We start from the raw sequence: 72,089 nt of genomic DNA, 5'->3' as shown, positions 1-72,089 counted from the left end.
GTCACTGATACTTCCAAAACTCAACCACCTGTTCTCTTCACTCCCAAATCCACCTGACAGTGTTATTGACAAATTTCAAAAAAAATGTTTTAATTTTATTTGGGGTAATAAACCTGATAAGATAAAACGATCTCAAATCATTTGTGATAAAGCCGATGGGGGAATAAAATGCCCTAATATAAGAGAGACTATATACTCTCAGAAGTTAGGTATGTTACGACGAGCCTTTACTACTAACGCTAAATGGACTCGCTTGTTTTTCCTAAATACTCCCGGCGTATGCTCAAAAAGCATAGTATATATGATATCTTGAGTAAACAACAATATGTACGCCTCGTTTCCAACATAAATAATCCGTTTTACAAAGATTTAATACAAGGATGGTGGTTGTTCATAGAGGGCCTGAACAAAACTACTTTAACTAATACTGACATTATGTCTGAACCTGTCTGGTTCAACGATAACATACATGTAGGAAATAACGCGATCTTTATAGGAAAATTGTACAAAGTAGGTGTAAAATATATAAACGATTTTATCGATGAAAAGGGACAATTTTACTCTTATGGAGACTTTTGTAAGCTAAACTCCATCTCCATAAACTACTTAGATTATATGGGCATTATACAATCTATTAAACAATACTGTAGGAAACAAAATATTACAAAAATACACAAAATTGCATATCCTTTACTACCATTTCATATTGCTCATTTATTAAACACCCAGAAAGGCTCACAATACTTCTACAAAATTCTGATAAAAAAGTATCAATGCAAAAACCAAAATTTTGCCAAATGGGAACATATATTATCCCATAATATCAATGACAGAGAGCGCACAAGCTATAACTTGTTAGTTTTTCAATGCACTGATTCTACTAAGTTCCAATGGTTTCAGTATCAGATTCTACACAATATTCTACCTACAAATTCTCGCCTCTATAAAATGGGATACGTTGAAAGTGATTTATGCAGCTATTGTTCATCAGAAAAGGAATCTATAGTCCATTTGTTTTGGGAATGCCAATACATACATTCCCTTTGGAATGATTTGAAAAGGTGGCTGCTAACAGAAGCTCAGATAAATATAAATATATCAAAAGAAATGGTTTTCCTTGGCTATACCGAAAGAAATAATAACCCACTTAACATTATCACACTAATAACTAAGCACTGCATATTCACCAGGAGATTACAAAAGAAAGCGCCAAAATTCAAAGAAATCCAAAGGGAGCTAATAGATTATTATAGACTAACTAAATATGCAGCCTCCATAAATTCAAACATCGACAGATTTTATAAATATTGGTCGAGTTGTCATTTGCTTTTTAGTTAGTTCTCATGAATTGTAAATGAGTATGCGTGACTGTAAAAATGCAACACAAAAAAACTTGATTATGGTTTCATCATATATGGTGGAGCCTGTCAAAGCAACCTACAAATACTTGATTCTGTCCATCACCAAGGCCTAAGACTTTGTCTTGGTTCTTTTAGAACCTCTCCTATCGACAGTCTTTATGTCGAAGCTGATGAGCCTTCTCTCAACCAAAGCCGTACAAAACTATCTTTACAATACATCACAAAATTAGCTTCCAATGAGTCTAATCCCGCATATAATTGTGTCTTTAATCTTCTTTATGAGGATTTGCATAACAAAAAGTCTTCTCTTGTTCCGCCTCTTGGGCTCAGAATTAAGCCATTTCTTGCTGCTTCCGGCATTGAGTTGGAAAATGTAGCTCCTTTCCGACTTCTTTCTTCTCCTCCTTGGCAGTTGATTAGGCCACAAGTCGATCTAACATTAACTACATATAAAAAATCAGAAACGAATGAATTACAGTATAAACAAGAATATAATCAATTGAAACATAAATATAGCACTTATAACTCCTTATTTACAGATGGGTCCAAGGACGGTGGCGCAGTGGCTTGTGCCACTGTCATTGGATCCAGAATAATATCTTTCAGATTACCGGATAATAATTCTATTTTCACAGCTGAAGCAAACGCTATACTAACGGCTCTTAAATATATTGAAAGACATCCTATACATAAACAGTACATTATCTACTCCGATTCTCTTTCTTGCCTCCAGGCAATTAAAAACCTGTCATGTAAACATCCACTTTTAATAGAAATAATTGAATTATATAATAATCTTGCTACTGGCCAATACGACATCGTCTTTTGTTGGTTACCAAGCCATGTAGGCATTTCTGGCAACACAATGGCGGATCTTGCTGCTAAAGGAGCACTCAACAAATCTGTGACTCAATTTCTTGTTCCATACTCTGATTATAAAGCTGCAATTAGAACGTATATCCGTGATCTGATGCAGAAGAAGTGGGACACCCATGTGGGTATCAATAAATCACATGCAATAAAACCTTATATTGGTTATACCCACTTGGGTTGTCAGTCCAGATTTGAGGAGGTCATTTTGCGGCGATGTCGTACTGGCCATACGAGATATACTCATGAATACCTTTTGAAAGGTGAGGATCCTCCGTTCTGCATCCCTTGTGATGAAAGAATCACAGTCAAGCATATCTTGCTTGACTGTGTTGAGTATTCCATCACAAGGGATCAGTATTTTAAGTCACACTCTATGCAGGATCTTTTTAGCAATATTAGTCCTCATTTAATTATTGCATTTTTAAAAGAATTAGATTTGTTAACTGAACTGTAAATAGATAAATATTTTAAAATTGGAAGATTAAAATAGTAACTCAAATCGTTAGTGGCTGTACCCTCAAAGGGGGTTGAAGTATTGTAAAATAATTGTCCCCCTGAGAGGGTACGTAAGTCCAAAAACATTTGAAGTAAATTTCAGTTTTCCAGCTTTTTAATCGTAGTATAAATGTGTTTTTACTTTATGGCTAGATTTGTCTATGGTGCTAACAGCTGAAGGGTTAATGTAAATCCAACTAGGGTCCATGCAGGAAGCAAATGTACTGTAAGTCCCCATGGTCCTTAGTATAGTGATCTACCTTCAGTTGTTGGCAACCTATAGCTCAGTTTTATATTGTACTGTCCTCTATAGATACATTGTTTTAGGTCTCTTCACTAGTTTTACCTTCTACTCTGTGATATTCTAGTTAGTTTTACTGTCCTTCGTTGACAGGGTTTTACAATGTATGTGCTATTAATGTATTTGTATTTTTATAATTACTCATTCTCGTCACGCTATGGCTGCAATATTGCCGATGTGACGTTAAAAAATTAACTCACTCACTCACTCACTCATCTTCTAAATGTTGTCCTGAATGGCAAATGCAATCTAAGATACTTAAATTAAAGTATGAAACAAATGTTTAACTCACTCACACTGCAAAACCATGGAACGCATGATAAATAATCGACTTGTTTGGTACTTGGAAACCAATAACTTAATAACAGATATTCAATGTGGTTTCCGTAAAAACAGAAGAACTATCGATCATTTAGTGCGTTTAGAATCTTTTGTTAAGAGTGCCATAATTAATAAGCAACATGCATAAGAATGAAGATTGATGGAGGAGTAAGCATTAACTCCGAAACGTTGTGTTCTCATATAAAGAAGTTGATATCCATAAAATCTTCATTCTTATGCATTTCACTTCTAAATGTCCTTCAAAGACTTGAAGCAGCATGCAGTGTCGAATATTTTCGATTTACAAAAAAGCCCACGACACTACCTGGAAACATGGGATTTTAAGAGATTTACATGACTTTGGCTTACGAGGTCGTTTATCTCAGTTCATAGCCAACTTTTTAAATAACAGGCAATTTCAAGTTAGAGTGGGTTCTACCCTGTCTGATCATTACAATCGGGTTCAGGGTGTTCCACAAGGCAGTATTGTGTCTGTAACACTTTTTAGTATAAAGATAAATAGTTTGTCAAAAGTTTTAAACGATTCAATTGATGGATCGTTATTTGTGGATGATATTGATATTTCTTGTCGTGGTAAAAATATGCATACCATTATACACCATGATATTCCAGTGAGTCAAACCCTGCATATAACTGTGTTTTCAGTTCTCTGTATGAGGATTTATACAAAAAGAAATCTTCTCTTGTTCCGCCTCTTGGGCTCAGAATTAAGCCATTTCTTTCTTCAGCCGGCATTGAGCTGGAATATATAGCTCCTTCCCGTCTTCTTTCTTCTCCTCCTTGGCAGTTGGTTAGGCCACAAGTGGACCTAACATTAACTACATTTAAAAAATCAGAAATACAAACAAGAATATAATCAATTAAAACATAAATATAGCAATTATAAACCTTCATTTACAGATGGGTCCAAGGATGGTGGCGCAGTGGCTTGTGCCACTGTCATTGGATCCAGAACAATATCTTCTAGATTACCAGATAACAGTTCTATTTTTACAGCAGAAGCTAACGCCATATTAACAGCTCTTAAATATATTGAAAGACACCCTAAACATAAACAGTATATAATCTATTCCGACTCTCTTTCTTGCCTCCAGGCAATTAAAAACCTGTCTTGTAAACATCCACTTTTAATTGAAATTATTGAATTGTATATTAATAATCTTGCTACTGGCCAATGCGACATCGTCCTTTGTTGGTTACCCAGTCACGTAGGCATTTCTGGCAACACAATGGCGGATCTTGCTGCTAAAGCAGCACTCAACAAATCTGTGACACCACTTCTTATTCCTTACTCAGATTATAAAGCTACAATAAAATCTTATATCCGTGATCTGATGCAGAAGAAGTGCGATACCCAGGTAGGTCTAAATAAATTACATGAAATAAAACCTTATATCGGTTATACTTACTTGGGTTGTCAGTCCAGAGTTGAGGAGGTCATTATGCGACGATGTCGCATTGGCCACGCAAGGTATACTCATGAATACCTATTGAAAGGTGAGGATCCTCCGTTCTGCAACCCTTGTGATGAAAGAATTACAGTCGAGTATTCTATCACAAGGGATAACTATTTAAAATCACGAACTTTGAAGGATCTTTTTAGTAACGTTAATTCTCATTTAATTATTATATTTTAAAAAGAATTAGATTTGTTAAGTGATTTGTGAGTGAGTGAGTGAGTTAATATTTTACGTCACATCGGCAATATCTCAGCCATATCGTGACGAGAACACTTAATATCAAAATCAATTATATGTCTACTATAAAACCTGTCAACGACGGACAGTAAAACAACTAGAATATCACAAATGGAATAAAAACTAGCATGGAAAGTTAAAAATAACATCACCATGTGGACAATACACTATAAAATCAGGCTATAGATCGCCAACAACTGAAGGTAGATCACCATACTAGGACCATGGGGACTTACAGTACTTTTGCTACCTACATGGACCCTAGTTGGATTTACACCATCCCTTCAGCCGCTAGCGAGTGTACAATATGCTAGCCACAATTTAAACAACAGGAATACTACGATTAAAAACAGCGGTAGACTTTGATTTACTATCAATGTTTTTGGACTTACGTACCCTCTCAGGAGGACAATAATTTTACAATACTTCAACCCCCTTTGAGGGTACAGCCACTAACAATTCTAGTTACGAATCCAAACTACCAATTATTAAAATACATCTTTTTACAGAAACATATTGCTCAAAATTCAGTCAAAAAATCAATTTCTTTTAAAAAAACAAGAATTAAATGAAAACTAACGCTGCTAAAAAGATCCTTCATTGTTTTAACTGAAAAATACATATCCCTTGTGATGGAGAATTCAACACAGTCAAGCAGAATATGCTTGACCGTGGTTCTCTCATCACAAGGGATACAGAAAGGAGGATCCTCACCTTTTAACAGGTACGCATGAGTATATCTAGTGTGTCCAAGAGTGAGTATATCTAGAGAATAACCTCTTCAAATCTGGACTGACAACCCAAGTGGGTATAACCAATGTAAGGTTTTATCTCATGTAATTTATTCATACCCACTTGGGTGTCCCACTTCTTCTGCATCTGGTCACGGATATAACATCTAATGGTGGCTTTGTAATCACTGTAAGGAATAAGCAGTGGTGTCACAGATTTGTTGAGTGCTGCTTTAGCAGCAAGGTCAGCCAACGTGTTACCAGAGATCCCAACATGGCTGGGTAACCAACAGAAGACGATGTCGTATTGGCCAGTAGCAAGATCATTATACAATTCAATAATTTCTATTAAAAGTGGATGTTTACAAGAAATATTTTTAATAGCCTGAAGGCAAGAAAGAGAGTCGGAATAAATTATATATTGTTTACGTTTAGGGTGTGTGAATATATTTAAGGGCTGTTAATATGGCGTTAGCCTCTGCGGTAAAAATAGAACTGTTATCGGGTAATCTAGAAGATATTGTTCTGGATCAAATGACAGTGGCACAAGCCACAGCGTCACCGTCCTTGGACCCATCTGTAAATAAGGATTTATAATTGCTATATTTATGTTTCAATTGATTATATTCTTGTTTATACTGTAATTCGTTGGTTTCTGATTTTTTAAATGTCGTTAATGTTAGGTCAACTTGTGGCCTAACCAATTGCCAAGGAGGAGAAGAAAGAAGACGGGAAGGAGCTATATTTTCCAGCTCAATGCTAGAGGCTGCAAGAAATGGCTTAATTCTGAGCCCAAGAGGCGGAACAAGGGAAGACTTTTTGGTATACAAATCCTCGTAGAGAGGAGTAAAGACACAATTAAATGCGGGATTAAACTCATTTGAAGCTAATTTTGTAATGTATTGTAAAGATAGTTTTATACGACGTAAGTTGAGAAAAGGCTCATCTGCTTCGACGTATAGACTGTCAACAGGAGAGGTTCTAAAAGAACCGAGACAAAATCTTAGGCCTTGGTGGTGCACAGGATCAAGTAGTTTTAGGTTGCTTTGAGAAGCTCCACCATATACGATGGAGCCGTAATCAAGTTTAGATCGGATCAGTGATCTATATAAGTGAAGAAGGGTAGATTGATCCCCTCCCCATTTTGAATTTGAAACAACCTTTAATAAATCGAGTGCCTTCAGGCATTTGGCTTTAAGGGATTTAATATGGGGCAAAAAGGTCAAATGTGGGTCGAAAATAAGTCCCTAGAATTTAGCCTCCTTGACCACTTTGATTCGGGTACCACTGAGAAATAGTTCTGGGTCCTTATGGGGTTTGTATTTACGACAGAAGTGTATACAATTGGTTTTAGATTTAGAAAATTTGAAGCCGTTTTCAAGACACCATTTATCTATTTTGTTTAAACACAGCTGCAGTTGCCGTTCAATAGTATGCATATTTTTACCACGGCAAGAAATATTAAAATCATCCACAAATAAAAATCCATCGATTAAATCGTTTAAAACTTTAGATAAACTGTTGATCTTGATGCTAAAAAGAGTGACAGACAAAATACTGCCTTGTGGAACACCCTGATTCTGATTGTAATGATCAGACAGGGTAGAACCCACTCGGACTTGAAATTGTCTGTTTTTTAAAAATTTGGCTATGAATTCAGGCAAACGACCTCGCAAACCGAAATCATGTAAATCTCTTAAAATACCTTATTTCCAGGTTGTGTCATATGCTTTCTCAAGATAAAAAAAGATAGACACAGCATGTTGTTTATTAATCAGCGCATTTTTCACAAATGATTCTAAACGCACTAAGTGATCGACTGTACTTCTGTTTTTACGGAAACCACATTGTATATCTGTGATAAGGTTATTGGTTTCCAAGTACCAACCAAGTCGATTGTTTATCATGCGTTCCATGGTCTTGCAAACACAGCTAGTTAGTGAAATAGGTCGATAATTGTACGGATCCATATGATCACGTCCAGGTTTAGGTATTGGTACTACTATGGCGTCACGCCATGATGGAGGAAAGTTACCCGGTGTCCAAATATCATCAAAAATATTTAGAAGAGTTTCTAGGCAGGATTCTGGTAAATGCTTCAGGAGTTGATAATGTATGTTATCAGCTCCTGTAGCAGTACCATGAGCTTGATCAAGAGCAGTATGGAGTTCATGAATAGAAAAAGTTTCATTATAATCTTCCCAATTACCTGAGTTGAAATTAATAGTTTTCTTTTCTTGTTGTTTTTGATACTGCTGGAATTTAGGTAAATAATTAGAAGAGGAAGAGTGTCTAGCAAGGGTTTCGCCCAGTTTATTTGCGATATCTGATTTATCAGTAAGTAACTGATCTCCATGTTTAAGGTGATGGACAGTAGATTTAGTACCTGTACCTTTAATTTTCTGTACCATGTTCCATACCTTGGACATGGGTGTCCGAGAATTTATTTTAGATACATAATTTTGCCAAGATTGGCGTTTGTTCTGTTTAAAAGTACGCCGCGCTTTAGCATTTAAAATTTTAAATTTATTTAAATTATGCACCATAGGATGGCGACGGAAATACTGTTCTGCTTTTTTCCTTGCCTTCCTAGCTTGTTTGCAGTCATCGTTGAACCATGGTTTTCGAATATGTGGAACTGCAGAGGACTTTGGTATACACTCATCAGCTACGGAGTTCAATTCATCAGAAAAACATTTAATAGGATCAGGAACGTCAAGAAAAAGTTCAGGTTTAAGTTTTTCAGCACACATTGTTTCATATAAAGCCCAGTTAGCCTTTTTAAAATTCCGCCTTGATGATGGAGGAACATCAGATAGAGTTACAGATTTTAATATAGTAGGAAAATGGTCATTTCCACAGAGGTCATCGTGGACTGACCATTCAAATTCATTAAGTAGTTCTGAATTTGTGAGTGACAAGTCGAGAGCAGAATAAGTCCCTGTACCAGGGTGTAAATATGTGTTAGAACCGTCATTATATAAGCATAAATCGTTATCTGAACAGAACTCTTCTAATAGTTTACATTTAGTATCCGTAGTTGTACCGCCCCAGAGTGGGTTATGGCCATTCATATATCCCATAATAATACACGGTTTGGGAAGTTGATCGTATAGGGTTTGAAGGTCAGTCTTCTGAAGAGTTGTAGACGGTGAGACATACAAAGAACATAATGTAAGGGTAACATGTAAAGTGAGTCGGACGGCAACTGCTTGAAGATTAGAAGTGAGTGTAATGGGGCTATGGATAACATTCTGTTTGACTAGGATTGAAGATCCTCCAGTGGCTCTGTCACCCGGAGGTGAGAAACAATGATAAGCATTGAAATGACGTAGCTCAAAAAGATCTGTCTGCTTTAAATAAGTCTCCTGCAGACAGACTGCTGACGGCGTACAATCCTGGACCAATAACTGTAACTCATTATAATTATGCCTTAGTCCTCTGCAGTTCCACTGTACAATGTTGTGGGAGTAAGCTATCTTTTTGGGGGGTTGATTGGGGATCTACCCCGTACTTTCTTTGAGGGCGACAAGCTATGTGCCCTGGGATGGGTGTTATCACACACTTCCATTTCTTCCATTGAACCATATCTATTACATAATTTTATCTTATTTTCTGACCCCTTTGGAGCTCGATTTGGTTTAGTTGCCTCTGTTTTTGCTTTGGATTTGGATTTGACATTTTGTTTTTCACTTCCTTCAGACTGAGCTCTAGACTGACGAGAAGCAGTCGACTCGATCTGCTGGATAGTACGGGATGCTATCTGAGTAGAGAGAGGTTCTGGATGCTCCGTATTCACCCATGTCAAGTCTGTCTGACAGGAGTGTGATGAAGTGATCACGGGTGTAGTAGTGCCTTTTGTAGCTGTTTCGGGTGTTTTGGTGATAGAGGCATATGTTTCCGTCTGTTCGGAGAACTGTACAATCTTTTTTGCCTCAGCAAAACTGATGTTTTGAGAAAATTTGATCCTGTTTATTTCCATATGTTTTTTCCAAACTGGACATTCTTTCGAAAAAGCCGAATGACTTCTATGACAGTTGGCACATTTTTTATGGTTACTATCACAATCTTCTGTTACATGTGTATTCTCAGCACAGTGAGCACATGTAACAGACAATGTGCAGTTAGAAACGCCATGTCCGTATTTCTGGCACTTAAAGCACCGGAGCGGATTTGGAATGTATACATCAACATTCAGATTGCAGTAACCTGCCTTGATTGACTTAGGAGGATTTGGAGCCGAAAATGAAAAGAGGTAAGTGCTTGTTTGAACAGTTTCATTATTTCTTCGTGTTGTAAACCTTTTGACACACGTTACTCCTTGGTCCTTCAACTCAGAAACTATATCAAGCTCAGTCATATCTGAAAGGAGGTGGTCACGGTCTCGGACAATGCCCTTGCTAGTGTTCAATGTTCTGTGAGCTGAAACTAGAACAGGTACTCCAATAAACACATCAATTGATAACAAGTTTGTCACTTGTTGTTTCCTGTTACACTCAATCAACAGTGAACCATTTCTCAAGCGCCTGATGTTTTTTACTTCTCCTGCTATCCCAGAGATTCCTTTAGAAATGGCAAAGGGATTCAGTTTGATAGGAGTCTTATCAAGAGTCTGAATAACTATAAACCGTGGCCAATAATCAACAGATACAGAGGGTCGTTCCTGATCATCATTTTCAAGTGGACGTTTTGTTTTTTTGGTAGGGGTTTGGTATTCCATGGTTGAGATTGAATGGTTCACCACCCGAGCTCCCCACCCACCACGGAGTGTCATAAAGACAGTGCTCATCACAAGTGGGTCTCCGACTTGTAGCACCAGGGATACCCGGATGGTATACTCCAGTAGAAAAAAATAAATCATTCTACCAGATTGGCCCATGAGCCACCGCCTTCTGGTATAGGACTAGGCAAAATACAAAAGAGAAATAATGTTAAATTCAAATAAATATTTTTAAGCCAAGTCATCTCACAAAACTTTTTCTGAAGTGTCCGAAATTGTGTATCAAAAAATGCATACACAGGGCTTGGCATGACCAGCCGATTGGTGAAGTTAGGGCCGAAGTGGTGTGTTGAGCAATAGGAACACTGGTCTTGCTCCCATTGCCCTCAACCACCAGGATCCCCTCCTCCACCGACACAGGGCCGCAACCCACGGCAAACGGGTTGGTGGACCAAATATCCCCCGGGTCCACTACGGGGGTGTCGGCGAGCTCTTGGCGTTACCCAGCACCCACCACGAGGAGGTGGCTCGCCACGGGTGCCCGTTCAATCCATAAACAGTAATATTTTTCAGTTAATGAGAAACAACATCAGTCCATCAATAGATTGTTGTCAAACCTTTGTGAGTGAGTGAGTGAGTTTAAATTTATCGTCACATCGGCAGTATTTCAGCCATATCGTGACGAGGACGATTTATTATATGAATACATAGTAATGAATGGCACGCATTTAAAACTGTCAACGAAGGACAGTAAAACTAACTAGGATATCACAGAGAGGAATTTAAAACTAGTAAGAAGAACTAAAACGGTATAACTATTTTTTGGACAATACAATATAAAAATGGGCTATAGATTGCCAACAGCTGAAGGTAGATCACCATGCTAGGGACCATGGGGACTTACAGTTCATTTGCTTCCTGCATGGACCCTAGCTGGATTTACACCATCCCCTCAGCCGTCAGCAATTTAGATACATCTAGCCATAATTATAAATACAGATATGCTACGATTAAAAATTGGAAAGTTGAAAATGACTGTGAATGATTTGGGACTTATGTACCCTCTCAGGAGGACAATAATTTTACAGTACTTTAACCCCCCTCGAGGGTACAGCCACTAACAATCTGAAGTACCAATTCAAACTTGCAATAATAAAATATTTAGCTAGTTACAAATCTACTCCTAAAAAAGCAATAATTAATAAGAACTAATGTTGTTGAAAAGATCCCTCATAGTTTGTGTTTTAAAATAATTATCCCTTGTGATGGAATATTCAACACAGTCAAGCAGGACATGCTTGACTCTGATTCGTTCATCACAAGGGATACAAAACGGAAGATCTTCACTTTTCAATAAATATCCATGAGTATATCTAGTGTGGCCAATGCGACATCGTCGCATGATGACCTCCTCAAATCTGGACTGACAATCCAAGTAGGTGTAACCGATGGAGGGTTTTATTGCATGTAACTTATTAATACCTACTAGGGTGTCCACTTCTTCTGCATAAGATCACGGATATACGATCTAACGACAGCTTTGTAATCAGAGTAAGGAATACGAAGTTGTGTCATAGATCCGCCATTGTATTCCCAGAAATGCCTACATGGCTGGGTAACCAAGAAAGAACGATTTCGCATTGGCCAGTTGCAAGATCATTATACAATCCAATAATTTCAATTAAAAGTGGATGTTTACAAGATAAGTTTTTAATAGCCTAAGGCAAGAAATAGAGTCTGAATATATTATATACTGTTTATGTTTAGGGTGTCTTTGTCTATATTTACGAGCTGTTAATACGGCGTAAAAATATGTAGTAAAATAGAACTTTCATCTGGTGTTCTAGAAGTGATTGTCCTGGATCCAGTGACATTGGCACAAGCCACTGCATCACCGTCCTTGGACCCATCTGTAAATAAGGATTTGTAAGTGCTATATTTAGTTTTTAGTTGATAATATTCTTGTTTATATTTTAAGTCATTAGTTTCTGATTTTTTATGTGCAGTTAATGTTAGGTCCACGTGTGGCCTAACCAACTGCCAAGGGGGAGAAGAAAGAAGACGGGAAGGCGCTATATTGCCCAACTCAATGCCGGCAGCAGAAATAAATGGTTTAATTCTGTGGCCTAAAGGCGGAACAAGAGAAGTTTTTCTGTTGTACAGTTCCTCAAAAAGGGGATTAAAGATGCAGTTATAGGCAGGGTATGACTGATTGGAATGTAGTTTTGTCACGTACTGTAAGGCTAATTTTATACGGCGTTGATCAAGGAATGGCTCATCAGCCTCGACGTAGAGGCTCTCAATGGGTGACGTGCAAAAGGAGCCAAGACAAAGTCTTAGACCTTGATGATGGACTGAATCTAAAAGTTTAAGGTTACTTTTGCAGGCTCCACCATATACAATTGACCCATAGTCAAGTTTAGAGCGGACAAGTGATCTATATAAGTGAAGTAGAGTAGGCTGATCCCCTCCCCACTTTGAATTAAAAACAACCTTTAACAAATCGAGCGCTTTGAGGCATTTAGCTTTAAGAGATTTAATATGTGCCAGAAATGTTAAATGGGAATCAAAAATTAAGCCCAAGAACTTGGCCTCCTTTACCACCTTGATGGGAGAGCCATTTAAGGTTAGCTCTGGGTCGTTTTGAGGCTTATATTTTCTACAGAAGTGTATACAATTAGTTTTGGATTTAGAACATTTAAATCCGTTTTCAAAACACCATTTATTTATTTTATTTAAACATAACTGCAGTTGTCGTTCAATGGTATGCATATTTTTACCACGACAACAGATATTAAAATCATCCACAAAATTGATCCATCAATTGAATCATTTAAAACCTTTGACAAACTGTTGATCTTAATACTAAATAAGGTGACAGACAAAATACTGCCTTGAGGGACACAATGATCCTGATTGTAATGATCAGACAGGGTAGAACCCACTCGCACTTGAAATTGCCTGTCTTTTAAAAACTGCGATATAAAAAGAAGTAAACGACCTCTCAAACCAAAATCATGTAAATCTCTTAAAATGCCATGCTTCCATGTGGTATCATAAGCTTTCTCGAGATGAAAGAAAATTGATACAGTATGTTGTGTATTTACTACAGCATTTTTCACAAAGATTCTAAACGTACCAAATGATCAGTGGTACTGCGATGTTTCCTGAAACCACATTGAATATTTGTAATAAGGTTACTGGTTTCAAGATACCATGTTAATCTATTATTTACCATTCGCTCCATGGTTTTACATACACAACTCGTTAAGGAGATTGGTCTGTAATTAGATGGATCAGTGTGATCTCGACCAGACTTTGGTATTGGGACTACAATGGCATTACGCCAGGAAGTTGGAAAATTGCCTGTAGTCCAGATATTATCAAATATATTAAGCAGCGTTTCCAAACATGTTTTGGGCAAATGCTTCAGGAGCTGATAATGGATACCATCAGCCCCTGTTGCTGTATCATGAGCCTGTCCAAGGGCGGTATAGAGCTCATGCAGTGAACATAATTCATTATAATCTTCACCATTGTCCGAGGTAAAATTGATTGTTTTCTTCTCCTGTTGTTTCTGGTGTTTTTGAAATTCAGGGACATAATTGGATGAAGATGAGTGCCTGGCGAGAGTTTCACCAAGCTTATTAGCAATGTCAGCCTTATCCGTTAATAAATTATCACAATCCTTTAAATGTTAAACGGTAGATTTGCAACCTTTGCCCTTTATTCTTTGTATCATATTCCACACCTTTAAAATAGGTGTGCGTGAATTGATCTTGGAAACATATTTTCTCCAAGACTTACGATTATTCTGCTTAAATGTGCGTCGAGCCTTGGCATTTAACATTTTAACTTTATCTAAATTGTGTACAGTAGGGTGTCGGCGAAAATAGTCTTCTGCTTTCTTCCTACTTTTCCTGGCCTGTTTACATTCATTATCAAACCATGTCTTACGACTGTGTGGATTTACAGAGGACTTAGGAATAGTATCAACTGCAATTTCTTTCAGTGTCTCCGAAAATGACTGGATTGCATCATGGGCGTCCGTGAAAAATTCTGGTTTTAAGTTTTTAGTACAACTAGTCTGAAATAAAGGCCAATTAGCGTTAGAAAAATTCCATCTTGACGTCGACAGATCATCAGTTGGATTTAAAGCAGTGATTACTGTCGGAAAATGGTCACTACCACACAGGTCACCGTGGACTGACCATGAAAATTCATTAAGTAGGGTTGGATTTGTGATTGACAAATCTAGTACAGAATATGTACCCGTTGCTGGATGTAGATATGTGTTCGAACCATCGTTAAATATGCACAAGTCATTATTAGTAATAAAATCTTCAAGAATTTTACCTTTATTGTTCGTATCGTTGCTTCCCCACAGAGGATTATGTCCGTTGAGATTACTTTTGCAGGCTCCACCATATACAATTGACCCATAGTCAAGTTTAGAGCGGACAAGTGATCTATATAAGTGAAGTAGAGTAGGCTGATCCCCTCCCCACTTTGAATTAAAAACAACCTTTAACAAATCGAGCGCTTTGAGGCATTTAGCTTTAAGAGATTTAATATGTGCCAGAAATGTTAAATGGGAATCAAAAATTAAGCCCAAGAACTTGGCCTCCTTTACCACCTTGATGGGAGAGCCATTTAAGGTTAGCTCTGGGTCGTTTTGAGGCTTATATTTGTGATTGACAAATCTAGTACAGGATATGTACCCGTTGCTGGATGTAGATATGTGTTCGAACCATCGTTAAATATGCACAAGTCATTATTAGTAATAAAATCTTCAAGAATTTTACCTTTATTGTTCGTATCGCTGCTTCCCCACAGAGGATTATGTCCGTTGAGATCTCCCGTTATAACACAGGGTCCAGGCAATTGGGAATATAAATCCTGAAGATCTGATATCTGAAGGATAGTTTTAAGAGGAACAGGGCTGTGAATGATACCCTGTCTCATCAAAATCGAAGCGCCCCCGGAGGTGAAAAACAGTGATACGAGTTGTACTGACGCATTTAAAACTTATCATCACGTTTAAGAAATGTTTCCTGTAAACTAAATGCTGATGGTTTTAAATCTTGAGCTAATAATTGGACTTCGTGAAAATTATTCCTAAGCCCTCTGCAATTCCACTGTACTACATTTGTAGCGTTACTCATGGCGGTTCTATTGGAGACCTCTCACGTGTACGAGAAGAGGGTGTATCGTTATTTCGGTGTTGTGAAGATGGCGTATCATCCATCTCCAAAGGTTCAAACAAATTGTGCACCTCTACAGGAGTATCAGCAGGAGATTTCTTTGTTCTACGATTTAGACATTTTCTTTGCGATTTTGACATTTCACCTTTTGACGTTTCAGCACCTATAGCTGTTTGAACAACTTAACCTGATACGTGACTAATAGTCTGAGAGGCAGACGTTGTAAAAAAGCCCCGACTGCCAGAAGTACTATTCACATGAACAGGTTTCTCAGATGCCATCCAGGTCAAATCCGTTTGACACGAAGTAGAGATTGTTTCTGGTCGTCGTGAGACAGCAGCAGAGTATGTCACAGTGGGAGAGGGCTTATGTTGATTCTGGCTAAGGACTTTGTTTTTAGCCTCCATGGAGGAAACATTTGTTTCATACTTTAATTTAAGTATCTTAGATTGCATTTGCCATTCAGGACAACATTTAGAAGATGAGTGAGTGAGTGAGTGAGTGAGTGAGTGAGTTAATTTTTTAACGTCACATCGGCAATATTGCAGCCATATCGTGACGAGAACGAGTAATTACGAAAATACAAATGAATTAATAGCACATACATTGTAAAACCCTGTCGGCGAAGGAAAATAAAACTAACTAGGATATCACAGAGTAGAATGTAAAACTAGTGAATAGGCCTAAAACGATGTATCTATCGAGGACAGTACAATATAAAAATGAGCTATAGCTTGCCAACAACTTACAGTACATTTGCTTCCTGCACATCCTCGATACCTCCAGGGCATACGTTCCGATAAGTCTCCACTATACCCTGTACGCATCTACGGCTCTGCCCGATACATTTATTACCTCCCTTGACTGTCTTTTGATCCAGTCAGGTGTCTACGCTGGGAAGTTGAGCGAACCAATCACAACTCACTTTCGTTTTTTGAATTATCTAACCGATTATACTTGGCAACAGAAACCATGCAGAGGTTCTCTGGAAGAGGTAGAGGGCGTTCTTCCACATATTTGTTTTAAAGTTTCGGACCTGTCAATTTGTTTGTATGATTTCCCTAAAATCTGGGAATACTCAACACAGTCAAGCAGGATATGCTTGACTGTGATTCTTTCATCACAAGGGATGCAGAACGGAGGATCCTCACCTTTCAAAAGATATTCATGAGTATATCTCGTGTGGCCAATACGACATCGCCGCATAATGACCTCCTCAAATCTGGATTGACAACCCAAGTGGGTATAACCAATATAAGGTTTTATTGCATGTAATTTATTTATACCCACTTCGGTATCCCACCTCTTTTGCATCAGATCTCGGATATACGATCTAATTGTAGCTTTATATCAGAGTATGGGATAAGAAGTGGAGTCACGGATTTTTTGAGAGCTGCTTTATGTTGCCAGAAATGCCTACATGGCTTGGTAACCAACAGAAGACGATGTCGCATTGACCAGTGGCAAGATTATTATACAATTCAATAATTTCTATTAAAAATGGATGTTTATATGATACATGTTTAATCGCCTGAAGACTAGAAAGAGAGTCGGAAAAGATTGCCAAGGGGGTGAAGAAAGAAAACGAAAAGGAGCTATATGTTCCAGCGCAATGCCGGCAGCTGTAATAAACGGCTTAATTCTGAGTCCAAGTGACGGAACAAGAGAAGATTTCTTGTTGTAAGCATCCTCATAAAGAGGATTGAAGACACAGTTATATGCAGTGTTTGACTGATTGGAATACAGTTTTGTGATGTACTGTAAAGTTAATTTTATACGGCGTTGGTCAAGAGATTGCTCATCAGCCTCGACGTAGAGACTGTCAACAGGTGAAGTTCTAAAGGAACCCAGACAAAGTCTTAAATCTTGGTGATGGACAGAATCAAGAAGTTTCAGGTTGCTTTTGCAGGCTCCACCATATACGATGGAGCCATAGTCAAGTTTAAAACGGACTAATGATCGATATAGGTGTAAGAGGGTCGCCTGATCCCCTCCCCACTTGGAGTTGGAAACAACTTTCAACAAATCGAGTGCCTTCAGGCATTTGGCTTTAAGAGATTTAATGTGCGGCAGAAAGGTTAAATGGGAGTCAAAGATTAGGCCCAAGAACTTGGCCTCCTTTACAACTTTGATGAGAGTGCCATTTAAGGATAGTTCTGGGTCCTTATGAGGCTTGTATTTTCTACAAAAATGTATGCAGTTAGTTTTGGATTTAGAGAATTTAAAGCCGTTTTCAAGACACCATTTATTTATTTTGTTTAAACATAATTGCAGTTGTCGTTAAATAGCATGCATATTTGTACCACGACAAGAAATATTAAAATCATGCACAAACAACGATCCATCAATTGAATCATTTAAAACCTTGGATACACTGTTGATCTTAATACTAAATAAGGTGACAGACAAAATACTACCTGATTGTAATGATCAGACAGGGTAGAACCCACTCGCGCTTGAAATTGCCTGTCTTTTAAAAACTGTGATATAAAAAGAGGTAAACGGCCCCTCAAACCAAAATCATGTAAATCCTTTGGAATACCATGCTTCCAGGTAGTATCATAAGCTTTCTCAAGATCAAAGAAAATTGATACAGCATGTTGTTTATTCACCATAGCATTTTAACAAAGGATTCTAACCGTACCAAATGGTCAATGGTACTACGATTTTTCCTGAAACCGCATTGAATATTTGTTGTAAGGTTATTGGTTTCAAGATACCAAACTAATCTATTATTTACCATACGTTCCATGGTTTTACAGTCGCAGCTAGTTAGAGATATTGGCCTGTAATTTGACGGATCTGTATGATCCCTGCCAGGTTTAGGTACTGGTATTACGATGGCATTACGCCATGAAGGAGGAAATTCTCCAGATGTCCATATTTGATCAAAGATATCTAAAAGTGTTATCAAGCAAGGTTCAGAAAGTGTTTCAGTAGCTGGTAATGTATATTATCATCGCCAGTTGCAGTGTCATGAGCTTGCTCAAGTGCAGTATGCAGCTCATGTAATGAAAACACTTCATTATAATCTTCACCATTATTTGAGTCGAAATGAAGTTTCACCTTTTCCTGTTGTTTTTGATATCGCTGAAACTCAGGGACATAATTTGCCGATGAAGAATTTTTGGCGAGAGTTTCGCCAATTTTATTGGCTATCTCAGATTTGTCTGTAAGTACATTATCACCCTCCCTAAGATGGTGAACAGCATATTTGGAACCTTTGCCCTTAATTCTTTTAACCATGTTCCAAACCTTGGACATTGGCGTACGTGAATTAATCTTGGATACATAGTCCCTCCAAGATTGTCGTTTATTTTGTTTGAAGGTACAACGTGCCTTTGCATTGACCATTTTAAATTTGTTTAAGTTGTGGACAGTTGGGTGATGGCGGAAATATTTCTTTGCCTTTTTCCTCGCTTTTCTGGCCTGTCGGCAGTCCGAGTTAAACCATGGTTTTCTTATGTGGACTGACAGAGGACTTTGGAATACATCCATCAGCTATTTCATTCAAAACATCAGAGAATATCTGAATGGGGTCTACAACACCACTAAACAATTCAGGTTTTAGTTTGCTTGTGCATAAGTTTCAAACATCAACCAGTTTGCTTTTGTGAAATTCCGCCTTGTACATGGTGGAGTATCAGATGGATTTACTGCTGGAAGTATAGTTGGGAAATGGTCACTCTCACAAAGATCATTGTGAACAGACCATTCAAAGTCATTGAGAAGGTTCGCATCAGTTAGAGACAAATCTAGAGAAGAGTAGGTGCCAGTAGCAGGATGCAAATAAGCATGGGAATCATCATTAAATATACACAGGTCGTTATTAGTGATGAAATCCTCCAGAAGTTTACCTTTAGTATTAGTATTTCTACCTCCCCAGAGTGGATTGCTAGAGAGCTGCAGATGGTGGAATCTAAAGTGAACAGAGAGTGAAAGCATTGTGAAGTGTCAGACGCACAGCAACAGCTTGAAGATTAGCCGTAAGCACAACAGGGCTGTGGATAACATCTTGCCTCACAAGAATTGAAGATCCTCCAGTGACCCTTTCACCTGGAGGAGAAAAAGAATGGTATGCTTGGAACTGGCGAAAAGCTATAATATTATTCTCCTTTAAATAAGTCTCTTGCAGGCAGAAAGCTGACGGTTTAAAATCTTGGACCAATAATTGTAATTCATTGTAGTTGGTCCGCAGTCCTCGACAATTCCCCTGTATAAGATTATTCGAAAACATTATTATTTGGGTGGATTGATTGGGGATCTACCCCACACTCTCCTTGAGGGCGAAACGCTGTGTGCCCTCGGTTGGATGTTTTCCATAACATCCATCCGGTCAAGTGATCCAAACTTATTGAAAAGTTGGATTTGGTTATTTGACCCCTTTGAAATTCTCGAATTTTGCTGATTCTGATGTTGGTTTAGGCTTGGATGGTTTAACATTATGCTGAGTTTGAGATTTTTGTTCTTTTGAACGATCTTGAGACAGAGATGACGACTGTGGCTGAGCTTGAGAGTGATGTTGTGTGACTGAAAGTGATTTAGTAGTTTGTGTGGCCTGTTCGCTAGTATAAATCCCAGGTGCTTCTGTGTTGATCCATGTGAGATCTGTTTGGCAGTCTATAGATTTAGTTGTTACTAAATTTAGGTTTCAAAGCTGCACTAACAACGGTTACATAGGAATCTGTACCATCATTAGATTGGATAAATTTCCTAGCTTCAGAGAAGCTGGTGTTTCTGGAAAATTTGATCTTATTGATTTTGATCTTATCTGCTGTTTCCAGATGGGACAGTCTTTTGAAAAGGATGAGTGACTTCCTGAACAATTTGTACATTTCTTGATATCACTATCACAGTCTTCAGTAGTATGAGACTGCTGACTGCAGAGTGCACATGTGAGTGAGTGAGTTTAGTTTTAGGCCGCACTCGTCCCTAGTATGGTGATCTACCTTCAGTTGTTAGCAATCTATAGCCCAGTTTTATATTGTATTGTCCTCTATAGATAACTTGTTTTAGGTATAGTTACTAGTTTTATATTCTCATCTGTGATATTCTAGTTGTTTTACTGTCCTTCGTTGACAGGTTTCATAATAGATATATATACTTCATTTCAGTATTAAATGTTCTCGTCACGATATGGCTGAGATATTGCCGATGTGACGTTAAATAATAACTCACTCACTCACTTTAGGCCGCACTCAGCAATATTCCAGCTATATGGCGGCGGTCTAAATAATCGAGTCTGGACCAGACAATCCAGTGACCAACAACATGAGCATCGATCTGCGCACTTGGGAACCGATGACATGTGTCAACCAAGTCAGCGAGGCTGACCACCCGATCCCGTTAGTCGCCTCTTACGACAAGCATAGTCACCTTTTATGGCAAGCATGGGTTGCTGAAGGCCTATTCTACCCCGGGACCTTCACGGGTCAGAGTGCACATGTAACAGGTCTTGTGCAGGAATTGACACCGTGGCCATACTTTTGACATTTAAAACATCGTAAGGGATTTGGAATGAAAATATCAACATTGATATTACAGTAGCCGGCTTTAATTGATCTGGGGGCAGTTGGTGCTGAAAAGGAAAAGAGATAGGTGTTGGTGAGTTGAGATTGAGAATTTTTCCTGGTTGAGAATCTTTTTTTTTTACTGCATTCAATCAACAAAGAGCCTGATCTCAATCTTTTGATGTTTTTAACCTCGCCAGCTATGCCATGAACACCCTTTGATATTGCAAATTGGTTCAGTTTAAGAGGTGTCTTGTCACTAGCCTCTACAACAAGAAAACGTGGCCAATATTCTGTTTGAAGTTTGTGGTTCACCATCATTATCAAGTGGACGTTTGGTCTTTTTTGAGGGGGTTTCATATTCCATGTTCAGGTTATATTAGTTCGTCATCCGAGCTCCCCACCCACCACGGAGTATCACAAGGACAATGCTAAAAACAAGCGGATCTCCAGCTTGCAGCACCAAGGATACCCGGATGATATACTCCAGCAGAAAAACGTTAAAAATAACTATTCTACCAGATTGGCCCATGAGCCACCGCCTTCTGGGTATAAGACTCTAGGCAAAAATATACATGAATTTGAGGAGTTTGAAAAATCCGCCAAGACTTTAAAAATGGTATGATACATTACTCATAATAGTGTATAAGGGTACATAATTTTACCACAGGGCTTGGTGTGACCAGCCGATTGATAGAATCGGGCCGATTCTACCCACCGACACGGGACGCAACCCACGGCAAACAGGTTGCCCAATTCGGTCGCCTCTTACGACCAGCAATGGGGTGCTGTGGACACATTCTGTCCCGGATCCACACGGGAGAAGAGCACTTAGTGTTACCCAGCACCCACCACCAGGAGGTGGCTCTTCACGGGTGCCTTTAGAAGATGAAAGATGACTACTTCCATAGATGGCACATTTAATATCATTGCTGCAGTCAGAGTCCTGATGATGTTCACTACAACGATGACAACGAGAAGTTTTTCGACAGGACTTAGACCCGTGTCCAAACTTCTGACAGGAATAGCAGCGGAGTGGAGTGGGGATATACACCTCCACTTCGATATTGAAATAACCGGCTTTGATTGATTTTGGCAGAGTGCACGATGAAAAGGTAAACATGTAAGTGTGGCCAGGTACAATGCTACCATTCTGCTTCTTAACAGTAAAGCGTTTGACGGAAGTTACATTCTGATCCTTAAGTTCAGTCACTATTTCATCCTCGGACATGTCCGCCAGACAATGGGCTCTATCCCTAACAATGCCTCTACTTGAGTTCAGAGTTTCTATGAGCTGAGACAGCAACATTGACGTTGGCAAATCGATGTTGTTGCAATAAATTTATGGATTGCTGTCGTCGCGCACACTCAATAAGAAGTGTACCGCCTCTGAGACGTGAAACGTTCTTTACCTCTGCACAAATAGATTACCTCTCCACAAATAGATTGTATTGTCTTTGATACTAAAAATGGATTGACCTTGAGTGGTTCACCGTTGGTAGATTAAAAAACTATGAATTTTGGCCAAGGTTCTTGGTGTGTTACAAGAAAGATGATCAGCCTCTAAACGTCTTTTTTGTCATTTCTCGTGGAACCAGAAAGTGTGATTGACATGGTGATAATAATAGATTCAGCACTCCCGCTCCCCACCCGCCACCGAGTGCCAACAAGGACAGTGTTGTACTGCAGTGGAACTCCAGCCTGCAAACACTAGGGATACAGGAGTGGTATACTCCAGTACATACGACATGAGTAGCTACATTTGTCTACCAATTCAAATGCTAGGCTGGTTCGGCTAATAACAAGAAACTGGAGACATATAGAACACCAGATTGGCCCTTGAGCCACCGCCTTCTGGCTTAGGACTCTAGGAAAGTAGATATATCAAAAAGATATTATACACTAGACATCAAAAATGACCAATGCCCAATAAATCAAATGTGCGAAAAGACTTGCTATGCACAGGGCATGGCGTGACCGGCCGATTCTACCACCCGTCTAGGTGAAGTAAGTGCCGAAGTGGTGTGTTGAGCAATAGGAGCAAAATGGTTCAGTCTCCTACTGCTCTCAACCACCAGGATCCCGTCCTCCACGGACACGGGACGCAACTCACGGCAAACAGGTTGCCCAATTTAGTCGCCTCTTACGACAAGCAATGGGGTGCTGTGGACACATTCTGTCCCTGGTCCACACGGGAACAAACCACTAAGTGCACTCATCCTCTGTCTCAGACTGAGTTCAGTCTTTGTCACAAGCCGCAAATCAGGTCCAATTTATGCTGGTTTATCCCAGTTCAACATCTCGAATGACTCTTCCGTCACTCGACTATCTACTCCAAAGAAGCGAGCGATCTTCCCATTGACGCCGATTCCGACTAGAGTATTTTAAATTTCCCAACATTTAACCGTTGACTTTCTCAAAAATTGACAGGTTTTTGCCAAGTGTGTCAACACGATACCGTCACCAGTCACTAGGCACGTCAGTCGTGAATGAACGATGTTCCGGCTCACTGACTTGATCAAATAACGTTTTCACTGCTCTTATGGTCAGCGATATTGCATTTAAAAGATCATATTAACAAAAGTTAATAAATTAATCCATAAAAAAATATTTGCTGCATTTTAAAACAGTTTTACTAGGTACTGTTTGACATAGCGTAGTTATGTTATTACCATTGGAGAAGTTTGGTTTAATGCGCGCATGAATACGAATCAGCTGTTTCAAGTCACAAGTCCTGTCTCCGGGTGTTTTTTATTTCGTGGTTTTTTTTTCTTTTAAATTACGTAATGGATAATAAATAGAAAACTCAGTACAAGTGATTGCAAGAAATATGGCTGAGCACTCTGAACATTATTTCAATCTCTCATATTTCCCGTAATCACTCGCAACTCGTTGGTTATTCTCTAAACCTTGCCTGCTGAGAGGAGGTAAGACACAGATATCTTCCCCGTTAGTTTTGTAAACGACGCCTCGGAACGTAATGAATCGAATGACGTCATACAGATGACATCATGCTAGATCACCACGCTGCCATGAGCTAATGCAGCTAAGTAGTCACGAGAATATGGTCAGCATCAATGCTTATAGTAGCGCTTCGTTTGATCAACAGACGGAAATGTCCAACCTGCTTGTGCGGTATGAACCTACTCATCAACATATGCTGTTTCCGTGACTGCAGACACTCCAATCACAGTAATGCTGAAGAAACACAACATTCCGGACTATGAGTTGACCGCTATTGGCGACTCGTGCCAGTTATATTGGGCCACTTGACGTCATTGCCATAGACTGACATGTTAATTTAGTGTAGCATTAATATGTTTCATTAATTTAATTTTCGTAAGAAAATTTTTGCACATTTGTGAAGAATATTCTTAGTTCCAGATACAACTACAATCACAATTTCAGTGTAATTTTCCGTTGAAAAGTGTAGTCCAAGGGAGGTAAGTCTTGTTCAAAATGCATTTTATGATCTAAAATAATACATTCAGACAACGTCAAAACTGCTATAAAAGTGGTTAATTATGTTAAGTAGTGTTAAGCTGAGTGTGTATATGGTTCAATATATAAACGTAATTGAATAAAGCAGTGAACTTCGGTAAAATAAATGCATCCATAGTGATCTCAAACACAGCTATCGAAAGGTTTTCGAACACCGCGTAATGCATACGTCATATTATGACGTCGCGCGATTGTTAGCGATACAGTTTCTCGGCGGCGAGTTTGGCAGTTATTACCTTGGCAGTGGATGGCCCGGAAACCTGGTAAAACTTCGACATCATTCACCAAAAATTGGAAAAAAAGCTAATATAAGATATTGAACAAGGCTAACGTTAGATACTGAAGTTAGTTTCATGCAAACATATCTGAACGTTACGCAAAATATACATCATAATAGAATCTACTGAAAGGGTAATCGGAAGGATTGGGTGACTGTGGTCAACCGACATTCACCGCAAATACATTTGCGCTATTGATTTCTTACAAAATGACGGCTTCGCTGACAAGGGTACGCAGGATTTTACGAGGACCGTTCAGGGATTGATTCAGGGTTCGTTTGTACATGGCACCCGTGGCGAGCCACCTCCTCGTGGTGGGTGCTGGGTAACGCCAAGAGCTCGCCAACACCCCCGTGTGGATCCGGGGGCATATTTGGGTTGCGGCCCTGTGTCGGTGGAGGACGGGAGTCTGGGGGTTGAGGGCACTGGGAGCCTGTAACCGCGTTCCCTTTGCTCAACACACCCCTTCGACCCTTACTTCACCTAGACGGGTTGTAGAACTGGCCCGGTTCTATCAATCGGCTGGTCACGCCAAGCACTGTGCATGGTAGATATATTATTTGCATATGTCCTTATTTTTTGGGCCTTGGATATTTTGGCCTTGTAAGATACATTTATTGATTACTATAAATTGCCAAGAGTCCTATGCCAGAAAGCGGTGGCTCATGGGCCAATCTGGCAATATTGACCTCCAAATTCAATATGTGTCCAATTACGTGTCACGGGCAGAACCATCCCGGCATTTAATTTGGTATGCAAGCATTGCTATTTGCGTCATAATTGCTGGAGTATAACATCCCTGTATCCCTGGTGTTGGCATCTTGGAGATCCGATGCTACTTGACACCGTCCTTGTTGACACTCCATGGTGGGTGGGGAGCAGGGGTGCTGAATACTCTTCCTTTCATGATGTCTTCCAAACAAGCTGGTTCATCTCGCTGTGAAAAAAGAGGCGTCTGGTTGAAACAGATTGTACACCTGAAACCATTCCTGTAAATGTCGATTCTTGGGCTCGATTTTTAGTGATTGATCGGTAGAAAGTCCTTAGACTAAAACTCAATCCCTTCGCAATTTCAAAAGCTATCTCTGGAATTTGTGGTGAAGTAAAGAACGTTACCCGTCTTCGTAGTGGCTCGCTTTTGGTTGAGTGTGCACGGAGACAGCAATCTCTCAATCTGCTGTCTGTCAAGAACTTTGTCAATATCGAGGTTGCTCTGTCTGTGCACAGGACATTGAATTCTTGCCGTGGCATCATACGGGACAAAGCTCGTTGTCTCTGTGATATGTCTGAGGAGGATATAGCTCTTGAACTTGAGGACCAAGGAGTTACAGCAGTGAAACGTTTCACATTCAAGAAAGATGGTAATATCACTCCAACTAATACTTACCTCTTAACCTTTTCGCGATCTTCTCTTCCACAGTCAATAAAAGCAGGGTATGTTAACATCGGGGTGGATGTGTATGTCCCCAATCCACTACGGTGTTATAAGTGTCAGCATTTCGGTCATGGGTCTAACTCATGTCGAAACCCTGTGGTGTGTCATCACTGTGGTGACCATCATGAGGGTCCAGACTGTGAGCATGACATAAAATGTGCAAACTGTGAAGGCCCACATGCAGCTTCATCCAGGTCCTGTCCTGTTTATATATACGGGAATCTAAAATAATGAAAATCAAATGCGAAAAGAACATTTCATACCTTGATGCCAAGAAACTGTTTACAAGTCAAACTTCAACTGCGTTGAACATATCTTATTCTGCGGCAGTCACCCGCACTGTAGCTACATCCTCGACTGCTTGTCAGACTGACTTGACCTGGGTTCAGTCAGAAAGACCTGTTTATTCAGGAAAAACACTTACTTTAGCAGTCACTCAGTCTACTACCGGGTCTCAGACTGAAATTCAGCCTTCGACATCAAAGACGTCTGTTTCACAGCCAGCTCATTCAAAAACAGGTACTGACCAAACAGGAAAAAGGTTAAATAGAAATACCTATTGTCCCATCACCTCCAGAGGTGCCTCTACAAAACCCGTTTGAACCTCTGGATATGGAGGCTACTCCTTCCTCACAAGGCAGTCTTAGGAACAGCCCCTCCTCAAATACCCGTGAACGATCACCAATTGAGCCAACATGACTCAGTTGGATAATAGGCACCCGTGGCGAGCCACCTCCTCGTGGTGGGTGCTGGGTAAGAGCTCGCCGACACCCCCGTAGTGGACCCGGGGGGATATTTGGTCCACCAACCCGTTTGCCGTGGGTTGCGGCCCTGTGTCGGCGGAGGAGGGGATCCTGGTGGTTGAGGGCAATAGGGACCTGTAACCGTGTTCCTGTTGCTCAATACACCACTTTGGCCCTGACTTCGCCTAGACGGGTGGTCGAATGGGCCCGGTTCAACCAATCGGCTGGTCATGCCAAGCCCTGTGCGTGGATTATTTATGTAATTGCACAGATTTGATTTTGTACTGTTTCAATTTTGGTCTTGGCTTTTTCATTCATATAAAGCTTTTAGATTTGAAAACCGATGTTAAGAACTTTGCCTAGAGTCTTATGCCCAGAAGGCGGTGGCTCATGGGCCAATCTGGTGGATCGATTAATTTTGAATTAATCTTCTGCTGGAGTATACCATTCCAGTATCCTTGGTGCTGCCAGTCGGAGAGCCACTGGTATATAGCATTGTCCATGTGATACTCGGTGGAGGGTGGGGAGCTGGGATGGTGATCTTTCTATTATTAACCATGGCTCAACCCAAAAAACATAAACGAGCACTAGATGAGTGTTTGTCCTCGGACGAGGACAGTGCTACAAACAGATTACCGGATACATGGAGTAGATTTTTGGTTGTATCTTCTACTGACGGTGAACCTCTAAAACTCAATCCATTTGCCACATCAAAAGCAATTTATGGACTTGTTGGGGATGTCCAAGCTGTTACAAAAATTAGATCTGGGTTTCTCCTCATAGAGTGTAAAACAACGAAACAATCAGCTACCCTCATAGGTACAAAACAGCTTGCAAATACTGCAGTATCTGTTTCTCCTCATAAGTCTTTGAACAGCAGCAAAGGCATCTTGAGAGACAGAGACCGGTGGCTTGCCCACATGAGTGAAACAGAAATCGCCACTGAACTACAAAATCAAGGAGTCACTCGTGTCAAACGATTCACTTTTAAGAAAAATGGAGAAACTTTCAATACAAATACTTATTTGATTTCTTTTTCACAACCGAAACATCCAAAGTATATCAAAGCTGGATATTGCAATATCGAAGTGGAGCAATACATTCCAAATCCACTTCGTTGTTACATGTGTCAAAAGTTTGGTCACGGTGCCCAATCTTGCAGGAATCGTGCAACATGCTACAGATGTGGTGAAGAAGATCATGAAGGTTCTGACTGTTTGTCTTCTCCAAAATGTGTTAATTGTCTGGGAGACCATATGTCTTCACCAAAGTCATGTGAAATCTGGAAACGTGAATATGAAATTATCAAAATCAAAACTCAAAAGAATGTCACCCATCATGAGGCAAAACGTTTAGTAAATGCAGCCTCGCCTCAGTCATCAAATATAACATACTCTGCTGTCGTTGCTCGCCCTCATGTTAAATCTGTGCTGTCTGTTTCATGTCAGACAGATATCACCTGGGTTAAAGCTGACAAACAAACGTTAAGTACATCAGATTCTGCTGGTGATAAGAATCATGCCACATCAGCTTGCCAGACTGAATCACAAACAATATCTCCTGCAGTGAAAAATCCTTGTCATAAAGTAGATTATAGACAAAAATCTGATCGAGTACAAAAGGGATCACGTGATCCTGTACAAGTCTATAACAAGTTTCAACTTTTAGAAGACATGGACGTCTCTCCTCATCCCCATGCGCGAAATAGAATCCTTCCGATGATCCGCCTGTAACAAGATGGAATTTTTCAAAGGCCAATTGGCCATTATTTCAGGCCACCTGCCTTATGGAACTTAAACCAAACCTTTTCATGGATGTCCCTGATCCAATTAAAATGTTCTCAGACAAACTAAAACATATAGCTGATGAAACTATTCCTAAGTCCTCTGTAAATCTGCACATCCGTAAACCATGGTTTAATGATGAATGCAAACAGGCTAGGAAAAAGAGGAATAAAGCAGAGAAATATTTTCGTCTTCATCCCACTGTTCATAACTTAAATAAAGTAAAAATCAGTTACGCTAAAGCTCGACGAACGTTTGAACACATTAAACGTCATACTTGTCCAAAATAAATTCCCGTACTCCTATGTCAAGGGTATGGAATATGATCCAAAAAATTAAAGGCAAGGGTTCCAAATCCAGTAGTATTCAGCATCTAAAAAATGATAACATACTAACTGAAAAATCTGATATTGCAAACAAGTTGGGTGAAACTTTGGGTAAACATTCGTCCTCCTCAAATTATCATCCAAAATTTCAGACTTATCAAACACACCAAGAGAAGAAACCAGTAAATTTTAAATCTGATAATGGTGAAGATTATAATGAGGTATTTTCATTACATGAACTTCATACTGCGCTATCACAGACTCACGATACTGCAACAGGGCCTGATGATATCCATTACCAACTCTTAAAACACTTGCCTGAATCATGTCTCGAAACGTTACTTGGCATTTTTGACCATATTTGGATAACACAACATTTTCCCCCTTCATGGCGAAAAGCCATAGTTGTTCCTATTCCAAAGCCTGGGAGGGATCATACAGATCCATCAAATTACCGACCTATTTCCTTAACTAGCTGTGTTTGCAAAACCATGGAGCGAATGGTAAATAATCGCTTAGTTTGGTTTTTAGAAACCAACAATCTGATTACTGATATATACACCTGGAAATTAATCAAGCAACACCCCAATTTTTTCTATTGGAGCAACTTTGAAGTGTTCTGACAATCAAAATATGCCGGGTTGATATAGTTTGACACTTTTTTATTCAACAGACGATCTCTGACAAACAACTTAAAGGGAAAAAGTATCAAGACTTTGCTTTATTGCAACGAAATCCAAATTCTTAAAACTGTCTTAAATTCATGAAAAAATGGACACAATTTACTATTCATCCACAGACGTTGTTGTCAGGTGTATTAACACAAATGTCACATGGAAAGAAAGAACAGTCATCTGAGAGTCTGCACACCGACTTTCATCAATATCTAGTGTGTCCTCCCTGCGCACGCACCACCGATTCCAGACGCCTCCTCATTCCTTGGATGAGTCTCCGGATCTGATTCTGGGGGATCCTGTTCCACTCCTCATGCAGGGCAGCCGTCAATTCGTTGAGATTATGGACTGGTGGGTCTCTCTGCCTCACACGACGGCCAATAAAGTCCCACAAATGTTCAATGGGGTTGAGGTCAGGGCTCATGGCAGGCCATGGAATTCTGTCAATTGCATTTTGCCGCAAAAAATCATTTACAGCATGCGCCCTGTGAGGTCTAGCATTGTCGTCCATAAATATGGGTCTCGTTGCCAGAGGATGGTTCTCAAAATGAGGTACCACAGCCCTGTCAAGAACCTCCTGTTGGTAACGAACACCGTTAAGGTTGCCACGGATGGTAATGATATCCAACTTGCAGTTCATGGAAATGCACCCCCATACCATAACGGAACCTCCCCCAAAGGCCACAGTCTCCTGGATGTTCCGTGGAGCCATTGCTGTGTTCCTCTGCCTCCAGACCCGAGTACGACCGTCCACCATGTGCAGCAAGAACCGGCTCTCATCTGAGAAATGGACCTTCCTCCAAGAGGCAATGTTCCAGTGCAAACGGTCATTACACCAGGCCAGTCGGGCTGCCTTATGGGCTGGAGACAGTCTGGGTCGCTTGATTGGCCTCCTTGCCCGGTATCCTGCAGCTTTCAGACGATTCCGAACAGTCCTGTTCGAGATGGGTCTCCCTGGAAGCCACTCCTGTCTCAACCGAGAGCTCGAGTCGAAGGACCTGCGCCGTACAAGTCTCAGTAAAGCTCTGTCCTCCCGGACTGTGGTCTTCCTGGGTCTTCCTGGTCTAGGCAGGTCTTTAACTTCATTAGTGGCCCGGTATTTTTTCAAAAGTTTTGAAATTATGGAATGATGTCGTCCGATTTGAGTCCCGATTTGTCTTAGAGACATACCAGCATTCCTCATGCCGATTATTTGCCAACGAGTGGCCTCTGATAATTTCCTACGTGCCATGACATTGAAATGAATGAAAAACCGAATGCAATCGACAACCTGCGCTTGTAAACACCCCAGGGAAAAAGTGCATTTTTCGAAAGTTGAGGTTAAAGCAATGCACGTGCGCTGTGCAAGCTTCACGCGCGTCATATCAACCCATGAAAAGCTCATGCTGTATGTCAATACATCAAAATTGAATAATCAATCATCAAAATTACTTCGTTAAACTTTGTTAAGTTTTTATGTGTCTTTGAATTTGGTGTTGCTTAATTAATTTCCATATGTATACAATGTGGTTTTCGTAAAAACCGAAGCACAATTGACCACTTGGTTCGGTTGGAATCATTTGTTAAAAATTCTTTCATTAAAAAACAACATGCAGTATCAATCTTTTTTTATCTCGAAAAAGCATATGATACTACTTGGAAGCATGGTATTTTGAAAGATTTATATTCTTTTGGGTTGAGAGGTCGCTTGCTTCAGTTTATATCCAATTTTTTAAATGACAGACAGTTTCAAGTACGTGTGGGATCAACCCTCTCAGACTATTTTCCTCAAGATCAGGGTGTTCAACAAGGCAGTATTTTGTCTGTGACTTTATTTAGTATTACAATCAATAGTCTTTCTAAGGTTTTAAGTGATTCAGTAGATGGATCACTATTTGTGAATGATTTTAATGTTTCTTGTAGAGGTAGAAATATGCATACAATAGAGAGGCAATTACAAATTTGTCTCAATAAAATTGAAAAATGGTCACTTGAAAACGGATTTAAATTTTCTATAACAAAAACAAATTGTTTGCATTTCTGCAGAAAGTATAAACCGCATAAAGATCCAGAACTATTTTTAAATGGCACCCCCATCAAGGTAGTAAAGGAGGCCAAGTTCTTGGGTCTTATTTTCGACTCACATCTAACTTTTCTACCCCACATTAAATCCCTTAAAACTAAATGCCTGAAGGCATTTGATCTGTTAAAAGTTGTTTCCAATTCAAAGTGGGGAGGAGACCAAACTACCTTACTCCACTTATACAGATCTCTCATCCGTTCGAAACTTGATTACGGCTCAATCGTTTATGGTGGAGCCTGTAAAAGCAACCTCAAACTACTTGATTCTATCCACCATCAAGGTCTAAGACTATGTCTTGGGTCATTTAGAACTTCTTTGACAGTCTTTACGTCGAGGCCGATGAGCCATCTCTTACTCAACGACGTATAAAACTCTCCTTACAGTATATAACAAAACTATATTCTAATGAAGCCAATCCTGCATTTAACTGTGTTTTTAATCCTCTTTCTGAGGATCTGTACAATTAAAAGTCGTCTCTTGTTCCGCCTCTGGGACTTAGAGTGAAACCTTTTCTGTCCGCTTGCGGCATTGAGCTAGCCAATATATTTCCTTCCCGTCTACTTTCGTCTCCACCTTGGCAGTTAGTTAGACCCGACGTTGACCTAACACTGACAAGTTTTAAAAAATCAGAGACCCGTGAAGGTCCCGGGGTAGAATAGGCCTTCAGCAACCCATGCTTGCCATAAAAGGTGACTATGCTTGTCGTAAGAGGCGACTAACGGGATCGGGTGGTCAGACTAGCCGACTTGGTTGACACATGTCATCGGTTCCCCATTGCGCAGATCGATGCTCATGTTGTTGATCACTGGATTGTCTGGTCCAGACTCGATTATGTACAGACCGTCGCCATATAGCTGGAATATTGCTAAGTGCGACGTAAAACTAAACTCACTCACTCACTTTCAAAAGGACACCCGTGGCGAGCCACTTCCTCGTGGTGGGTGCTGGGTAATGCTAAGAGCTCGCCATCACCTCCGTGTGGATCCGGAGGCATATTTGGTCCACCAACTTGTTTGCCGTGGGTTGCGGCCCTGTGTCGGTGGAGGAAGGGATCCTGGTGGTTGAGGGTAACAGGAGCGTTGGACCGTGTTACTGTTGCTCAACACACCACTTTGGCCCCGACTTCACCTAGACGGGTGGTAGAACTGGCCCGGTTCTATCAATCGGCTGGTCACGCCAAGCCCTGTGCGTAGTTTTTGTATTTGCACATATTGTATTGTTGGGTCTTGGACTTTCTGATTTTCAATGTACAGAGTATTTATATATCAATTTGCCTCGAGTCCTACGCCAGAAGGCGGTGGCTCATGGGCCAATCTGGAGATGCTGACCTCTGAATAATGCATGTCTCCGATTTCTTGTCTAGGGCCGAACCAGTCTGACATTAAATTGGTAGATGAATACAGCTATTCATGTCATATTCTCTGGAGTATAACACCCGTGTATCCCTGGTGTCAGCATCTTGGAGATCCGGTGCATATGGACATCGTCCTTGTAGACACTCCGTGGTGGGTGGGGAGCACGGGTGCTGAATACTTTTCCTTTCACCATGTCACAACAACTATCTGGTTCATCTAGAAATGAAAAGAAGAGGCGTTATGACACAATTGACGAATCTTCAAAAACTATTACTCCAAATGATGACGCCTGGCCTCGTTTCCTTGTAGTTGAGGCTGTTGACTTTCTCCCGATAAAATTAAACCCTTTCGCCATTTCTAAGGCCGTATCCGGGATCTGTGGTGAAGTTAAGAATGTCACCCGTCTCCGCAGTGGTTCACTTCTGGTTGAATGTGCTCGGAGACAGCAATCTATTAATTTGTTATCTGTCAAAACATTTGCCAATATTGAGGTGACTGTGTCCGCACACAGAACTTTGAATTCTTGTCAAGGCGTCATCCGTGACAGGTCGCGTTGTCTGTCGGACATGTCAGAAGAGGACATTGCAGCAGAGCTCGTAGATCAAGGTGTGACAGGTGTAAAACGTTTCACCGTCAAGAAAGAAGGCATCATCGTAAAAACTAACACATATCTCTTGACATTTTCTCGCTCATCCATACCTCAATCCATTAAAGCAGGATACTTAAATATCGCAGTGGACGAGTATGTCCCCAGTCCACTCCGGTGCTATAAGTGCCAGAAGTTCGGTCATGGATCAAACTCTTGTCGTGGTTCTGTGATATGTCATGGTTGTAGTGAGAGCCACGACAACAGAGATTGTGACAAGGAGTTGAAATGTGCGAACTGCCATGGTCCACATGGCGCTTCATCAAAATCCTGTCCTGTGTGGCAGAAGGAAAATTCTATAATGAGACTGAAATGTGAAAAAAACGTTTCTTACCTGGAAGCAATGAAACTTTTCCAAACTCACACCTCAAGCACGTTAAATGTTTCTTATTCTGCAGCTGTCACTCGCTCTGTGTCAACGTCCTCTGTTGCCTGTCAGACAGATTTGACGTGGGTCAAGTCTGGGCAACCTCATGTTTCAGTCTCAGTAGTGAAACCGTCTAGCCCAGTCGTTCAGACTACGTCTGATTCTCAGACTGAGAAACAGCCTGAGACACAGTCTAAAACTGTCAACAAACAGCAAGCTTCGGTTAATTCATCAAAAACGAAAGGAAAAAAATTAAACAGAAAAGAAACGCCTTCCGTCCCTTTACCTTCAGAGCTTCCTCTGGAGAACCCCTTTGGACCTCTCGACATGGAGGTCACATTGTCCTCACAAACAGAGGACAAGCGGAGGAATAGCTCTTCCTCCCATTCACGAGCGAGATCTCCAATTGAGCCACCATGACTCACTTGTCTGATATAATTCAATGGAATTGCAGAGGATTAAAGAGTAACTTCAACGAAATACAATTACTCATTCAAGATCTTAAACCGTCAGCATTATGTCTTCAAGAGACATATCTTAAAAATACTGATACCTTCACCTTAAGACGATTTAGTGATTACCATTCCTTCTCTCCTCCTGGCACTAAAGCTACTGGAGGTGCTTCTATTTTGGTACATCAGAGTGTCATTCACAGCCCCGTTACCCTAAATACGGATCTTCAAGCTGTTGCTATTCGTCTGACACTGCACATTGCTCTGACACTGTGCAGTTTGTATATTCCTCCCTCTTCCAATATTCAACTAAGAGATCTTCAAAATCTGTACGATCAGCTTCCGAAGCCATGTCTCATCATGGGTGATCTTAACGGACACAACCCGCTATGGGGAAGTGTCCATACTAATAGCAAAGGTAGAATTCTTGAAGACTTTATTTCAGATAATAACCTGTGTATATTTAACGATGATTCAGCCACTTATTTACATCCAGCTACGGGAGCATATTCTTCCCCGGATCTGTCATTCTCTGATTCCAACTTATATAATGAATTTGAATGGATGGTTCATGATGACCTCTGTGGGAGTGACCACTTCCCCACCATTCTTAAAACAATTAACCCTCGTGATGATCCACCTTCGTCAAGAAGAAACTTTGCCAGGGCTGACTGGTTATCATTTGAGGCCATGTGTATTGAAAACTTAAAACATGACGCATTTGTGAACAGCGAAGATCCTATACAATTGTTTTCCGATATAATCAATGCCATTGCTGACCAAACGATACCCCAATCCTCTGTAATTCCACATATTCGTAAACCATGGTTTACTAATGACTGTAAACAGGCCAGGAAGAGTAGGAAGAAAGCAGAAAAATATTTTCGCCGCCATCCTACAGTTCATAATTTAGATAAAGTAAAAATTGTAAATGCCAAGGCTCGACGCACGTTTAAACTAAATAAGCGTCAGTCTTGGAGGAACTATATTTCTAACATTAATTCACGTACACCTATTTCAAAGGTTCCAAATCTACTGTCCATCATCTGCGGGATGGTGACAGTTACTTAACTGATAAACAGGACATTGCCAACAAGCTTGGTGACACTCTCTCCAAACATTCTTCCTCGTCTAATTACGTACCGGAATTCCAAAAATATCTGAAACAACAGGAGAAGAAGAAAATAAATTTTACCTCAGACAATGGTGAGGACTATAATGAATTATTCTCATTACATGAGCTCCACACTGCCCTTGAGCAAGCTCATGATACAGCAGCAGGAGCCGATAACATACACTATCAACTCTTGAAACATTTACCGGAATCATGTTTGGAAACACTTTTAAATATTTTTGATTCAATATGGACTTCAGGGAATTTCCCATCTTCCTGGCGTAATGCCATTGTCGTCCCGATCCCAAAACCTGGCCGAGATCATACTGATCCATCTAATTACAGACCAATCTCTTTAACGAGTTGTGTGTGTAAAACCATGGAGCGAATGGTAAATAATCGATTAACTTGGTATCTTGAAACCAATCAACTTATCATAGATATTCAATGTGGCTTTAGGAAACATCGTAGTACCATTGATCATTTGGTACGATTAGAATCCTTTGTTAAGAATGCTCTCATAAATAAACAACATGCAGTATCGATATTTTTTGATCTCGAAAAAGCCTACGATACAACTTGGAAGCATGGCATTCTCAAGGATTTACACGATTTTGGTTTAAGAGGCCGATTGCCTCAATTTATCTCCAACTTTTTAAATGACAGGCAATTTCAAGTCCGCGTGGGCTCTACCCTGTCTGATTATTACAGTCAGGATCAGGGTGTCCCGCAAGGTAGTATTTTGTCTGTCACATTGTTTAGTATAAAGATCAATAGTTTATCCAAGGTTTTAAATGATTCAATAGATGGATCACTCTTCGTGGATGATTTTAATATTTCTTGTCGCGGAAAAAATATGCATACTATTGAGCGGCAACTGCAGATGTGTTTAAATAAAATAGATAAGTGGTGTCTTGAAAACGGCTTTAAATTTTCTAAATCAAAAACCAATTGTATACACTTTTGCCGTCAATACAAACCCCATAAAGATCCAGAACTGTTTTTAAGTGGCACCCCCATCAAAGTTGTCAAGGAAGCTAAGTTCTTAGGTCTCATTTTCGATTCACATTTGACGTTTTTGCCTCATATTAAATATCTAAAAGCAAAATGCCTGAAGGCACTAGATTTATTAAAGGTTGTTTCTAATTCAAAATGGGGAGGGGATCAAACTACCCTCCTTCACTTATATAGATCGTTGGTACGATCGAAACTTGATTATGGCTCCATCGTCTATGGTGGAGCCTGTCAGAGCAACCTAAAATTACTTGATTCCGTCCACAACCAGGGCCTAAGACTTTGTCTTGGGTCTTTTCGAACTTCTCCTGTTGACAGTCTGTACGTTGAGGCCGATGAACCGTCTCTTAACCACCGCCGTATAAAGCTCTCTTTACAATATATTACCAAATTATGTTCTACTGAGTCAAATCCTGCATTTGACTGTGTCTTTAACCCTCTTTATGAGGATTTGTATAACAAAAAGTGTCTTCTCTTGTCCCGCCTCTTGGGCTCAGAATTAAGCCATTTATTGCTGCTGCTGGTATTGAGCTGGACAATATAGCTCCTTCCCGACTTCTTTCTTCTCCTCCATGGCAGTTGGTGAGACCACAAGTCGACCTAACATTGACCTCATTTAAAAAAATCAGAAACCAATGGCTTACACTATAAACAAGAATATTATCAACTTAAAAACAAATATACCAATTACAAATTCATATTTACAGATGGATCCAAGGACGGTGGCACAGTGGCTTGTGCCACTGTCATTGGATCCAGGACAATATCTTCTAGAATACCAGATAAAAGCTCTATTTTTACTGCAGAAGCAAACGCGATATTAACGGCTCTTAAGCATATTCAACGACATCCTAAACATAAACAGTGTGTAATCTATTCTGATTCTCTTTCTAGCCTTCAGGCTATAAAAAATGTGTCTTGTAAACATCCACTTTTAATTGAGATTATTGAATTGTATAATGATCTTGCTACTGACCAATGCGACATCGTCTTTTGTTGGTTGCCCAGCCACGTGGGCATTTCTGGAAATACAATGGCCGATCTTGCTGCTAAGGCAGCACTCAACAAATCTATTACACCACTTCTTATCCCTTACTCTGATTTCAAAGCTTGCATTAGAACTTACATCCGTGATCTGATGCCAGAAAAAGTGGGACACCCAAGTGGGAAGAAATAAATTACACGCCATAAAACCGTATATTGGATATACCCACTTGGGTTGTCAGTCCAGATTTGAAGAGGTCATCATGCGACGATGTCGTATTGGCCACACAAGGTATACCCATGCGTACCCGTTGAAAGGTGAAGATCCTCCGTTTTGTATCCCTTGTGATGAGAGAGTTACAGTCAAGCATATCCTGCTTGACTGTGTTGAACTATCCATCACAAGGGATAAATATTTCAATGTGAACACACTTCATGATCTTTTTAGCACAGTTAATTATCCTTTAATCATTGGTTTTTTAAAAGAAATAGATTTTCTTGTTGAATTTTGATTAATATGTTCTGTATATAGTTGTATTTTAATGCTTGGTAGTTTATGTTAGTAACTTTGATTGTTTGTGGCTGTACCCTCAAAGGGGGTTGAAGCAGTGTAAAATTATTGTCCCCCGGAGAAGGTACGTAAGTCCCGATGCTTTCATTGTCAATTTAAATTTACCAACAGTTTTTAATCGTAGTATAATTGTTATTTTAATGTATGGCTAGCATTGTCCAAATTGCTAATGGCTGAAGGGATGGTGTAAATCCCGCTAGGGTCCATGCAGGAAGCTGAGGTACTGTAAGTCCCCATGGTCCCTAGTATGGTGATCTACCTTCAGTTGTTGGCAATCTATAGCCCAATTTTACATTGTGATGTCCAAATTGTTTTGTATTGTTCTATTATTTTTTAGATTTCGACGCTAGTTTTATATTCTCAGTGTGATAATCTAGTCATTTTACTGTCCTTCGTTGACAGGTTTTTACTATATGCTCCTCTTCATTTCAATATGTAACATGTTCACGTCACAATATGGCTGCAATATTGCCGATGTGACGTTAAATATCAACTCACTCACTCACTCAGTTTCAAAAGTTTCAGAAACATCAGGAGAGGAAAAGATTAAATTTTAACTCAGAAAACGGTGAGGTTTATAATGAATTATTTTCAATACATGAACTACATACCACCCTTGAGCAAGCTCATGATACTGCAACAGGGGCTGACAATATCCACTATCAGCTCCTGAAGCACTTGCCTGAATCGTGTCTGGAAACACTGCTAAATATTTTTGATTCAATAAGGACTTCAGGGAAGTTCCCATCTTCCTGGCGTAATGCCATTGTAGTCCCCATTCCAAAACCTGGCCGGGATCATACTGATCCATCAAATTATAGACCAATCTCTTTAACGAGTTGTATCCAAGATTAATTCACGTACGCCAATGTCCAAGGTTTGGAACATGGTTAAAAGAATTAAGGGCAAAGGTTCTTAGGGAGGGTGATAATGTACTTACAGACAAATCTGAGATAGCCAATAAAATTGGCGAAACTCTCGCCAAAAATTCTTCATCGGCAAATTATGTCCCTGAGTTTCAGCGATATCAAAAACAACAGGAAAAGGTGAAACTTCATTTCGACTCAAATAATGGTGAAGATTATAATGAAGTGTTTTCATTACATGAGCTGCATACTGCACTTGAGCAAGCTCATGACACTGCAACTGGCGATGATAATATACATTACCAGCTACTGAAACACTTTCTGAACCTTGCTTGATAACACTTTTAGATATCTTTGATCAAATATGGACATCTGGAGAATTTCCTCCTTCATGGCGTAATGCCATCGTAATACCAGTACCTAAACCTGGCAGGGATCATACAGATCCGTCAAATTACAGGCCAATATCTCTAACTAGCTGCGAGTGTAAAACCATGGAACGAATGGTAAACAATAGATGAACCTGGTATCTGGAAACCAATAACCTTATAACAAATATTCAATGTGGTTTCAGGAAAAATCGTAGTACCATTGACCAGTTGGTACGTCTAGAATCCTTTGTCAAAAACGCAATAGTACATAAACAACATGCAGTATCGATATTCTTTGATTTGGAGAAAGCATACGATACCACTTGGAAGCATGGCATTTTAAAGGATTTACATGACTTCGGTTTAAGGGGTCGTTTGCCTCTTTTTATATCACAATTTTTAAAAGACAGGCAGTTTCAAGTCCGAGTAGGTTCTACCCTGTCTGATCATTACAATCAGGATCAGGGTGTTCCGCAAGGCAGCATTTTGTCTGTGACCTTATTTAGTATCAAGATCAACAGTTTATCCAAGGTTTTAAACGATTCAATAGATGGATCACTTTTCGTGGATGATTTTAATATTTCCTGTCGTGGTAAGAATATGCATACTATTGAACGGCAACTGCAATTATGTTTAAACAAAATAAATAAATGGTGTCTTGAGAATGGTTTTAAATTTTCTAAGACAAAAACTAATTGCATCCATTTCTGCCGTAAGTATAAACCACATAAGGACCCAGAATTATTTTTAAATGGCACTCCTATCAAAGTCGTTAAGGAGGCCATGTTCTTAGGTTTGATTTTCGACTCTCATTTAACTTTTCTTCCGCATATCAAATCCCTGAAAACTAAATGCCTGAAGGCACTTGATCTATTGAAAGTTGTGTCAAACTCAAAATGGGGAGGGGATCAAGCTACTCTCCTGCACCTATACCGTTCACTTGTCCGTTCGAAACTTGATTATGGCTCCATTATTTATGGTGGAGCCTGTAAAAGCAATCTAAAACTCCTTGATTCTATCCACCACCAAGGTCTGAGACTTTGTCTTGGGTCGTTCCGAACTTCTCCTATTGACAGTCTCTATGTCGAAGCCGATGAACCATCTCTTACACAGCGCCGTATCCAATTAGCTTTACAATATATTACAAAACTATACTCTAACGAATCCAACCCTGCTTTTAACTGTGTTTTCGATCCTCTGTATGAGCATTTATACAACAAAAAGCCTTCTCTTGTTCCGCCTCTTGGGCACAGAATTAAACCATTCATTTATGCTGCCGGCATTGAGCTGAAAAGTATAGCGCCTTCTCGTCTTCTTTCTTCTCCTCCTTGGCAATTAGTGAGGCCACAAGTTGACCTCACATTAACAAAGTTAAAAAAATCAGACACAAACGAATTACAATATAAACAAGAGTTTATGCAATTAAAAAATAATTATAGTACATACAAATCCTTATTTACAGATGGGTCCAAGGATGGTGGCAAAGTTGCTTGTGCCACTGTCATTGGATCCAGAACAATATCTTCTCGATTACCTGATAACAGCTCCATTTTCACTGCAGAAGCAAACGCAATATTAATGGCTCTTCAATATATTCAAAGACATCCTAATTATGTACAGTATATAATTTTTTCTGACTCTCGTTCTTGCCTTCAGGCTATTAAAAATTTGTCTTGTAAACATCCACTTTTAATTGACATAATTGAATTGTATAATAATCTTGCAACTGGCCAGTGCGACATCGTCTTTTGTTGGTTACCCAGCCATGTAGGTATTTCTGGGAATGCAATGGCCGATCTTGCTGCTAAGGCAGCACTCAACAAATTTGTGACACCACTTCTTATTCCATACAGTGACTATAAAGCTAGCATTAGAACTTACATTCGTGATCTGATGCAAAAGAAGTGGGACACCCAAGTGGGAATAAATAAATTACATGCCATTAAACCTTATATTGGTTACACTCACTTGGGCTGTCAGTCCAGATTTGAAGAGGTCATTATGCGACGATGTCGCATTGGCCATACGCGTTACACCCTCAGTTATTTACTAAAGGGCGATGATCCTCCGTTTTGTATCCCTTGTGATGAGAGAACCATGGTCAAGCATATCCTGCTTGACTGTGTTGAATTCTCCATCATAAGGGATAACTATTTCAATGTCAAAACAATGACACACAGTTTAGCACAGTTAGTACTCATTTAATTCTTGGATTTTTAATAGAAATTGATTTTCTTATTGAATTGTAATTGATATGTTCTGTAGATAGTTGTATTTTAATGATTGGTAGTTTAAATTAGTAACTTAGATTGTTAGTGGCTGTACCCTCAAAGGAGGTTGAAGTATTGTAAAATTATTGTCCTCCTGTCAATTTAAATCTACTACTAGCTTTAATCGTAGAATATTTGTTGTTTTAAGTAATGGCTAAATTTCAGGATAATCGCCAATAGCTGAGGGGATGGTGTAAATCCAGCTGGGTTCATGCAGGTAGCAGAAGTAAAGTCCCCATGGACCTTAGTATGGTGATCTACCTTCAGTTGTTGGCGATCTATAGCCCCGGTTTTATGTTGTATTGTCTTCTTTAATTCCAATGTTTTAACTTTCAACGCTAGTTTTATGTTCTGTGATACTCTAGTGTTTTTACTGTCCTTCGCTGACAGGTTTTACTTTTTCTCTTTTCTCATCTTAACATTACTATAGCTTATATTGTTCTCGTCACGATATGGCTGCAATATTGCCGATGTGACGTTAAATATTAACTCACTCACTCACTCACTCGTTTGTCCATAAATATGAGATGTGAGAAATCAAAATGATTCTGACTGTGTTGTTATTAAAGAAATTAACAGGTTAATTAATAGAAAAGATTTTTCTGTAAAATGAACGCACGAAGACGCTGTAATGAAGGACTGTTTACAAATACAGTGTCTTTGATATGCAATATACAATTCCACATTTTCTTTCACCACTATGGCGATCTATAGCCTGTTTTTATATTGTATTGTCTAAATAGTGATATTAGTTTTAACCTTTCATGCTAGTTTTAATTGGCATTGTGATATTCTAGTTGTTTTACTGTCCTTCGTTGACAGATTTTTACAATATGCATATATTTCATTTAAGTTTTCTCGTCACGATATGGCTGAGATATTGCCGATGTGACGGAAAGTATTAACTCACTCACTCACTTAAAAGGGAAGGCGAATCCTGGGATCGAACTGGTCCCCTATGCTTGCACGATTGAAAGAACGAGAAAACTGGAACTTTCAGAAAAGTTACCTCCCTTGAAAGTCTGTTTCCCGCTTCGTTGCATTCTCTCTTCGCTCAGCAATTGCTACTGTCTTTGGCCTGCTTAAATCATGAATCAATGGCTGTTTACAAATACCATAACATGGATGAGCGACGAAGATGAAGCATTCAAAATGAAAAGCCCTAAATGGAACTTTGTGTATTCGTGCTGTCATTCATTCGACTACCAGGTGATGGGTTAGTTCCTTGTTCAAACGCGTGTAAGGGACAATCTAAATCAGGACAACCATACATTTAGTGTTGATTTGAAAGTGTGAAAAATACTGACAGGTTTGTCATGATCACTGCCTGAAATACAGGCGTGAAATTAGGATAAAAACTAATGAACAGGATATACTCAGAAAAATGTCTCGGTGGCAGTGGAGTTGGGGATGTAGCTCAGTGGTAGAGCGTTCGCTTTGCATGTGAAAGGCCCCGGGTTCGATCCCCGGCATCTCCACCAAACTTTTTGCCTGCTACATGCAGTTATTTGTATTTCCAGTGAAAAGAACTGGTTGGCTCATGTTACAGGAAAATAATAATTTGTTGTGGTGTTTGAGAATTATTTCAAAAGCTCATGAATGGCAACAAGTTTGGTTCCCGGATAAAGACAATATAGACCCGAAATAAATGTTACAGTATATTATTGGGGCGCACTCAAATATCAAACATACTAATTGCAAATACGAGTTTCGCTTTCACAATTGTTTTAACCTATGTTTTCATGGTGGCTTCAGAAACATGTTGCACTTTCCCAAATTCAAACTAACTATATTTCTACATCAATTTAGCGTACGGCGTCAATATTATAATCTTTAATATATTCAGTTGATATAGGCAGTATTTATAATGCGTTATCGACGTTATTTGGTGCGGTTAGGTCAGTGCATGGGCGCTTGTTAATTTCATTAAGAATTCTTTTACAACTCAATTTTCTGAAAACAACAGTAACTGCTCATAGTACTGATTACTGATCTAAACCATGACTGAAATAGTTTACTTTATAATTTTCATATTCTAGAATATTTCTTTCAAATTTGCTTCGGAGAGAGTACCCCAGGAGGAGGGATACTCGAAAGTGCAGCACACCCACACCCTTGACGACTTAACAGCTGGAATATTACTGAGTGTGGCGTAAGACTAAACTCCCACGGGCTAATTTGAATATCACGTGACCAGAGTTTTCGCATGTTTGTAAGCACACACCCATATTTATTAATAAGATGTAAGCTCTTCATACTGTTTTACATTGTTATATAGACACTCTTCTACACAGGCAACAGTCAGGTCCATGACAATGCATGTTGTTTAAAAGAGTTGGTATTACCTGAGGCCAGAGAGGGTCCAGTGAAGGTCCCGCGGTCTTCAGCAACAAATGCTTGTCTTAAGAGACGACTAACGGGATCGAGTGGTCAGACTCGCTGACTTGGTTGACACATGTCATCGGTTCCCAATTGAGCAGATCGATGCTCACGTTGTTGGTCACTGGATTGTCTGGTCCAGACTTGATTATGTACAAACCGCCGCCATATAGCTAGAATATTGCTGAATGCGGCGTAAAACTAAACTCACCCACTCACTCACTCATGCGAATTCATCAGAGTGACGTTACCGCCAGTTATCGTCCACAGTTATCATGCACAAGCAAAAACACAAGATCGCTGCACAGTGAATCCACATTGACACTGTATGTATCCACAATGCTATCCATTGTGTGTGTGCGTGTGTGTGTGCGTATGCGTGTTTGTGTTTGTGTGTGTGTGTGTGTGTGTGTGTGTGTGTGTGTGTGTGTTGTACAAGTAGTATATTTGCTATTGATTTTAAAGTAAACTTGCTAATCCTGAGCCTGTTGATTTTAGAATACGGAATGTGAAATTCCGAAGGAAATGTATCATTGACTCGACTATTTACAGACCGACGCCATACAACTGGAATAGTGAATAAGTGCGGCGTCAAACAACGAACAAAGCAGACAGTATTTGTTGGCTATGTAGCGGGATTGACGGGCATATTTCGAGAGCACGTGGAACAGGTGTTAGGTAAAGGGTAATGTCCGAGGCACATTATTTGTAAGGAATGGAGAGTGACGAGGATATTACCCTACTTAAATATACATACAAAGTATTGGTATGAGGGACTCTTCATAATTTATGGTTAGGGGGTTGGGGCGGTCTTGGTTGAGGGGTGAGGGCTGAGGGTTCGATGATGAGCATTTTTATGTAGTTTCATGTACAATGTGAATGACCCTCCGCCCTAACATTAGTGCCGGCCTTGTCATGTACAAATCAATTACCCCCACCTACCCTCCCAGAACATGCTTTCAAAATCAGTGACCGCCCACCCAATCACTCCCACCCATCCCAGAACAAAATGGGTGACCCACCCCCTTCTTAAATTGAACCTGGTACTCATTTTACCCATTGGTTGTGACACAATAAAGACATGACGTACCCAGCAATGACCTTTAACATATGACCTTCACCTTCGCTGTGCGGAAATGCCAGGGATACTCTACAACGCTCTCCACAGGGTCTTCCTGCAAGCAGGCAGCCCGTGAATGCACAACGGCTGACAACTACGAGGCAGCTAGGTAAGCATAAGCTTAAGCAGTTGTTACTATTTAATATAAGTTAAATTAAATCAAATAATAGACACAAAGGGGACCAACCAGTGTTTCATCGCTGCTAAGAAAAACATTTGTCACAGGAGAGGAGTGCACTTATACGCGGTTGACCGCCTAAAGTGGAAATCCAGTATATTGAATGAAGGAGCGTTCTAATAGAAATTATGACATTACTGCATCAGGTTCCAAACGACTTATATCATATCGGCGTTTCGGACTGAGTAGTACTAGAAACTATCTGTATAACCCGTGTTGCTAAATATATGTACGAAAGTTACTTTCATTTTCGATTCTTGATGCGTTGATTCAAGGAAACCTACTTTCGTTTTGTTAGCTTTGGGTTATCTCCCTTGATGGATTAACGGGGTTAGTTTCATGAAGCACAAACGATAAAAACGCAGTCTAAGTAAACTTATTCTCTGTACTTTTCGTTACACTACTGTATCTAACAAAACTTATGGGAGGTCGCGTCAGGTAACCTTTGAGATTGACCAATCAGAACACAGCTTACCAAATCGCGAAAGTGGACATTCGCACATGCCTTTTGAACTTTATATCTCGAAATCGTTCGTACCCGAACGATTCCGAATGCTATATAGCGTACGCTCGCTTCCGAGTGATGCACACGGCATACGTACAACCATGACAACGGTGAGTACACAGTCGCTGAAAAAAGTGTTTTTGGCAATATTCAAGGATGTCATCTTGCGGAAATATTAGCTAACTGTAACCATGTCAACAGAAACCCCAAAGCGTATGTACTGCAGGTCAAATAATTGTGTTATATGCGGATTTTTGTTTGTGGAATGATCTGTGTCAGTGACCTGAATATTTTGAAAGTCCCTCCGATCCCTTAATAGTAGCCGTTGTCTGATTGGTTAAATCTATTTAACCGTCTCGCGCTTGATTGGACGGTGATTGGTCGCTCAAAGGTTACCCGACGCGACCTTCTACTAGGGTTTGTTAGGCTCAGTGGTAGAGTGTAACGAAATACACTGAGACTAAGTTTACTTAGACTGTGGTGGAGTGTAAAGAAAATACACTGAGACTAAGTTCACGTAGACTGCAATCATGCTATATTATAATAAGGAATAAAAGACATAATCAATAAAGCTTCCTTTTTTCACATTTTTTATTGTTCCCAAAGGTACATCATTAAATACCAATTCAGATTTTTTGGAGTTTGTTAGAAAAATTCACTTTTTCTGAATTTTGACACACAGAGTTCAAAATAGCATACTGAATATATCGTGTATTATCATTGTTAAGTTTGAAATAATGATCGTCATTTTGTGCAAAGAGTTTGGAGGCTATTATTGTATTGCTATAACATGTATTGTTAAATCTGGCTGATCCGCTGTCCTTTATCCCAGGTATTTAGCGGGAGGGGTGGAGATTATTTACGAACGTGTTGTCAAAACCTAGTCAGATCAACATTACATGTGATTCTGTGAGACAGATGTTGTATTGCATCCTCGATATCTCCAGGGTATACGTTGCAATAAGTCTCCACTATACCCTGGACACATCTACGGCTCTGCCCGATAAATATATTACGTCCCTTGGCTGTCTTTTGATCCAAGCAGATGTCTACGCTAGGAAGTTGAACTTTTGTTTTTTAAATTATCCAACCGATTATACTTGGCTACAGAAATCATGCAGAGGTTCTCTGGAAGAGGTAGAAGGCGTTCTTGTATATGTTGTTTTAAAGTTTCGGACCTGTCAATTTGTTCGTATGATTTCCCTAAAATCTGAGTCGCACTGCGAGCCGACCTTCGCAGTTGCGACCGCTGTCTTTGTTGACACTGGCAAGCTAGGTTATAACGGCGGCCTAGCTGATTGGCTACTGTGAGAAGGCGAAGCCAGCAAAGGGAGGTAATAAATTTATCAGGCCGGCTCGTGTATGCATCCAGGGTATAGCGGATCCAGGATCCAGACTTATCGAAACGTATACCCTTTAGATATCGAGGATGGTTGTATTGGTGCAAAACGTCTTACTCTCGCAATCCGTTTTCAGTTAGTTTTGATACCTACTTTCTTGGCGGTCTCTCGTTTACATACTGATGAAATCATCATCATGACTTCTGAGATGGATCTGCCACACTGCACGCAATGCTTACGATCCTTCAAGTACCGGGGCCCTGATCCTTACCTACTTTCATGTTTACACTCCGTTTGTGAGAGCTGTTTGTGTTCAGATCGTGAAGATGTGGTTTCCTGCAAACTTTGCCAAGAATGTTTCACGAAAACTGACAATAACTTTCCAGCATATTGCCATACTTGTCTATCCAATCCAGATCCCTGTTTTTGTTGCACTGATTGTCTAAAGAAGAAGGAAACTGAAACCTGTTTCCCAAAGGATCATGTGACAATCCGCAAAGTTTTCATCATCACTGCCAAGGAAAATGCTTCTGAGCTACTGTGTACTAACAGAAACGATGGTAATCAGGCACTGTCGTGGTGCCAGGAATGCGAGGCATTTCTGTGTGAGCACTGCCAAGTGTCACACGAAGACATGAAAGCAACCAGATATCATGACGTCACTTCCGTTCAAGATCTGGCTAACTCAGAAAGTAGATCTCAAGCGCCAGGGTATTGTAGTCTGCACAAGGGACACCCACTTGAACACTACGATCAAGACTGTTACACTCTTATTTGCTACAAATGTTCTCAAAACGAACACAAGCACTGCAACGTGTGTGATCTTGAGGCAGGAATACATGAGATTAAAGAAGACACAGATCGAAGTATTCGAGTGCTCACGGGAAAAATAGACGAAATTGATCAACTGCAGCAGTGTGTGCAGGAAATCGACCAACGATTAGATGAGACGAAAATGACCTTGATAGACTCGGTGCAGCACTCATTTTCTGAGATGAAGACGGTTCTGGGGCAAAGGGAGGAAGAGGTGAAACTCCAGCTTGACCAGTGTTTACAAAACGTGAAAAGACAGAACATCGACATAGTCAAGACCCTGAAAACTGACAAGGAAAGACATGAGACGGCTTTACACATAAGCAAGGGACTTTTGGGTGTTTCGACGCCTGATGACCTGTTCCGTTTGAAACGATTCATCGGTAACAGAACTTTACGTCTCGCCTCGACTGAACTCCCTCTTGTCCGAAACAAAGTATCATCAATGAAATTTTTAGCACAGGACCTTCAGGAAATTAAACGAGCCATTTCCTCACATGGAACGTTCTGTACAACTTACAGAGAAATGCCATCTAGACATGCCGAAGACGGTATGTATAGCACTCAACATTCAACCATAGTACTAGTGTTTATGTCGGCAGCGACACAATCACCATCCTCATAAAAAGTGTAGCAGTAATAACAGTATTTTGTTTGGTATGATATTATCATAAATATGGATATAGCGCACAAAACCAATATTTCAACTTGTGCTTACTCGGGACACTGGTAATTTTTCTCCTCGATCATTGGCTGTCAATCTCAACGGCATATCCTATGAATAAATTATTACTCTCAACTCCCATGGAGTATACAACTCTAGCTATAGGCTCACCTGATTTGTTGTGGCTTTCTCATCCTAACGAGGTATCCATTCACAGCTGAGGTACATAATCACAATATTTTGCACTTTGTTTTGTTTACGTGTTTGCACGTATTCACCATCTGGTCACATACCAACTGATGTTGTTGCTGTTGTTTGGATAGTTGGCAGTATTCCAGCTATTGTGCAGCGCTCTGTAAACGGCATACTCTATAGCAGGTAGTTCGGTAATTTGCATCACAACATCGATCATGTGGAATACGATGCCATGCATCATCCAGATCAGCGATCCCGAGCACCTGATCTTTCGGCAAGCATAGTTTCCCACCTACCAATTCTGGTGGTGATGTGATACAAACAAAACGTATGGGAACACAGGCGCCCACCGCAGGTCCGAAAAATCGATAACTCCCGCTTTACTATCCAACCCGCTTACTGTATAACCTAGTATAAAGATGCATCACCAAATCACGGCGAAGTGATCGAAAACAGGACAATTACGCACTCGTCATTAAATATATCGTATTTAAGGCTCACGAGTATGAGAAACTCAGAGGCATGTACACAGGCCTTTCGAGGGGACGCACTCATTGCTTTTTTTATTAAATCGCCAAAGACTGAGTTGCTGTGCCGGAAGTATGATAGTTAGACATGTAGAAGCATAAACGAGATGAGGTCAGTTAGGCTAATGCAACATTTTGTATGCTAAATGGGCACTTTTAACGTCATGTTGGAACATGAAGTGAAGCAACTGATTCAATATTGAGTTTGAGTGAAATGAAATATTTTCAAAAACAGCGACAAACAAGAGATCTGAAAAACCCCAGCACCATGCTTGATTCAAACCCTTCTGCTTTCAACACAATCCAGCCACATTTGAAGATGAAAATATTCAACATGGACGGAAATAGTAACATAAAGTAGGTAGAGTTCTTCATTTGAGTACCGGTGCTCCTCAAGGCTGTGCCCTGTCCCCTGTCCTCTTCACAATGTATACAAATGACTGTATAGCCCATTTATCCACCAGTTTCAGTTTCAAATTTGTTGATGATGCCATTTAGGTTGGGTTTATTCGTCAATCGGAATTAGAGTTTAGGAAAAAATATTGATGCGTTTACTTCATAGCGCAAAGAGAATGTCCTGTGCCTGAACAGAAACTAAATAAAGGACATTGACTTCCGAAGCAGAAAAACAAAGTCAAACCTGTTTGTAATGAGGGGCTGGAAATGGAAACAGTAGAAGAGCACAACTATCCTGGTACCGTCGTTGATAATAAACTTTCATTGAAATTAAATTCACATTCTGAGGATTTTCAGAATATGAGCTGTAAAGGTGAGCATCTTTGTCATTATGTCAGAAGTTGATCATAGTTGTTCTATCATCTGTCATTCAATAGGATTGCCATGTATAAACATATAAATTTTTCAAGAACTTATGATTTCATTTCATTTAACCAACTGTATGAAAAGGATTTTTTGTAGCTAGAATAAGAACATTGTATCAAGGTCTAGCAGATGATGAACACAAGCAGACGTCAAGTGATACATTGATGTAAAGTGTAATATATAAGCTTAAATTCACATTGGAAGGCAGAGGAATATGTACCCTGATGGTTGCAATAGTGAACTGTTTGTTATTTTGTGTTATCAGACATGCAGGTTCAAATCCATGTGACTTTTCTCTCTCTTTTTTTAAAACTTTGTTCTTGATATCAAGTCTACAGTGGTTAACTTAACTGTTTCACAACAAATCCAAATATTGTATTTTTTTCTTAGGTTTGGTAATCTATGTTACAACACTGTTGAAACAAGCTTTAATTAACATCATGTAAATCTTTTCTTTATCATGAAGACACTGATAATTCAACTTTTCGAGTCGGTTTCGTTGCCTTTGTTCTTAGTATTTTAAAATTCATATTTTATATATTTTGATCTACTTTAGGTTTATACACTCATGAATGCTGCAGTTCTTGACAGTGAATTAGAAACTGAGATTGATGACTGTGTGGATGAAGAGTAATAGTGGATGTTTTATATGTTTAAAGTTGATGAGTTGTGAATAATTACTCTGTAAAGTCTTGAATACTGACTTTAACACATGCATGGTGTTAATATGAACCTGTGCAGACAATTTAATTTGACTCAAAATGGGACCCTTTGAGGTCAAGACCTGTGATTTTTAGTGCAACATGGTTGGCTATTGTAATAACATATGATGATTGAGATGTTAACTGTATATTTGCTGAAACTGGTTGTAAATGCTGACTTGTAACACTTACTAGTTAAAATGAAGCTGTGCCCAAAATGTAGCTTTACCCAAAACAGGCCCCTCTGAGTTTTAGGGCAACGTGATTGGTCATCATACTTACATGTTGAAAAAGTGACCCATGGATTTGCGAAGATTGTTGTGAATATTGAGTGAGTTTGGGGGATACATTTGGCAAGTAATTGAATTAATAATGTTTTGCAACCCTAATTGGGCCCCTTGAGGTTAAAACATGGTGATTGACATTGACATATCTTTCAACATGACTGCTGTAATTTGTATGTAAATAAGATGACAGTTGTAAATAGGTCATTATGGCACGCTGATATTTCCGACTTCTTGTTATTTTTCATGGGAACTGATAAAACCCAGTTTGGGTCCCTCTGCAGTGAAATTACACCTCAGATCATGTAAAATATAGCATTTTTATGCAAAGCTAACTTGTCTCTAAACAAATGACATGTTTTCAGCCAATTCTATTAGAGGGCCAAAAACCACCCTTATCATACCTAGTCCTTTCCTTTTCGGGACAATTAAGGTTATCTTATCGTATCTTATCTTATCATATCTTAAAATGCGCCCTGTTGAGCACACATAAAGTTACATTTACCTCTGAGTATAAATAATGATAAGAGTATTTATACAGTGCTGAATTTCCACCGCTGAATGACCGCCTTCCACTTTTAAGTTTCAGATTTTAGGGCGTTCCCGTACTTTTTGTTTGTAGTATATATGCATATGACTTGAAATATCGTTTACAGCTTCGAAGTACGGTACACAACATTAAATAACAGCAATATGACGACGTATCATTAAGAGTTCAGGTATGAACAATCAATCTTCTTGTATTGTACATATTTTTTGCAGGTGTGTCACGTGAAGCAGCTGAAGAAACGGGAAACATAACCATCACATGTGAGGTTCACAATGTACTCTGTATTTTTGTAATGTATCCTTCATAGAGGATACTAAACTCGCTTCCGTGTAATACCATTTTTATTGAACGAGTTAATGATTTGGTATCAGACGAGCGACAACGAGTTTGATACTAAATCTTTAACGAGTTTAATGAAAATGGTATTTCACGGAAGCGAGTTTAGCATTCTGTTTATTTCTCGCCAACATAAATTGACCGAAACTGCAGTGAAATTTGCCTACAGTGTGAGGACTCTCAGCTTTCAAGTCAAGCAAGGTCTAGTAAAATCGCGAAATCAACATTAGCAGTGTGACGTCACAACTTTTAACCATTTTGACGTCATACGTCAAGTGATAGTACACTAGTGTAATATTGAAGTGAAAACATTACACTGCAGTATCTTCAACGGGCGAGTAATAAAAGGTAATATCCTGAAAGCTACAATACGTGATTACGGTTTTACGCCGCTTTTAGCAATGTTCCAGTAATATCGCGTCGTGGGACGTCAGGTATGAGCTTCAAACATGAAAGTTGTAATGATATTTGAATTTAGCAATTTGAACCGACATTGACAATGATAAGAGTGAAGAGACAATGGTTACATGATTACACATTTCTATATCCCTTTTTTTCAACAGACTCACCAAATGTGACAAGTGCTGTCTTTACTGGAGTGAGAGAGGCCTTCACTGTAAAATGTAAGAATTTCTTCTATTTATTGTTGATAGAAATACAGGTTACGCATGGTTTTATACTTTGCCTTTAGCAATATTCCAGCAATCCCACAGCAGGGGACACCGGAAATGGGCTTCACGCATTGTTCCCATGTGGCACTCGAACCGACCCTACCGCCTCTACCGCCTCTACAGAGTGGGTTGAGAGAAGTTTTACACCGATTTTAGCAATATTCCAGCAGTATCACGGCTGTGGACAACAGAAATGGGTTTCAAGAATTGCACACGTGTGCGAAAACGAACCTGAGCCTTTAGCGTGACCAGAGGATTCCCCACCGCCCTGAATACAAAAGCATTAAGATGCCAATTGAACACAGAGACGTGGGTTTTTAAATTATTATCTTATTACTTATTGCTGTATTTCAGTTCTGGAAGTTGAATTTGATGTCTACAGAGCCAACACAGGGAAAGTGGAATTTACCAGTGACATGGCACTAAGTCGTAAACTCCAAACAACCCAACAACCTGACAGTAGCGGGAGATTTGTGAACTTTAACGGAACTACAAGCCTTCAACCAGTGTCTTCATCTGACATACAGTATTGGGAAGTGAATGCACATATCGAAATGCTAAAAGAATTACAAGGAGTTAACCTTCTCTTTGAAGTTGGAATCGCTGTTGAAAGTTCGATTGATGTTGGTTTAAAACTTTCAGGTCAGCCTGATTCCATGATTCTGTATCTGAGACACTGCAAGACTCATCATAGTCTCTGCCTAAGGATCAGAGGCCTGTGTCTCCACCAACCGCTTCCTAATGCTGAAGGAGAAAGGAAAATGCTACAGTATGGAGTAATGACAAATCCTAAAGAAAGAAAATACATTCTCTTTGACTTAAACAGAACTGCAATTCTCCACACATTCACAGAGGTCAACTTTAGCCAAAGACTTTGGCCAACTTTTGCTGTTTTCAATCGAAGTTTCTGCAAAACGGAATTGCGGTGCATATCTGGAGGGCAAATACAGCTCAACAGAGTCAAACTGGATCTTTTACACTCATGTTTTAAATGAGGAACTCATCACCACGAAACACATCTCAGTAGTATTAACTTTGGTCCCGAGTACCTTGTTGTTTGAAGCTGGGGGCATCTATAATTTGATCACGTTGTGACATGGATAATAGCGTACTGACGCCTTGGACGAATTGAAAGCTATGATTACATGATGCCATTTAGAAAGTACGCTGTCTAGCTGGCTTACTTGGTTGACACATGTCATTGTATCCAAACAGCGTAGATCGGTGCTTATGCTGTTGATCACTGGATTGTCTGATTATTTACAGGCTACCGCCTTATAGTGAGTGAGTGGGTTAGTATTTAACGTCATAATCGGCAATGTTTCAGCCATATCGTGACGAGAACATTTAACGCTTAAAAGAAATATATGCCTACTATAAAAACCTGTCGACGGAGGACTGTAAATGAACTAGAATGTCACAGTTATCATTAAAACTAGCGTGGAAAGTTAAAATTAATATCACTATCTGGACAAAACAATACAAAAACAACTAAAGGTAGATCACCATACTATGGGCCATGAGGACTTACAGTACCTTTGCTACCTGCATGGACCCAAGTTGGATTTACATCATCCCTTCAGCAGCTGGAGAGTGTATGAAATGCTAGCCAAGATTGAAATAACATGAATACTACAATTAAATTTACATCAAATGTTTTGGGACTTACGTACCCTACCGCCATATAGCTGGAATAGTGTTGAATGCGGCGTTTAACAACAAACAAACAATCAACTTCGTGTGCTGGCGATTAGGTACCTGACTCTGAGGGCCGGGTTCGAATCCCGGATGGGACTCAACCGAAAAAAGTACTAGAATTTGTACTTTACTAAGAAAGTGAAATCCCAAATATGACATATGTTGCAATCTGTGTGTACGTGTATAAGATAAAATGCATTAAGTATTTACAAAAAAATCCAGCGTACTTGTACACAACAGACATAATAGGAAGCGGGTTTCTACGTAATTACCCGCGGATATCAAAACATGGTGAACCTCACCACGACAATGATATAAATGAAGCTGTTTTTATGGTTTATTTTTCTACATAATATCTGTCAACCTCCAGACAGTTAGCTTGCTATGTACTAGCATCACGATCCCCATTTTGTTTGACTCTAAAACACGGTACCCCTCCATTACAGAAAAGTCTGCAATAAATGCATCACAAACTTCAGGAAACAAAAATATGCAGGGAACATTTTGTGTGTTTGAGGTAAGTAGAAGTCCGCTAAAATCAAACATATATAATAAAGGGCATAAAAAGCAATTTGAAACTACAATAGCTTGTTAAAACAACTCCCCCACCTCTGGGTCTCTGACATGGAAGGAACCAGACGGGGTAAGGTATCTACCGATACGTGAGAAAATCTACACCATAAAATGTCATCAGAAGCATGATCAACGATATCACATTTAAAATGTTCAAGTAGTGGCAATTTCCAAAGAGGACTTAATTGTGAACATGCTGATTAGATGCTAACTGTTTAGTTGATTTGTTAACACTTTCGTCGACAAGAATGTGAACGAAGGTGTAGTGACATCGGCAGTATTTCAGCCAAATAGCGACGAATCTGAGTTACGTAACGTTATTACTTTCCTTCTGACCGTAAAGCGCGTGAGTGAGTTAAAATTTAACGTCACGTCGGCAATATTGCAACCATATCCTGACCGTAAAGGCAATTCAGGTCTATGCAATAAATAAGAACTTGTCGCTCACAAAGGCACATGCTTCGTTATTTATTTACCCCAAGAACATACCCAGTCATATATATGTTACTTAAGGGAAAACACGGTCTGTATATTAAATCAGTTTTGATGCAGATATGCCCATGGGACATTAACTTCAGGGTCAAAGATGCGTCTTGCTCTTAGTGTATTACAAAGAGATTCGGAAATTATTTACTGTTTCACTTACTACGTTTTTCATCAAGTGTTCACGTTTACATGTTCCCATTTACAGGTTTGCTTGCAAGCTTAGCACGGTTGACACCTACTCTAGAGCATAATCGTTTCACTTAAACATTATTCATATGACTTCAAAATGTGCCCTTTGTAAATGCCCTTATCGATTGATTAGACATTGTATTGACAGAGGTGCTGACATTATATTCAACAGACCAGCGCAAACAGCACTACTGTTACGTTTTAACTTCAGCTGACAATACTATTTTCACTCTCTCCCTGTGGCCATTATGCCATTGCCATCTCACATACGACTTCTCGCTCACCTATAATTGTCTATACCTGTGGTAAGGGAAGTATTTGTACCCATGTGTTTTCTCCTTCAGTAACCGATGTTCCTTTATTAAATGCTGCTCTTCCCAGCGTCATGGCCAAGGAGTTGACATAAGATGATCGAGCCATCATAGAGTAATTAATATCCAATAAAATCGATACATCCACTTAAGCATAAACTCACTGGAAGTTGCACATTATTTGTTTAGTGTGAATTTATTCAAACCTTTCAACGACGAAAAATCCATGTCACAACATGCAGAGACAAAGGTCCAATATATATCATGTATCATAGACGGGTCTGACTCATCGTATCTAAAAATACTTCATCAGGTAATTCAGTATGATCTCTCTGTTACCACCTCCAGCTTTATGTTAAAATGGGTCCTCCTTTGCTCAAACGTTTGTTCCTTCCGAACTGCTTGTGTCACGGGTTGCACACAATTGGCCAAAGCGACTCGAGTGCATGTGCAAAACGGGCTTCACACGCGTGGCCAACGTGTTCCACGACAGAGGCCAACGCGACTCACACGTTATTTGTCGAGCGTTGCACACTCGTGCAAGTTTATCCTTAATAAGATCTCTTGACTGGGAAATAGTCCCACATCAAAAGTGTTTCAACAATAACTTGCCAACCATTTCATTAATATTTGTTTTCAGGTTAGTGCAATAGTAGTTCATAGATAAGATGCATTGCAACGTTTGCTACAAATCTAGTATTTAGGTGCAGAATAATCATTATCATTTGTTTCGGAGCTGACTCTGGGAGTCACGGTGAACCTTGATCATATTTCGTGGCTTGTTTTACATCGATGAAAGATGTAGCTGTCGACACGTTGGAAAAAACAACGTTCAGCATATACCAGCACGATGGTGCTTACATGACGTGCCTCGCTACGTTCATGGCACAGACATTTACAGAAGTTGTGCACAACGTTATAATCATGCATTGTAATTTGATAACAATCACTTGACCAAGTAGTTACAGCAAAAAGACATGGTCATCAGTATCTCCCGCTACAGTGCTGTGTTCCTCTTTGGTACCCGTTTCGTTAACTCTACCAGGGCATTCATGTCCTGACAACACATAACAAATTTGGTTTCCCTTTCTGTACCAGTTCTTCTGTCCCCATCATTTCGGACGGTTGGAGACCAAACCAAAATCTATCTCCCACTTCGTCGCGGGAGGTAAAAAAACATGACAGATATTCATACAACGTTAACATTAAAATATGAACTTATGCTGGCTTCTTGGACAAGGGAATACACAAGGCGAAGAAGGCACTGATGATGAAGCAGGCACCTGTAACAAAACAATGAACAAATATACACAGAGTTGAAAAGACATGTCTTGTGTCCTCCTCTGTGCCATTGCTTATGTACTGCTGAAACGGCGTAAAGCTGGACTCCTTTACTATGAAATATGTAGACAGCAATGAAACTGATATTGGCAAAACATTTTGTACTGAAACGAGTATAAAGCAAGAAAATTAAATATATATTTACAGACAATAACATCTGATGCTTACAGGGGAAAAAGTGCTGTTTCTAAAACAATGTACGATTGTGGTTCTCTCTTAAATTAGTTGTTTGTTTTAATCAGAAATTAAATGTAACCGCCTGATAATCAATGATTTGCCAATTGTTTGTTCAGCATTCTTGAACATGGAGAGTAAATAAACGAATCACACAATTTCATGGACGACATCTTGTTTATTGCACAGAGCAACCTTTCCATGTCGGTTCTTATAATGTGATCAAACTAATGATAACTAAGTGATGACGGTGTGGTATTCTACATCGCAACGTCGCTCTTTTCAGTATGTTTCAAGCTGGCATCCATCAAACTGTATGCTTCATTAACGGTTTGTCATACTGACAAACAAATGGGACAGGGATGTTTATGTCTGAACAAAATACATATTGCACACTTACTCTCTGACCATTTTGTGACTTTTCTCTGTCATCTGGCGGGTTGTATAAAGCAAATTGTACTTGTTTCTTAACATTAGTACGATTCTTTTATAGCGGTGAGCACAAATACCTACCTGAGAAAAGAAACGTAAAGTCATACACTCCGGTACTTTCATAGATAAGACCTGAAACACAACGTGGTGGTTCTTCAAGTAACATATGTCTCAGTTTGATGGTAAAATAGTTAACGGTCTTGAAAAAAACCTAAAAGCTTTAGTGGTATACACCAAAGTACATATTTGAGTATTTATGATTATGCACGTTTCATGGTTGGTTCATACCTTCACACACAGGTCAGATAGCAGGTTACACATTAAGACATTTATTAAAGCATCATCGTATCAGCCACTCACACGTTCACCGGGAAAATATATGTTCAAAGCTAACCTACTTGCAATAGGTGGTCCAACTGTGCTGCCGAGTCCAAAGCAAAAGGAACATACACCAAAGCCAATGGCCAATTTGGAACGGCCTAACAGTTCAATGCATATAGGACCAATCAACGTATAAGGCCCCTGATTGTATGCACCATACAGGACACTGAAAATCATCTGGAGACTGTACGTATGTGAGAGCACAGGGAGTAACAGGAGGGACACCCCTGACATTCCTTGTAGTCCAACATGAAGGATAATGTTTCCAATAGCTGGATCTGAAGAGGCAAAACCAGTCAGCAGTGCGGAAAAAAGTGCAGGCATACCCATGACAGTGAACAAACTTGCTGACTGTGCAGGTGTACTTCCTCTCGATTCAGCATAATTTGGTAAATGAACCATGCAGCCTGCATCCCCAACGGCCCAGAAAATGATACTGAGCAGATACAAGAAAAATCCATTTGAGCAGAACAAGTTTACACATTGTGGTATGATCCTACTCCGTGGGTGTTTAGTTGTTAAATGCGAGCTGTATTCAAGCAGAGATTCTGCCGTTCCTTTACCTTTTCCGGGGATGTTTTCCTTAACAATCTGAGGTGAATTAGCTTGAGAACAATAGTCGGTCGTTTTCCCAACAGTGAGAACATTATGTTGTGATTGCGTCTTCATTGTAGGGGATCCTTGTGCATTACAAGTCTCCGCTGTGTCCCCTTGGCAGGCAAGATCTATTGGCATTGACTCGTCTTGCATTAGTGTAGATGATGGTCGAATTAGAGCTCCAGCTAAGCAAACATTGAAGGCAATGGCACCCAAAATAAGCAACGCGCCGTATAAAGTGTACATCTCTAACAGCTGAATTGTTAATGGTCCGATTGCCAGCAGTCCTATTGCACTTCCAGATACGCAGATGCCGTATGCTACTGGGAGTCTTTTCTTGAAGTAGTTGCTGGGAGCCACGCCACTCACATTAGAAGCCAGACCACAACCTAAGCCTGTGGATATAGATACACAGGTTCACAGGTTGTGGATGCATACACCGATGAGTCATTACGGGTAACTTTACAGAATAACGAACAAGGAACAAGTGATTTCGGAAAATTGTCAAGAATAAATGGTTTCAGTCCCAATTGGTGACAGTTGTCACCATTTGAAGGTGACACATGTTCAACCATGGTTGCAAACGCGGACTTAGTTTAAACCTTTTATAATTACTTTGATTGTCAACTGAAACCCATGAGAAATGAATGTAGACCATAATGCGAACACTATGTGGAGTGGCATTTACATGTTGGTGTTGTATATTCATAAATATCCACAGAACTCTCCTTGCTGATCAGAAACTATGTCTTTCAAATCTCGAAACTAGTTATCATATTGAGGAGAGAACGACTTCCTGTTGACACGCACAAGTTTGTGTGTAGAAAGCATGTATTCGACTCTGTTTATGAGATGTCCCCATTTGCATGTGTGCATCAATCTGCATATATGCATTAGGCGTACCCGTTTGTCCAGGTTATAACACGTACCCATTTGCTCGGTCAGATGTACCCATTTGCACAGCTTATCGGACGTATCCATTTGGATGTATCTAATAAATGTTCACGTTTATGTATATGTGATTGGCCGTGCGCGTGCGCGTGTGGCAGCGCAGGGATTCGGCCATCTCGTTTTGGTAATGTCATGGGTGGGTGCGTTATTGAGGGGCACGTCATATTCTGTCACCTCGAAATTGTGGCGGCCTCCTACTTCTGAGTTTCAAATATCTCAACTATTGTTGTCAGAATCTAACATACTCATTTGCATTTAGGGATCTGAAGATAGATTTCTTTGGCTTTTCATTTTGTTTTAAGACCATGAATCAAAGTGCCACATTAACCACATCATGCAGCGAAGGTTTACACAACACGCATGTTGATCTTACCTGTTATGACTCCGAAAGTAAGTATCAAACCAGTGACGGTCCTACAAAAAGATGCAGCTGTCAGTCCAAGAAACATCAGTATACCACCCAGAATCCCTGCCCGTCGGTTTCCAATTTTGTCTTGAATAATTCCTGCCAATGGTCCTGAAAAAAAGTCATTTATTTATTTGTTGCTTCCCGTATTATTAGCAAGATACAAAGGAAACACTTCACACGAAAACATTGGACAAATTTGCTCACACCCATGAAGGTATGCTGTATCCGAATTTCATTTCAGACGTTTTTTGTGTTTGGATCCATGTATATCTTTCATCATAAACATTTTGTGTATTTTTTCTTTCTGTATTGAACATCAACAAGGGAACTGTTTAGTGGTTGAGTATCAAACAGTGGAGACCAATGTTTCAAAATACGGAAGGCCGGGCATTTATGTATAGCGTGAGATACCGACCGTGTGCCCCTTATAAGTACACAATGACCTTGAGTTATGTGTGGCAAATGCTGACGTTCTTTGTCAACCACACAGATACGTATACATGCTCAAATCAGTGCCAATAAGTGTTACTTAAATGTCCAATCAAGCTACTTGTCAACAAAGTGCATCTAGATTTAAAATACACAGTTTTAAAGCTATCATTGCATAACAAATCATTATACGGTACGATTACACGATGCCATTTAGAAAGTGGTCAAATGCAACATATGTCATATTTGGGATTTCACTTTCTTAGTAAAGTACAAATTCTAGTACATTGTTTCGGTTGAGTCCCATGCGCGATTCGAACCCGCACCCTCAGAGTCAGGCACCTAATCGCCAGCACACAAAGTCAGCCGCCTAGCCCGCTCAGCCAGTGGAAGTCGCGGTGACTGAGCGGGCTAGGCGGCTGACTTTGTGTGCTGGCGATTAGGTGCCTGACTCTGAGGGTGCGGGTTCGAATCCCGCATGGGACTCAACCGAAACAAAGTACTAGAATTTGTACTTTACTAAGAAAGTGAAATCCCAAATATGACATATGTTGCATTATACGGTACATCGAACGATATGTCAATGCAGTAACACTCATTCATGGTGAATGAGCCGACCAGCCTCGGGTGTGCGAACAACTGAATAAATCGTAATTATAACAACTGCCTTCTCAAATGACTTTGCCACACACCTAGTTTAACACTAGAGCTGAATCTCTGCTCTGTTCCGCTGACTATGGAATACTGTAAGGGACATTCTCGCAATCTCGCATTCTCGCGATCTCGACCTTTAGAAGCAAGTCTAAAAGGCCAAAAGTGCGAGATCGCGAGAATGCGAGATTTTGGCCAAATCTCTCGTTCTCGCGATCTCGCATTCTCGCACTTTTGACATTTTAAGCTAGTTTCCAAAGGTCGAGATCGCGAGATCGCGAGATCGCGAGATCGCGAGAATGTCCCTTACAGTATTCCATAGCTGACAGCTAAAATGTGTGGTTGCAAACCTGGAGCAAACAAACTTACCGCACATAGTGAACGTTCCAAGCAGTGTTGACCCTACCCACGATACTTTAACCAAGTCATCATCTACATATTCTAGAATGGCCGGTGTAATGACCCCAACGGAAGTGTTTATAGAGCTACAGAGCACCTCAATAGCAAAGCAAGCAACACAGACAACCCACGCATATCCACCATCAATGTCCTTCCTTTGGCTCTTCATGGTTTTAATTTCAATATGACATCCAATGTTTTGTCTTTCTTTCTCCAATGTGACGTCTTCGTGCAAACGTGAGTACGGTTTGTATCTACTTCGTATAATATTTCTGTCGTGTCAAGGTGATTCCTGCAAAACAATATGTATTCCAGATATAATAAAGTGATATAACATGACGTTTAAAATCGCATTGATTTTGTGTACATTTTCAAACTTTCATCTGGTGATATTTGCATTTAGGCGCCTTTTTGGAACGTTTGAAAATGTTCTTATCTTCATACGTATACAGTCATGCCCTTTCATTATCTTAGAAGCTGCGTTATACATGTAAACATATAATAATATTATATATAATATATATAAATATAAAGACAACAAATGCTAATTGAAACTTACATATTTCAGTTGCCCATGCCAGACAACAACTACGAATTAACACATACATACCAGTGTCCAGACTGCGCTGGTAATTCAAGGCTAGGTAGTGACTGTAATGTGCAGCAACAGCTGCAGTTAAAGGCGTTTTTATTTATGCAAATCAAGCCTTTTGAAATATGCATGACTAACTAGTGGGAATAGACGTCAAAATAGCATAACATTGATCACAATAGCTGTTCATTTATCATATGTCCAAAACCCAAGAAGAATAGAAAGATAGGGAAATATTGTTTTATGGTGCCCAAACTAGAAACCAAACTACACACATGCAGTTGTAAGGAAACAACCCTGTTGAGAGGTAAACACGCGCCTGTCAACAGCTAAACTCCTGTCAAAGTGGACGAAAACAGGGTGTGTAGGACTATAATTGAACACAGGCACATACTACCCAATGTGAGTTTATATACAGGTGTGTTTTTGCACGAACAATTCTGTGATACATTTTTCAATCTGACAGGACATTACTGCATACATGTAAGCTCGGGTCTTGATAATGGCGTTTTTAACTGTGTCTTTGGGTGAGTTGAGACACAAACAACAACACAGCTGTTTTTACTGGAGATTGTAAACCACAAGTCACTGTGTTCTGTAATTTGACTGGTTAAAAAACATGATCAAATGGTATTCGATTCCCGGAAAGTCGAAGACTGTTCGCTGCGTATTGACACATCGAAACATTGCAAACAATTGTTTTGCTGTGGCATCAACAGTGATGACGCCTTTCAAAACATATTGTGACGTAAAGTTAGAATGACGTCACATATAAGCTTTCCAAATGCATTCCCGTGCTTTAAATACTCAATAACACCCGGAAATTGGCCAACACATGATGTTTACCTCCTAAATGTCGTCGATGTTGACATCAGACTCAAATCCAGCTGGAAACTGTTAAACATTGATGTTAACTCCGCAAATGTTAATATCTGAAATACTAGTAGAATCGGTTCAAATTTATCAATGCTCCAGAGTTAGTGAGTTAGAAACGTATTCAAGGAATTATAGCCATACCCTTGCAGTTGTGTGTACATAATATTATTTGAAATTACTCTTCTCAGTAAAGTACAGATTCTTGTGCCTATTTATGTCGGGTCCCAAGCTGAATCGCTGAGTGGGTTAGATCGCGGACCAATCCCATACAAGACAACAACCACGAATTAACAAATACATACCTCAGTGCCCCAATCCCAAACTAGACAACAACCACGAATTAACAAATACATACCTCAGTGCCCCAATCCCAAACTAGACAACAACCACGAATTAACAAATACACACCTCAGTGCCCCAATCCCAAACTAGACAACAACCACGAATTAACAAATACATATCTCAGTGCCCCAATCCCAAACTAGACAACAACCACGAATCAACAAATGCATACCTCAGTGCCCCAATCCCAAACTAGACAACAACCACGAATTAACAAATACATACCTCAGTGCCCCAATCCCAAACTAGACAACAACCACGAATTAACAAATACACACCTCAGTGCCCCAAACCCATACAAGACAACAACCACGAATTAAGAAATACATACCTCAGTGCCCCAATCCCAAACTAGACAACAACCACGAATTAACAAATACACACCTCAGTGCCCCAAACCCAAACTAGCCGACAGCTACGAATTAACAAACACATACCTCAGTGCCCCAATCCCATACAAGACAACAACCACGAATTAACAAATACATACCTCAGTGCCCTAATCCCAAACTAGCCGACAGCTACGAATTAACAAACACATACCTCAGTGCCCCAATCCCATACAAGACAACAACCACGACTTAACAAATACATACCTCAGTGCCCCAATCCCAAACTAGACAACAACCACGAATTAACAAATACATACCTCAGTGCCCCAATCCCAAACTAGCCGACAGCTACGAATTAACAAACACATACCTCAGTGCCCCAATCCCATACAAGACAACAACCACGAATTAACAAATACATACCTCAGTGCCCCAATCCCAAACTAGCCGACAGCTACGAATTAACAAATACACAGCTCAGTGCCCCAGTCCCAAACTAGACAACAACCACGAATTAACAAACATACACCTCAGTGCCCCAATCCCATACAAGACAACAACCACGAATTAACAAATACATACCTCAGTGCCCCAATCCCAAACTAGCCGACAGCTACGAATTAACAAATACACAGCTCAGTGCCCCAATCCCATACAAGACAACAACCACGAATTAACAAACATACACCTCAGTGCCCCAAACCGATACAAGACAACAACCACGAATTAACAAATACATACCTCAGTGCCCCAATCCCAAACTAGCCGACAGCTACGAATTAACAAATACACAGCTCAGTGCCCCAATCCCAAACTAGACAACAACCACGAATTAACAAACATACACCTCAGTGCCCCAATCCCATACAAGACAACAACCACGAATTAACAAATACATACCTCAGTGCCCCAATCCCAAACTAGCCGACAGCTACGAATTAACAAATACACAGCTCAGTGCCCCAATCCCATACAAGACAACAACCACGAATTAACAAACATACACCTCAGTGCCCCAAACCCATACAAGACAACAACCACGAATTAACAAATACATACCTCAGTGCCCCAATCCCAAACTAGACAACAACCACGAATTAACAAATACATACCTCAGTGCCCCAATCCCATACAAGACAACAACCACGAATTAACAAATACATACCTCAGTGCCCCAATCCCAAACTAGCCGACAGCTACGAATTAACAAATACACAGCTCAGTGCCCCAATCCCATACAAGACAACAACCACGAATTAACAAACATACACCTCAGTGCCCCAAACCCATACAAGACAACAACCACGAATTAACAAATACATACCTCAGTGCCCCAATCCCAAACTAGCCGACAGCTACGAATTAACAAATACACAGCTCAGTGCCCCAATCCCAAACTAGACAACAACCACGAATTAACAAACATACACCTCAGTGCCCCAATCCCATACAAGACAACAACCACGAATTAACAAATACATACCTCAGTGCCCCAATCCCAAACTAGACAACAACCACGAATCAACAAATACATACCTCAGTGCCCCAATCCCAAACTAGACAACAACCACGAATTAACAAATACATACCTCAGTGCCCCAATCCCAAACTAGCCGACAGCTACGAATTAACAAATACACAGCTCAGTGCCCCAATCCCATACAAGACAACAACCACGAATTAACAAACATACACCTCAGTGCCCCAAACCCATACAAGACAACAACCACGAATTAACAAATACATACCTCAGTGCCCCAATCCCAAACTAACCGACAGCTACGAATTAACAAACATACACCTCAGTGCCCCAATCCCATACAAGACAACAACCACGAATTAACAAACATACACCTCAGTGCCCCAAACCCATACAAGACAACAACCACGAATTAACAAATACATACCTCAGTGCCCCAATCCCAAACTAACCGACAGCTACGAATTAACAAACATACACCTCAGTGCCCCAATCCCATACAAGACAACAACCACGAATTAACAAATACATACCTCAGTGCCCCAATCCCAAACTAGCCGACAGCTACGAATTAACAAATACACAGCTCAGTGCCCCAATCCCATACAAGACAACAACCACGAATTAACAAACATACACCTCAGTGCCCCAAACCCATACAAGACAACAACCACGAATTAACAAATACATACCTCAGTGCCCCAATCCCAAACTAGCCGACAGCTACGAATTAACAAACATACACCTCAGTGCCCCAATCCCATACAAGACAACAACCACGAATTAACAAATACATACCTCAGTGCCCCAATCCCAAACTAGCCGACAGCTACGAATTAACAAATACACAGCTCAGTGCCCCAATCCCATACAAGACAACAACCACGAATTAACAAACATACACCTCAGTGCCCCAAACCCATACAAGACAACAACCACGAATTAACAAATACATACCTCAGTGCCCCAATCCCAAACTAGCCGACAGCTACGAATTAACAAATACACAGCTCAGTGCCCCAATCCCAAACTAGACAACAACCACGAATTAACAAACATACACCTCAGTGCCCCAATCCCATACAAGACAACAACCACGAATTAACAAATACATACCTCAGTGCCCCAATCCCAAACTAGACAACAACCACGAATTAACAAATACATACCTCAGTGCCCCAATCCCAAACTAGCCGACAGCTACGAATTAACAAACACATACCTCAGTGCCCCAATCCCATACAAGACAACAACCACGAATTAACAAATACATACCTCAGTGCCCCAATCCCAAACTAGCCGACAGCTACGAATTAACAAATACACAGCTCAGTGCCCCAATCCCAAACTAGACAACAACCACGAATTAACAAACATACACCTCAGTGCCCCAATCCCATACAAGACAACAACCACGAATTAACAAATACATACCTCAGTGCCCCAATCCCAAACTAGCCGACAGCTACGAATTAACAAATACACAGCTCAGTGCCCCAATCCCATACAAGACAACAACCACGAATTAACAAACATACACCTCAGTGCCCCAAACCCATACAAGACAACAACCACGAATTAACAAATACATACCTCAGTGCCCCAATCCCAAACTAGACAACAACCACGAATTAACAAATAGATACCTCAGTGCCCCAATCCCATACAAGACAACAACCACGAATTAACAAATACATACCTCAGTGCCCCAATCCCATACAAGACAACAACCACGACTTAAGAAATACATACCTCAGTGCCCCAATCCCATACAAGACAACAACCACGAATTGACACTTATATTGCACTGTTTTCGTACTACATAACAAGACAAGAAGAACGAATGAATATGCCCATACCCTAGTTCCCTAACCCTATACCAGACAGCAACTACCAGTAAACACATATGTACATCAGTCCCCGTACCCCTATCAGACACGAGGTACGATCTGTGACGTACACCGCACGCACGCACGCTCGCACACACACGTATGCACACGCACGCACGCGCGCACACACAATGCATACATGAAAACAAATTTCGATGCCTATATTAAGGCCACTGGTTTATACACCTATATATTCTGAAAGCACATACGCTCAACAGAACCTTTCGGTATTTACGACAACAAATCAAAAGAAATATTACATAATTATGACGCTAATAGTGCTCACACTCTGAAAGTTATCTGTGTCGGTGCTATGTGCCCAGACAGCGATTGTAATTCAAATCTGAATAGTCACTGTGATACAGAGCTACAGCTGCTGTTAACGGCGAATCAAGCCTTTTGAAACATGCATGAGTCACTACGCACGAGACCTGTAAAAAATCGACGTCAAAATAAAATAACCTTGACATATGATAACAAGCCAAGTATTGCAGAAAATTGTTCACACTTGTCCATTTATCATGTGCACAAAGCCAGGATAAATCAAGAATGCGGAACCTATCAAGTTTTATTTTCAGCAAACTACACAAAAATAGTTGTAAGAAGACAGCACCGTTGCTATGAAGACACACACCTGTCAACTGCCAATCTCTGTCAAAGTGGACTACAGTTGGGCATGTATGACTTTAATTGGAGACAGCCACTGTGAGTACATACACAGGTTCTACAATGCACAACAATGACAGTACATATGTGCCACATACATGCAAGCTCGGTTCTCGATAATGGCACGTGTATTTGGGGGAGCCGACAGGCAAATAACAACACATATGTTTTCACTGGAGAATGTCGGCGGTGTTGAGAGGCAAAACAGGTTTTATTTCTTCTTCAATGTCATGAGTGATTCGGATTTATAAGTGGTAACAAAATGTTGCACACGTTTTGAATCACCACCACCACCACCATCATTATCATCATCATCATCATCGTCGTCGTCGTCGTCGTCGTCATCGCATCATCACCACCACCACCATCATCATCATCATCATCATCACCACCACCATCACCACCACCACCACCACCATCATTACCATCACCATCACCATCATCCCTAATGATGACACTGGTTGACTTTACCTGAACTGGCTAATCATAAACAAGAGTAAGGTCAGACCACGCAGAGGGAGTTCAGTACGTGATTTCTTCACACCATCTGGATTGCGACTTAATCGCTTCTTCCCAAAGGCCACCACTCTGAAGCCACCCTCACAGTCCATGCTGTTGTCATCAATTGCCGAGGGAATCCCCAACAACCGATCGGTTAACCTATAAAAATAGATACAGGTTTCAATACACTCCAGTAGAAGAGAAATGTACCAAACAGGAACAACTATATACTATCGAGAAAAAATAAAGGAACTAAGAAATTGAATGCAGCAAACTTTTATGTGAAAGGATGCGTTACCGTAGCGTTGCACCCGAACGCAACATCCCATGACAATGAAATTTCACATAATGCATTCCCAACATGTGAACGCATTGGAGAACCCACATGCACTGAAGCAATAGAGTTGAAAACATGCTGAAAATGCTCCGAGGCAGTATATCAGGGGAAATGGCGGTCAATGAATCAGAAATCTGTATCGGGACAAGTGACAGGATCGGGGCAGGTTCACTTCGAACACTTTAAAAGACAAAAATAGCAAAGTGGTGCCGGCTTTCAAATTCAGCAAAATATGGTGACTGTTGCAGGTCCACGTGTGGTATGTGGAGCTTCCCTATCTTGTCCAGTCCCAGTCACCAGGTAATGAAGAGAGAGATCAAATAAACTTGTGTGATTATAAAACTTGGTGATTTAATTATTGTACGAATGTCGGAATCATCGGACGGAATTTTGAATTCCAAGATGGAAATGCAAGACCACATCGGGCCCAAATTGTCACAGCTTATCTCAGACGAGAGGGCACACAGACATTGGACTGGACCCCTAAATCGCCAGACCTCTCCCCAATTGAGCATCTATGGAACGTTCTCGGTCGAGGGGTGTACACCAGGGACCCCGCAACCGTCAACCTGGCCCAGCTTGGTGCAGCTCTTCGTAGGGGAATGGCGGGCAATACTACGGGCAACCATCCGGAAATCAACGGGCAATCAACAGCATGCCATCAAGATGTCGTGAATGTGTTGCGCAACATGGTGGACACACCAGATATTGAACTTCATGCCCAGATTTGATTTAATGGACATTCAGAGCAATTTCACATTCGCGGTTCCCTTATCTTTCGTAGGTAGTATATATCCAAGTGCACTCGTCATGCTTCTTAAACTCATGTGCATGACACTGAACTTTTTATTTCCATATGAATTACATATATCCCCATGGATAAAAGATTTGAACGATGCAACAGTGTCGCAATTTCAGCTGTTGACGGAAAAAATGGATGATGATAATGAGTACCTCAGTCATGTACATAGTTAGCTAAAGTTAACACAATTTCTTAACCCATAACTCTTCTGGTTGCCTACTACAGGTGGGAGTAAATCAAAGTTGACTTAAGTTAATTAAAGTCATTCAGAGGTATATAATCACGTTATATACCTCTGATTTTCCAACACAGTATGTTTGTCTCCTAATTAAAATATAAATCCCGCCCCGTTTCATAACAACGGCCTGGAAGATGCATATTTTGGAAGACCAGTAACTATGTGAGCTGCTTCAAGAAGACATTTTTCTTATCTATCGTGAGGAGAACAATCTAGAATTTAAACTAAAATACACCTATACCGTATACGCCTGTCGTCGAATTACAGTAAAAGTATAAGAATAGCACATATAAACCTCAGGTGCCTTATTAGTGTCGTTTCAAAGGTTATTCTTTTGTCGAGTAAACCTCCTTTCAAGGCCATTTACAATACCCCTGGGACATTCTACAGAATACTCCTGGGATGTTTAGAATTATACTATTTAGCCCTGAAAGAAGATTTTCACGAGACAATTGTTTTCGTTCAGATTATTAAAGGAAAAGGTCAAGCTGAGACAGTGATTTTATTTCTTGAAACTACATTTCACGAGATGTTGAAATTGAACACGACTGTCGGTTTAGATTCCCTGGAAACAACGTCACTTCCGGCATTGACATTCAGCTCTTTGTCTAGAGATACCATACATGTGGCTTTGATACCCTTCTGGCGTTTTGGCGCTGACGTAAGGATGTCGGACAAGGCAGATTTTTTATCATCAGAGGTCCGTTTGTATGAACGAACAGCTTCATTCCTGTGACCTAGAAAGAAAGAGGCAAAAGTATAAATAAAGTGTTCGTAAGATCACATGTTTCAAAGCACATGAAGTAGCTTTGTCTTAATGAAAGGTTGTGAAATAATGGCGACTGATCTTAGAAATTAGATTATTTCAAGCGTAATTAATCTTGAGTGCTATTTACATTGGCTACAATGTGTGTTACGTGAATGAGATAATTGTTACAATGTAAACATTAAAATATTGTCTAGTAATGTCGAATGTATTCTTACCGGTCATTTCACAAATCATTTGATCGTCGATGTTGGCCTGATAAAGCCTTGTGGCAGCTGAAGCTCTCAATAAATGATTTTGTTACCCTGTAAACCACCTTGACAAAGCCGTTTGACTGTAGATTGGAGGGTATTGTGGCCAACCGGTGTTTTCAGAAACCAACTTCCATCCTTGGGGCTGGCGCGAAGAGTGAAGTAGAAATAATCGGTCGTTTTGCCATCCACACTGTATTAAAAAAACCCAAAGAATGATTTCTGAAATACTTTATCCACCTAATTAAAAGAAAATCTCAATATTTTCATCTTATGTTAAATTTGTTATTTTTTTATTTTCTTTATTGTTTTTAAATTTGATTCATTGACAGAAAATATACCAACCACAATGATCTGTACTTCTGGAAAATACTGACGTAACATCGGTCCTTGTTAATGTTTTCATATGCCCGCACTTTCTTCGGAGCTTGTTTCCTCTGCTTCAACCCGCCAAGGTTTGTTTTTGACACATCTTCGGTGTACAGAAGGAACTTTCGGCCGTTGCCATCCGTATGTGGTCCCGTTATTTGTGGTTTGGCAAACATCCTCAAGGTCCTATGATCTTTACCCCCTCGAAGAGCGAAGTGCAATCCTACAAAAAGACCAAAATAACTACATTATCATTTATATCTGAGCATTGTTTCTTCAGCCAAAGAATAGAAAAGCTTACGATAACTATAATCAATATGTACATGAATAGAGTATTTAGTAAGAGTAACCTGTAAGATACAGCACTGTATCTAGAAGTTTTCTGGGGGTGTCGTCTCCCAGCGCTCCACACTGCCAAAGCTGCTCTTCCTCAGTGAGGGATATCGTTTCTGTTGGCCTCCGGCTCCTAGACCCTCAGGAGAACGTTTGCGCATA

The 72,089-nt window shown here is 40.0% G+C and overlaps 3 protein-coding genes, 1 non-coding gene and 1 pseudogene across 4 annotated transcripts; 3 read left to right on the top strand and 2 right to left on the bottom strand.

Annotated features, from left to right (window-relative positions):
* Positions 1 to 33,583: 33,583 nt before the first annotated feature.
* Positions 33,584 to 34,825, top strand: LOC137281033 (uncharacterized). Its single transcript, XM_067812187.1, has one exon. It carries the CDS (start codon positions 33,584 to 33,586, stop codon positions 34,823 to 34,825), a length of 1,242 nt encoding a protein of 413 aa, XP_067668288.1.
* An 8,628-nt stretch (positions 34,826 to 43,453) lies between these two features.
* On the top strand, positions 43,454 to 43,525 carry Trnaa-ugc (transfer RNA alanine (anticodon UGC)). Its single transcript has one exon. It is a non-coding gene; the product is annotated as a tRNA-Ala (tRNA).
* A 2,013-nt stretch (positions 43,526 to 45,538) lies between these two features.
* Positions 45,539 to 56,548, top strand: LOC137281704 (E3 ubiquitin-protein ligase TRIM45-like). The gene is made up of 5 exons (XM_067813123.1): positions 45,539 to 45,655; positions 47,706 to 48,933; positions 52,338 to 52,385; positions 53,025 to 53,084; positions 53,487 to 56,548. The coding sequence occupies exons 2-5, from the start codon at positions 47,766 to 47,768 to the stop codon at positions 54,125 to 54,127; spliced, it is 1,917 nt and encodes a 638-aa protein (XP_067669224.1). The 5' UTR covers positions 45,539 to 45,655; positions 47,706 to 47,765; the 3' UTR covers positions 54,128 to 56,548.
* Positions 56,549 to 56,569: 21 nt separating this feature from the next.
* LOC137281705 (monocarboxylate transporter 9-like) lies at positions 56,570 to 62,445 on the bottom strand. Its single transcript, XM_067813124.1, has 5 exons — positions 62,124 to 62,445; positions 60,639 to 60,782; positions 58,735 to 59,709; positions 58,418 to 58,468; positions 56,570 to 57,672 (listed from the first exon to the last, which is right to left on the bottom strand). The coding sequence occupies exons 1-5, from the start codon at positions 62,320 to 62,322 to the stop codon at positions 57,608 to 57,610; spliced, it is 1,434 nt and encodes a 477-aa protein (XP_067669225.1). The 5' UTR covers positions 62,323 to 62,445; the 3' UTR covers positions 56,570 to 57,607.
* An 8,285-nt stretch (positions 62,446 to 70,730) lies between these two features.
* The window catches only part of LOC137281032 (uncharacterized protein KIAA1958-like), a 1,374-nt pseudogene continuing 15 nt past the window's right edge, over positions 70,731 to 72,089 (bottom strand).

The sequence above is a fragment of the Haliotis asinina genome, chromosome 4 (genome assembly GCF_037392515.1).
Source record: "Haliotis asinina isolate JCU_RB_2024 chromosome 4, JCU_Hal_asi_v2, whole genome shotgun sequence".
Lineage (NCBI taxonomy): Eukaryota > Metazoa > Mollusca > Gastropoda > Lepetellida > Haliotidae > Haliotis > Haliotis asinina.
This window is presented reverse-complemented; position numbering and strand designations above follow the sequence as displayed.

What these genes read in the sequence shown, in the direction of transcription:
- LOC137281705 (XM_067813124.1), bottom strand. Translation starts at nt 62,322, where the DNA reads ATGAAGAGCCAAAGGAAGGACATTGATGGTGGATATGCGTGGGTTGTC. An exon ending in TGGAACGTTCACTATGTGCG is followed by an intron (nt 60,783 to 62,123) that starts GTAAGTTTGTTT and finishes ACTTTTTTTCAG; the next exon opens with GACCATTGGCAGGAATTATT. An exon ending in CTTTACGTTTCTTTTCTCAG is followed by an intron (nt 57,673 to 58,417) that starts GTAGGTATTTGT and finishes GTTTTGTTACAG; the next exon opens with GTGCCTGCTTCATCATCAGT.
- LOC137281704 (XM_067813123.1), top strand. Translation starts at nt 47,766, where the DNA reads ATGACTTCTGAGATGGATCTGCCACACTGCACGCAATGCTTACGATCC. An exon ending in ATCTAGACATGCCGAAGACG is followed by an intron (nt 48,934 to 52,337) that starts GTATGTATAGCA and finishes TATTTTTTGCAG; the next exon opens with GTGTGTCACGTGAAGCAGCT. An exon ending in GGGAAACATAACCATCACAT is followed by an intron (nt 52,386 to 53,024) that starts GTGAGGTTCACA and finishes TTTTTTCAACAG; the next exon opens with ACTCACCAAATGTGACAAGT.
- LOC137281033 (XM_067812187.1), top strand. Translation starts at nt 33,584, where the DNA reads ATGTCACAACAACTATCTGGTTCATCTAGAAATGAAAAGAAGAGGCGT.